The sequence below is a fragment of the Tasmannia lanceolata genome, unplaced genomic scaffold, assembly GCF_043159265.1.
Source record: "Tasmannia lanceolata isolate RefF3 unplaced genomic scaffold, GAP_Taslan_0.1 ptg000018l, whole genome shotgun sequence".
In the NCBI taxonomy this organism is placed as follows: Eukaryota; Viridiplantae; Streptophyta; class Magnoliopsida; order Canellales; family Winteraceae; genus Tasmannia; species Tasmannia lanceolata.
The window spans coordinates 5,570,583-5,641,462 of record NW_027518695.1 but is presented as its reverse complement, the minus strand read 5'-3'; the positions used below and the strand labels follow the sequence as shown (position 1 = coordinate 5,641,462).

General features: G+C 40.7%; 6 protein-coding genes across 8 annotated transcripts in view; 2 read left to right on the top strand and 4 right to left on the bottom strand.

Moving 5' to 3' along the window:
• Positions 1 to 12,142, bottom strand: part of LOC143851975 (calmodulin-binding protein 60 B-like) — a 14,235-nt gene extending 2,093 nt beyond the window's left edge. The window contains exons 1-5 of one of the 2 annotated variants that reach the window (XM_077361492.1): positions 11,991 to 12,142; positions 11,629 to 11,804; positions 8,459 to 8,534; positions 5,216 to 5,274; positions 48 to 541 (exon numbers count right to left, since the gene is read on the bottom strand). In XM_077361492.1, coding sequence (XP_077217607.1) covers positions 48 to 541; positions 5,216 to 5,274; positions 8,459 to 8,534; positions 11,629 to 11,756 — 757 coding nt within the window. In that variant the 5' untranslated portion in view covers positions 11,757 to 11,804; positions 11,991 to 12,142. Of the gene's footprint in view, positions 1 to 47; positions 542 to 5,215; positions 5,275 to 8,458; positions 8,535 to 11,628; positions 11,805 to 11,984 lie in introns of both variants that reach the window. The other variant, XM_077361491.1, reaches the window with a different exon arrangement.
• Positions 12,143 to 16,665: 4,523 nt separating this feature from the next.
• Positions 16,666 to 17,566, bottom strand: LOC143849537 (uncharacterized). The gene is made up of 2 exons (XM_077358592.1): positions 17,429 to 17,566; positions 16,666 to 17,169 (listed from the first exon to the last, which is right to left on the bottom strand). The coding sequence occupies exons 1-2, from the start codon at positions 17,564 to 17,566 to the stop codon at positions 16,666 to 16,668; spliced, it is 642 nt and encodes a 213-aa protein (XP_077214707.1).
• Positions 17,567 to 27,501: 9,935 nt separating this feature from the next.
• AFR (Galactose oxidase/kelch repeat superfamily protein) lies at positions 27,502 to 28,985 on the top strand. The gene has a single exon (XM_077360614.1). The coding sequence runs from the start codon at positions 27,808 to 27,810 to the stop codon at positions 28,882 to 28,884; it is 1,077 nt and encodes a 358-aa protein (XP_077216729.1). The 5' UTR covers positions 27,502 to 27,807; the 3' UTR covers positions 28,885 to 28,985.
• Positions 28,986 to 39,081: 10,096 nt separating this feature from the next.
• LOC143849997 (26S proteasome regulatory subunit 4 homolog A-like) lies at positions 39,082 to 49,983 on the bottom strand. Its single transcript, XM_077359332.1, has 6 exons — positions 49,413 to 49,983; positions 47,852 to 48,097; positions 41,329 to 41,498; positions 41,037 to 41,253; positions 40,691 to 40,831; positions 39,082 to 39,270 (listed from the first exon to the last, which is right to left on the bottom strand). The coding sequence occupies exons 1-6, from the start codon at positions 49,887 to 49,889 to the stop codon at positions 39,187 to 39,189; spliced, it is 1,335 nt and encodes a 444-aa protein (XP_077215447.1). The 5' UTR covers positions 49,890 to 49,983; the 3' UTR covers positions 39,082 to 39,186.
• A 1,182-nt stretch (positions 49,984 to 51,165) lies between these two features.
• LOC143849670 (RAF-like serine/threonine-protein kinase 24) lies at positions 51,166 to 62,433 on the bottom strand. 2 transcript variants are annotated; one of them, XM_077358796.1, is made up of 10 exons: positions 62,092 to 62,433; positions 59,231 to 61,934; positions 59,026 to 59,130; positions 58,560 to 58,712; positions 54,841 to 55,004; positions 54,531 to 54,678; positions 53,734 to 53,856; positions 53,480 to 53,567; positions 51,596 to 51,966; positions 51,166 to 51,485 (listed from the first exon to the last, which is right to left on the bottom strand). In XM_077358796.1, the coding sequence occupies exons 2-9, from the start codon at positions 61,859 to 61,861 to the stop codon at positions 51,800 to 51,802; spliced, it is 3,579 nt and encodes a 1,192-aa protein (XP_077214911.1). In that variant the 5' UTR covers positions 61,862 to 61,934; positions 62,092 to 62,433; the 3' UTR covers positions 51,166 to 51,485; positions 51,596 to 51,799. The 2 variants fall into 2 exon arrangements, with proteins under 2 accessions (XP_077214911.1, XP_077214910.1); XM_077358795.1 differs by having other exon boundaries at positions 59,231 to 62,433.
• Positions 62,434 to 67,728: 5,295 nt separating this feature from the next.
• LOC143849611 (anthocyanidin 3-O-glucosyltransferase 7-like) lies at positions 67,729 to 70,552 on the top strand. The gene is made up of 2 exons (XM_077358692.1): positions 67,729 to 68,305; positions 69,514 to 70,552. The coding sequence occupies exons 1-2, from the start codon at positions 67,732 to 67,734 to the stop codon at positions 70,392 to 70,394; spliced, it is 1,455 nt and encodes a 484-aa protein (XP_077214807.1). The 5' UTR covers positions 67,729 to 67,731; the 3' UTR covers positions 70,395 to 70,552.
• The last annotated feature ends 328 nt before the right edge of the window (positions 70,553 to 70,880 follow it).

Genomic DNA, 70,880 nt, shown 5'->3' with positions numbered 1-70,880 from the left:
TACATGTAACAAGAAAACTTAATAGCGTTTGGATGTGGAAAACATACATTCCCCTCTGTGATCTTTAACAGTGAAAGCATCTGTTTTTGCCTCGCGAACGCGAATGCCCTCACAGAAGCCTGAGGCAACTTTTAAGCCAAGCCTAAATTTCCTACTTCTTATCCAGCTTGAATTGTCGGTAAATGTAAGCTCTCCAAGGGTCCCTACACCTTCCTTCAAGGAGATTTGTAGGTCCCCAGTCAACAGTGGCCTTTTCCCTTCGCGCTCTTTCACCACTTGACTTTCAAAGTCTTCCTGTGTCCAGTCATCACCGTCTTCATTGTTGAAGTCACCTTCAAGCACAACGATATCTAGTTTCGCAGATGACTCTGGTCCTGATGTTACGACAATGCCAGTGTTTCCATCAACCAACACCACATGAATTGCAGCACCCTGCTCCCCTTCTACTTTCCCTCCAGTGTAGAGGGGAAGGGACAACCTTGACTTGAAATGTAGCTGCAAGTTTCTTCCATCGGGCGCTTCTATTCTTTTCGGAGACGACCTACATTTTAAATAGTTATAAGAACACCCCATTTACCATTAAAAAAAACACTCTATAAATATATATATTTTTTAGAAACTTACATGATTAATGAATGAACAAAAAAAAAAAAAAAAACACAACAATGACAAAACCAAAAGAGTGAAGTCGAAGAGAAAAAAAGAGTAAAGTTGAAGACCAAAAGAAATTTGAAAAAAACCCATCAAAAGTCAGCCTATGACAAACTTTAAATCATTCAAGACATATCCACATATACAACATTATTGGCAGTTTAATTTTCTCTGTGATTGAATCTAATTCGCATAGATCCATAAGAGAGCTTCCCCCACCAGAAGCATACCCTCAGTTTTATTTCAGAACACGCAAAGATCCATAAGAGAGCTTCCACCTCATTCAAATTTTTTGACTCTGATAGGATCTGAGAATACCTCCAAAAGCTTCCCTATGCCATTCCTAAACACACCTCACACATCCACCGAACCCGGATTTCACAAAGAGCTACAGTCAAAGCTGAGTTTGGTAACATTGATTGGAGGAATCCATCTATCTGTCAAAGGCGTGCAAACTCTACTGTTGCACTCATGCAACACCCATAGGTTAATCCGAGTTGGCCCAAGGCAAGTGACCTAACCTAGTGCACGCAAAGGGAAAGAAGTCGAAAATTGGAGGAGAGCCAAGTGGGTTTCTCCTTCCCAACACACTTAAATCTTAACTTCGATGGGGCTTCGTTGAATAATCTGGGGCCCACAGGCATTGGTGGTGTAGTTTGAAATTAGTCAGGCAACATTCTTCTCTCCTTCAAGGCAGTTGGTTGTATGGACTCCAACAAGGCAGAGGCCCATGCCCTCTTGGCGAGTCTTTATACAAACGAATTTTGTAAGCCCCTTCTTGTTTAGGGGGACCAATTCAACGCCATGTCATGGGGAAAACCGTCGCATGGGGCTTTCAGTGGATATTGATGAGGTTAGAGAGATTTGTAATTCTAATGTAATTATTTTCCTTCCCTCGTATTCCTTACAATGCAAATGATGTCGTGGACACCCTTGATTACGAGGGAGTTCTTAGACAGGCATCATAAATGGGGCAATCTCTACAGTTCTAATAAAGTTCAATTTTATGTTCTGAATAAAATAATAAGGCAATAATTCTTGAACTCTTAAAGGAAGCACAAATGAGTTCATAATAAAGGATACATGTCTTAACATTGTGGGAAATAACATTTGTCTTCCAAGGCTCGAACTTCTGAGGTACACTTGTGATCTCCAAATGAGGAGATCTATTCTATTTATCTACTTCCTACTTTACACCAATGGTCTGGATCGCCACATGGAAATCATCCAACTGTCCAAGATCACCATAGAATGTTCTAGACTCTACAAATTTCTACACATCTCTCTAAAAAAAAGAATACTCTAGAAGCTCCCAGACAATTCTACAAATATCTACAATTCTACACCATTCAACACAATTTCAGGTCCCTCTAGAATTTTTGACACTGCATTAGGTTTTTGGATTGTTCTCTACTTTGGTAAGTTTGTTTCAAGCCTCCTTTGCACCTATAAGAGGGTATCAATCAGGGACAACTTTCACCCCAAGAAATAACACCCATCCCTTTTTAGGAGACGATAACAGAAAACAATTTCTTGCAGAAAGAAGAAAAGAGGGTTATATTAGGGGTGGAGATTTTTTATTTTTTTATTTTTTTAAATTATATTAGGGGTAGAGATTGAACCACAAAGAGAACATCCTAGGGAACCACCCATGGCAAGAGCATATTGAACCCATAGAAGCACGAAGCGGGGGCGGGGGCGGGGGCAGGAGCGGGAGCAGGAGCGGGGAAGCGTGGGGTCTAGAAGAGTCTAAGTTTGGGAGCGTCATGAGAGCGTGTATATAATATTTTCTTTGTATATATTTCAAAATTCAAGTATATAAAAAAATAATAGTTTGTAACCATTTTCATATGTATATTCAAAATTTATCGTTCCTCGTGCCTTCTGAAGATGCACAAGCCTTTGTGCTTGCTCCAATAAAGTACTTTGAAGAGTTGGAAGAGTTTGATGTGAGGAAGTTAGTGATGGTGGGACTTATAGAGTAATAGAAGCAGGCTAGGAGCATCATTAGAGCAGTTCCCGTCTCTCTGGGGTCGCGCTCCCTGGAAGCTCCTTCCTAAGGAGCGCCGAATCGAGTTTCCAAGGTGGGAGCGGCACCCTAAGAGAAGATTCCTGCTTCTAAGATTGAACCTCACAGCACTTCTAGAAATATGCAAGATAGAATATAATATAATAAAATTCCCCCTTTACAAATGTCCAAGATCCTGTCAATCATGTACACCATCCACCACGAGACCAAAGTACAACATGTAGCCCAAGTACCGTCGGTGGAAGAGTAACCCTCTATCTGTTAACTATGACCAATATTTTTGACAAAAAATTGAAGGCTAACAAGGAGGGAAGAGCCTTATCGAATATTTTTGACCAATATATATTGAATGATGATAGAGTCCCTTATGTATTCCTAATAATATTCCCAATTACTCCGTTTTCCTTTAGCACTCTTCTATTCCTCTCATTTTAAGTCTCCCAAAGGACCACAAACGATGACATGATTCAAAGAGTTGCACCTTATCACTGAGGTGGTTCATTCTGAAAACTTATCCTAGTTCCACCTTTTCCTCTACCATCTTTCCCACCACTGACCGTGCAACAAAAAACCTTGGACTATAGCGGGGTTCAACCGTTCAAGCCTTCCAACCTCTAGCCACAGAAGAAATGCTATCAACCTCCTCCTTAAGAAAACTAAGAAAAGGCATAACTATAAATTATCGCCCGGGCTTACCTGATGCACATGGTCCCGCCCTAAAAATTGGCGTGGGGATACCCTATGTCATAAAAAAAAGTCTTAACTACAAACTAACCATCCAACTCCAATACAAATCCTGATTTTAACATCCCTTAACATTGAAAATAACTTTAGAAGTACGAAACTCAACATCCTTGAGATATAAGAACATAACCACACACAATCTTTTCTCCCACTTACTCGCAACAGTCATTGGTAAGCCACAGTTAAAAACTCCTCTAAGTCAATCATCGACTCGCCCGAGTTGACTCCATTTTACCTTGGCAAAGTGCTCATCCAAGTCTGAATTTTTCCCTACTAAGTCAATCAAAACTCACTTGAATTAATGAGTTGACAACGACAACCATCAACTCAGCTGAGTCGACTCGTTTATACCTTAGCCGAGTTCGCGTTCGAGTTTTTAGAAATTGTGGTAATCTTCGACACAGACTAACCTATTGAGGGCTTAAAAATACAGTGCATAAAAGCATATCCCACCATAGTTTTAAATTTCTGCCGAAATATTTCGGTTTCAGCCAAACCTAAACCGAAAGTACAATGAATCGGATTTTTACATGATTTTCGTGATATTTCATTTTTCACCCTTATTTAAAAAATTTCTACCGAAATGACCAAAATTTTATACAATTTGGTAGAATTTTTAAAAAACTGAAATTTTTGTCAAAGTTTTATATGATTTCGGCGGAAATTTCCACCGAAATGGCCGAAAGTTTTGTCAAAGTTTCACATGATTTCGGCCGAAATTTCCACCGAAACCGAAATTACCTATAGCAATACCCCTTTTCCTCTTTGATTTACAAACTTTTTTTCACTTCACTAGATACTTTAGGCTTTCTCCATCATCCTTCCCTCACACAAAAAAACTATTTTAAGTTTCTCCATCTTGTTAGCTATCGTGCCCAATATATCTAACATTGGCATAACTGACACCACTAAGTAGCATCACTGCCAAAGAGGAAGATTCTTCTCCATCCTCTCAATGATTGGGCACCGAAGCAATTTTGGACCCCTCAAGCCTAGAAATAGGTAGCATTTCTGCTTTACAACCAAAAATCTCTGAATTTCATTGTGTGGTTTGAATAGACCCATTTCATAAAAGCATAACAGCTAACATTACACTACATGTGAAGTAGTCTCGAGAAGGATTTTGCACTTTGAACAGCCCAAAATAGCTTTTGAGGGACACAAAAATTATTAATTTAGTTTAATCTGCAATAACAGAGGTTCAATCCCAGCTTACTGACCCAAAAAACAATCCCAAGACAGCATGTAGCACAGACATAGGACACATTTAAGAGATTCAAGATGAAAATTAATGCACAGATAACAGCGAGGAAAGTAAAAAAAATCATATTACAATGAAAAGCATCAAAATCAAGCACATATAGGTTACAATCCAAGCCAAAACCCTTTGGAGACTGAAAGCCTAAGAGAAAACCAAGCTCCTCTTCCACACCCAACTTCTTTATTGTTGTGAGTCCTCCCCCCGTACTTAAACCTCCCAGCCACTTAAAATTAATGAAGTAGAACCCTTGGTTATAAAAATAAACTACTAAAGTCTTAAAGTTTTCAAAAAATCAAATAAAAGAAACCCCTTGCATGTGGACCTCTTGGTGGGCCATGATCCCACACATACAACAACATGGCAACAACATTTGCTTCTATCAAATAACTGGGGAAGAACAGGAATATAAAAGGAACATGCATTACAGAACATTCCAAAACAAGTGATAACTATACTATTCTAAAAAGGCAAAGTAAAGCTAGAGATATTAATTCACATAGTTTAGTTTTCTAATGAAGATAATCTCTCACCTCCCACCAAGCCTAGTGGGGCCTAACTTTGCTAAAGCACGCTCAACTTCTTCACTAACCTGCATAAGCATTCAACAATAATAAAAACAACTCAGAAAAATAACAGAGCAATGTGCAAAAACATAACATCAGCTAGAGAACTCAACACTGGGCGGTTTTTCTTATCTATTGTCTGGAACACTAGGAAATTCATCAAATATGAATTTTCTTCCCACACATCCAATCTACACATTTATTATGAAGATTGATATGATACCAACAAGAATAATGATCCAAGATCACTTCATGATAATGACTTTTAGGATCACATTCTGAACCTATGTTGCCTGGTATGCTCTTAGTGCCATATTGTATTACAAATCGGTATGCACTAACTGGTTTTCACAATTATACGTCAAAACTTGTGAATAGCAACTGGCATGAAAGATAAGTAGTTTTATGCTAATTTTGACTTCCATATTTCCAGCTCTCATATACATTTTTCATTTACATTTGACTATCGCCTCTGATGTATATAAAGATTCAATAAGGATTAAAATGGCTTTTCTAAATACAACTAAAGACAGGGCAAGAGGATACCAATTGTAGACAGCTCCACCTAACCTGACATAAGTCAGTTGTAGTCTTGTGAATTTCATTTCATGTCGCCCAAAAAAGAGAAACGTTTTGTTCCCTAGCAAAACTCATACGTAAAGAATGAACAAATCTGATGGGGGACCATCCAAGATGTCATGAAGAATCAAGGAGTTAGGAAGATGGGGCCATCGTTAATGCTAAAAGAGTTTTATTTAAACAATTATCGATGGTTATCTTTCTTGCGTTATGGTTTCTAAGCATGCATTTTCTCTTATTCTAGCATCTCCTAAAGTTTCATCTTTAAATTGTATCATTTGCATATGTTTGCATATGTTTGCGTGATTTTCCAAGATTTCCACCGAAATTTCCAACCAGAACGGAAACGTTTCGTTTTCATGGTGAATGAAATGGAAACAGAAATCAAAATTTAAAACCTTGCTTTCCAGCATACATCTGCGCCTCGCTAAACCTAGTATATTACAATCGAACCCCATATTTAAGGACGGAAAGCCCTAATTTCCTCCCACCCTTTCCACCCCTATTCCCTATTACAACAATCTACTCTTATCAATAAATTCATATCCTTATAGTCTACATAGCATATTTTCTTTGTTGGGACCTTATTCCTAACCCTAGTCAAGTAAACCTTTGAGCATAATCGTTGAAAGAAATTCCCTCCAATAGATTGTCCTGCATCAGTAACATACCGACCTCACCCCACCAAACATATGGGAGAGTTAAAAAACACATGAAATTCTTACTACAATAAGTATTCCCAAAAGATCCTAGAGAAGCAAGACAATTGCACACTATATTTTTATTTTTATTTTTGAGCTTCTACTTCCAAAGCATTCTATACTAAAGGGATGAGTCTTTGCCTATGTCAAAATATTGTATTTGACAGATGTATGATATTTTAGATTTTATTTGTATTTTTAGGGTTTCTTTTGTTGCATTTTTTATTTATAATATTTATAGTTAGAGTTTGGTGTGATAAATGGTTCGTTTCATTGATGTTTTGCCATAAATTTGATATTAATTAGGCCCATCAAGAGCCTACATAATGCTTGAGGTAGATGTTTTAAATAGTAAATGTGTCTTTTTGTTAAATTTGGTAGATATAATGGTGTCTTATATTTTTTCTATTTTTTTATTTTTTTTTAACATTTAACTATTAAAAAAATCTATGGTCATCGCGACTTTTCCAAAACAAAAGACCGAAACAGACAAAACAATGAAACTTCCTCTCCCACTGACCAAAATGAATCGTCATACAAAACAAAATTTACAAATATGTTTGAATTTATCATTAAAAAAAAACTATCTTGGTGAGGTACTAACAAAGTATCATGTTTCAATGCAATAAAATGAAATGAATACTTCTCAGTTTTTTAGATATTTTGTACTTGACAATAATTGGGATTGAATTGATATTTTCAACATTTTGATTTCTCTTCAAGATTTTCTCTTAGATTTTATATTACTCGTTAATTTATCTATTATTGTATAAAAGTGTCCAAACACTTGAGGACAGTTTTGACACTTGGCACACATGTCTTGGTCTAGGTAACGCTGAGGATAGTTCAGATGTATGGTGTTCAAGAAGAAAACAAAGGAAAACAGAACCAAGGCCTTTGTGGCTCTTGGCTCTGATAACATGGCCTCTAGGGCTCACTTTTGACTCATATTTCTAGAATTGTGACTGATTTGTTGCATCATAATATTTATGTTCAAATTCAAGTTATGAACTTTTCAAGTTCCTGCTGTTTTTGCATTCCAAAGTAGTAATTATTAAACATGCTCCATACTAAATGTAAGAAAATGTTAAAAACGAAAATTAAAACAGTAAGGCAGACAGTTTTTAAGTTAACATAAGACAAAACAAGAAATTGTGCAACCATACTATCCCCAAATTAAAACAAAATGAAATGGTGATATCAGTTCCCAGTAGATGTTCGTAAATGCACCCGTGTCATAGTGACCAAGGTTTTAAATTTCGGTTTCGGGGGTAATTTCGTTCCTTACCGAAACCAAAAAAAGCGCTCGAAATGTCGTTTTCTTGGGCTGAAATTACTGAAATTTTAGATGAAATTTTGTAAATGAATAAAAAATTAATATTTTATCAAGAATTTTGCCGAAATTTCCGAAATTGCGACCAAAATGTGGTAAATTTCGGCAATTTCGGTTTTGGAACGTTTCGGTTTCAGTCCTCACCGAAATCCGAAATTTCGGTCCGAAATTTAAAACCTTGATTGTAACCCATCACATTGACATTTACGTCGGAGTTGGAAACAAATATACATTAGGTACCTAGCTACAGTAGTGTGAAACGTTATAGTTCAATACATGATCAACGTGATTCATCTACCATTTTATGAGAAAATGATAATGATTCAACCATAGACAATATGTACGGACAGAATCATTAGATTCTCATCGTAAAAAATAAATTTGCAACACTGGTATGGACAAGAAGGTGTGAAGGTTTTCTGTTGATGTTCTAATTAGATGTTGTGTTTCACTTCTCAACAGCACTACAAGAAATCGACAAAAATGAGTTTTGCAACACATCACTAGGAGATTTCAACCATCCAGCAATGACCTATTCAAAATTCTCCATAGAAAAAGACAGGATAGGAGACCAGCAAATAAGTTGGTATATCTTACAACTCTGCGAAGAATAGGCTCCAGCGACGAGCAAAGTTTTTGCAGACTATCCAACTTGAGAGCTTCCACAATTACACTACACAAAATAGTAGACTCTTTCAATAGGCCAAGACTAACTTAAATACAAACTAATGGCAAAAAACAAAACTCAACAGTGCTTCAAGCTAAATAAGAGAGTTCATTAGAACAAAACAAATGATGATTAAAAGATATCTCTTAAACATTGTAAGTTAAAAGTTGCTACTTGTTGAAATCAAGGAATCAAACTTTGGTTTCAGTTCAGACTTTGGTCCCCACAGAAGTGGATGTATTTTGTGAAAGTTTATGGGAACCCATGGAAAACTTGTAAGAATCATAGAAGTTTATGGAAGTCCATGGAAACAATGGAAATTTAATATGTAACTTCAGGAAATGCTAGAATAAGCACAAATACGCACTTAGAAATCATCATACATGCAAGAATCATCCATAATTATAAAACAAATTCAAACACCAAGTGATATGCAAAATTAAATATCTTTCCCCCCCACTCTATTTTAAGTCCCTTTTTCGATGCCAGATCCGCATTAAGGAGGGTTACATAAAGTATCATCTGGTTTTCAAAGACATAAGGGTTTTCAAAGGAACATCGAAGGGTGTCCAGAACATTAGACAACTGATTCTTTCGGGTTATACATTGGGTTGTGGTCATTCTCAGTTTTAGGGAGGTTACAAAGACTAATATTTGGCGACCCTAGAACGGGATTAGCTCCGAGACAACCCCCTCCCCCTTGTTGCAGGAGCATCCCCGGGATTTACTAAATCAACCCATATTTTCTCCCTAGTGTAGTTTTCCTTTGTGTTCTTTTGTCATTTGTGCTACTTTCTTATGTAGTAGGGTGGTTTAGTCGTTAGACTAATTTGATGAGTCCTTTTACGCCATTTCACTTCACTAGGGGTAGTTTGGTTATTTTGAGCCTTTTTGTACTTTTTTGCCATTTTAGTTCTATTAGGGGCATATTTGTCTTTTACATTGTATGGGCAGCCTATAAAGGGCCTCTTTCCCTCTCATTTGTATAAGTTTTTGGAATTGAAATATTTTAACAAGGATTCTCTTTTGAGAGAAATTTGAGATAGAGCTTTGGTTCTTCTCATCATCTTTCGTCTTTTCTCTTAGGATTATAGGATTTAAAGATTAGTGTCGTAATCGTTGTTCCGTAGCTTCCATTTCTCAATTTCTTGTTGAATTTAAAAATGTCATCACTTCAATTCCGTGATTGATCGAGCCCATGCGTCCCCTGACTTGAGGCGCAGATCACATCACCCGGTGATTCCACGCCTGATCAAGCTTGTGCATCCCCTCGCTCGTGGCGTAGATCAAGTTCATTTTTTTACAAAATAAAAAATAAAAAAGAGGAAAATTTTCAGATCTATCTGATCTCCAAGATCGTTGAAAAGCACTTACGGATCCCACTGCGTCAATCACTAAAAAAGGCTTCCAGATCCTGCACTCAAACAGTCCCTAATGCTCTGTTTGGTTGCCGGGTTTTTTTTGTTCCTGGGAGTTTTGTGGGAGAGTAAGTTAAATTTTGGTCCCATCCCATGTTTGGTTGCCTTTTAGCACTAGGTTTATTTTAATCCCACTCTTGTAATGATTACTTGTGGGGTGAATTTTTTTAATCCCACTTTTGTAATGATTGCCTTTTCATCCCATCCCAAGATAACCCCAGGAACAAAAATAAACTCTGGAACCAAAAATAAGCTTGAGAAGAATTTTTTTCTACCCAACAGTTCAAGCAACCAAATAAAGGTTTTTCTTTTTTCCCACCATATCTCCCAGGGTATTTTTTTCTCCCACATAACCAAACATGGGATTTTTATTTTACCAGGATACTTCTAGGACTTTTTTTTTCCCACCTATCTCCCAGGGTATTTTTTTCTCCCACATAACTCCCAGGAACAAAAAAAACCCGACAACCATACAGAGCATAAGAGTTTTCAATTGAACGAATAAACATAAAAGGGTTTCATCGATTTCATAAAAGAGGAGTTTGGATGTCTCTTTTGATTCTTTTATTTATGATAGCAAGATCAAGGTCAAGAATTAGCCCATAAAAAAAAAAGAATTAGCCCATGGCTAAGTAAGGATTGTGAGTGATAATTGAGCTCTTTTATTCTCTGATTTCAGCAGTTTTGATTACATAAAAAGGGACGGCCTAGTGCACAAGGCCCCCGCCATTGTCGGGTCTGGGGAGGGCTAGATGTACGCAGCCTTACCCTTGCTTTGCAGAGAGGCTATTTCCGTGACTTGAACCCGTGACCACTAGGTCACAATGGCGCAGTCTTGATCACATAGAAAAAATAATTCCTTCTCTTTTATTTTAGGAGTGATTCTCAAAGCTATGAATGGTACGGTGCCACATATTGAAATGGTGTGACACTCCTCAACTACTTCAAGTAGGTTTGCTTCAGTTTAATCTCAATTTCCTGTTGAAGTCAAATCACCCAAGTGAAATACAACTCAACTCAACTCAACTCAACTAAGCCTTTGTCCCAAACTAGTTGGGGTCGGCTAATGAATCCTTTAGAAAAAATTTATGAAGAAGGTGAAAGGATCTACCCGGCTCAAATTGACTAAGCCTAATCCTGACACTAGTTGGGTTCGTCTACATGGATCATCTTCTTCCACTATTTCACTTGGGTGAAAAAGTGGGGGCTTTTTTATTATTTTCGAGTGGGTTTATTGGTACAAGGGTGTTTTTATTTGAGATGAATAGTTGATTAATATTAACTAAAGGCCTAGACATGGTGGAATAGTTTCTTTTTTCCATTCCCTAATTGGACCATGCTTCGGTGATATGGTGTTCGTTCTTGTACCACTTTTTCTAGATCTGTTCACTTAAGTTTACAAATACTTGTAGTTAATGCATATATAGAAGAATGCCCTCAATCGGCCTTTTCTTTAGATAGAATTAAGCTTCCTCCAAGAGAATTGAAGAAATCACGCACGAAATTTCCCAATTAAACTGATAATTCAAATGGAAACGAAACAAAGGATAAAAATAGACATAGAGAAGAGTAAATTCAATATCCTGAGCTATTTCAACACCCACTTCTATAATTTTTGCTCCGTTAAGACTCTAAAACAAAGAATTTCAAAAGTGTAGACGAAGAAAAGGGCAGAAAATCACCTGGCAAGCGCCGGAACCTTCTGTTTCTTCGCCTCCGGCGAGCGTTCTTCGATCTCGCTAGCATCCAACCCTCGTTTCTCTCTCGCCATCGAGCTCGTTCTCTCCAAAAATCTACTCGGTCTCTGCATTTCCTCAGCAGCAAAACAAACCTCGAGAGAAACCCTAGATCCTCAGATCTGAAAGAGATTTCCCAAATCAAAACCATTTCTACTCAGAAAACAAATCAAACTCCGAAAAAACCAAAAAACAATCGAGAAGATTCTTCTCGTACGATCCAAAAACGTATTTCTGATTCTCAGATCTCCATAAATTCAGTAACAAAAAAGGGCAAAAATAGTAAGGAAGAGATAGATTACAAGTACAAGTTGATCGAGGAGAAACTTGGAATCGGGGAAATTGTAAAAACGTAGGTCTCCGGTGCCTACAATCTGATTATTTCCTTGGGACTGGCTGGCGGCTTAGGTTCCGTTTATATCGTTTTCTCAAGTCTTCGAAAAAAGATAATCGGTCAGATCTGACCCGTCCATTTCGACGAAGCTGCGCTCTCTTTACTATGTCTCTGAAAAGACGTTTGCTTTTGTTTTTGCCTGAAAAAGAAAACGTACCTGATTCGACCATCCTAACATCTCTCTGCCTTCATCCACCGTACACGTACTCTTCTTAACAACAAGAAGCTGCTCTTCGATCGGGCTTGTATAGAAAATCAAGACCGTTGATCTTGTAGAATATCGTAGATGAAACGATCAGCTTTTTTTAACCGAATCATATCCCAGTGGGGTCTAAGAAAGTGTCTTTTAGGAATAGCTTCAAAATGGCAGTTTTAGGAAGATGCTAAAACGGGCCCGCCCCATGAGTAGTGGTGTGAGTATTCAACCGGAAACAGACTGAGCCTTGAATTTACCTGGAACTTACCTCGTGGGAGAGTGGAAAGTGGTGTTTGCTCGACAAATGAGTAGTTACAGGGGATGTCATTAGCAATGCAGTGAGGAGAGAGAAAGCGAGAAAAAGTTGGGTTAGTTCGTAGTCCATGTTCATATTCGTAGGCATGTTCGTATACAAGTTCGTACACAAGTCTCGTGGATATTATTAGCCATCCTCCGAGGGGTTAACCATCGTGAACTCTTTCAGACCCTTACTTTCACTTGGCTGGAGCAGAGTTTCAGCCTGCCTTCAACCCTCACGAAATTCAAGCAAAAAATCACATTTTGTTAGAAGAGTCAAGGATGACATATCACCAAAAGGAGTAGACAAGTAGAAGACGTTACTGGCAGTTTCTAGAAAAGAGGTTTTTGATGACATGGCACCCAAAACTTGGGTTAAACACCTACAAAGAAATGTAATGACAAGTCAAATCCCGTTTTGCAGTTGTGGAAAGGAGGGGAAAAAGAAAATAAAATTACCCACAGACATCATTCTGGTCGTGTGGATTCTGTATTAAATTAGGGCGTGTTCGGCAACTATTCTTTTACGGGATTTTCCCGTTTTTTAGGGGTGGAGAATGACAAAAGCTCAAAAAATCTCAAAAATCTCGTTCGGGCTGTGTGACCCGCTAAGGTCCGTTTCCAAAATTTCTGCTACTTTTTTCGACCAAAAAATAGGATTCCTTGAAGCGATAAAAAACTGTTTCTAAAGTTTCTCATCACTCCGTTTCTCGCCCCTTTAATCGGGCGAGAATGAGAAGCCTTGCCGAAATTTTCAATTTTGATGTTTCTAGTGAGATCTGCTCGTAGACTTCTATGTACTGATTTGGTTTCAGATCCAATTTGAACCTTCTTCTTAAACCATTAAGGGGCCATTCGGATACACGGATTTTAGAATCCAGGTTTTTAGTTTGAAAACAGTGTAAAAGATGGTTCATGATCAAGCTGCTGCATGCTGTCCTAGCAGAGTGTTTCTTGGATTTTAAGTAAGAAAACCAGGTTTTTGAAACCTCTCCTCCATCATGAGACTTCTAAAACCTGGTTTTCTCACTTAAATCCAAAGAAACGCTGCCAGGACAACATACAGCAGCTTAATCATGAACCCTATGTTACACTGTTTTCAAACTAAAAACCTGGATTCTAAAATATGCGTATCCAGACGGCCGGTAAGTTTTTTGCACATCTCAAGTCTAAACCTGAAAAGATTTCGTTGGTTTTAATGGAACATATTCAGCCTTAAGCATTACAATTTCTAAATCCGATTCCTCTTTGGCCGACTAAACAAGATTCAATAGCTCACTTGTCGCCACCCTTTAGATTTTTTGTTCATTGACATCTGAAGATTCAAGAACCATTAGATAGTGAGTTTTCTAATATATTTTGAAGCTACAATTCTTTGAATTCCCAATTGTACAAATGATAGGCACGAGTGAAATTCCATGGTAAGAGCCATTCAATCACGATTTATGGCAGTGACTGGGGTGGGGTTCGTAGTGATCTTGGTTTTGCAGCAATAACCATCCTACTACCCTTTTCTTTGCTATACTTGCATGCAGGGGCAGAGCCAGGAATTTACACTTGGAATTTACACTTGGGGGGCCAGACTAATTTTTACTTGCCTGCATTGGTCACAAGGGGCAGAGAATGGTTTTTATAGCATGTTCGGGGCCACACTTTTACACTTAGAGTTCACTTCAAGCATGGCCTCTTGTTATAGCACGTTGAGGCCCACATGATAGAATGATCCAAACTGTTCATTTGTTGGGTCACAAATAAATAGGTTGCACCGCATTAATCGTCTCCTTCAATCTATAAGGGGATTGCCCCTTATAGATCGGATGGTTAGGATCATCCTATGGAGATGATTTAGGCGATGCAACATATTTACATTGCGGCAAGCAAATGAATAGTTTGGATCATCATATAAAGTGGGTCCAAATTTTTGAAAATGCTAGACTTCACGAGTACACAACTTATAAAATTGTCAAATGTGAATTCCTTTAGGGCCCTGTTTAGATTGCAAGAAAAACATTTCTGATTTCTGACAGAAATAGGGATTTTTCTTTTCTTTTCACCATTTAGAGGGAAATGCTATAATTATTGTTAATTTAGATGGATATCATTATAATTGAAGGTCCCTCTAAGTAAAAATTGAATAGGATCCGTTTAAGTTATCTCTTTTCGTGTGTAAAAACAAGTAAGATATTTTAGAAAAAATTTCAATTCCAAACTTTTTCAAAAAATTCTTGCAATCCAAAATTATATAGAAACCTTAGTGTCTGAAAGAGAGACAATCAGCCACATTAAGGATGATCATAACTGTCTGATTAATGCCGAATTTCCCGGCTTTAGCGAATAAAATCCAGATTATATCTTTGTAACATTTGGGATTTTAAAATCCTAGATTATAAAATCTAGGACTTTCCTGGATAATAAAATCCATGAATGGCGTTTGTATTTTGTGTAGAGAGAGAGAGAGAGAGAGAGAGAGAGAGAGAGAGAGAGAGAGAGAGGATGATGATGATGATGTGGAGCATGCATGTCCCATTTAGCATAACAGGAAAGAAAGTGAAAAAAAAATCGTTGTGCATTAATGACTGATTTATGCTGGTGGGTATTAAGGAGAAAAGGGGGCATAAATTAAGGGCATATAAAGAGAGAGGGGGGTATTACTTGCAGACAGAGGGGGGCCATTTATCAAGGGCATTAATTGATCAGCATTTAAATATGATTTTTTATTCAAATTTCCCCTTGCCCCCCCCCCCCCCCCCCCCCGGCTCATCCACTGATTGGTCACAGGGAGGGGCTAGGCATGCATGTACAGACATTCTCCTTTAAAAGGATTTTGTGTGTCATTGGGAGGCCATGGCCCCCTCATGCTATATGTGCCTCTGCCCCTGACTTGCATGTCTATTAAATTCTCAAGTAAGACCAATGTTTTTCCATCTATGTGGAATGGGGGGAGTTCTGCGATGTAAAAGTTGATGCTCTGGCTTTTCTGGGCCTGCTAGGTGGGCTTCACGCCATTCAAGTGGAGGCAAAGTGCTTCGCCTAGGCCACAAATCTAGTGTTTGTTTTTTCATCATTTGTGGGTTGACGGGTGCTTGTTTAGACATGTATCATTGATAGAATCAACAGTTGCAACGCCTCGGAGAGCTGTTATGATCCCCAATTGGATTTGATTTGATATATCATTCGGCATCTGAATAGGTCACACCAGAGGGTAGAAAATTCCACCAATCAGCTTAAATGAACTTTGGAGCTACTATATGTTTTAGATGTCATAGTTGATATCCTGTGGTCTGTATATTTTCTAACCCTTCCTCGTTTAAAATGAAAGAGACACTTGTTCTTTGATTAACAAAAGTGCCAATCATTCTGCACAAGCTTTTTTTCTGGGAAGCTGAATTGATGCCATTTACGTGAAGAATAATAAAGGAAGGACAGAATTAAGGTGATGATAAATAGCTCAAGGTACATATGTCAATCCTTGCCCATAAAATATGTAAATTTCTGTTTTGCTAACAAAAAGGAGTAAGGTATGTTCTACATTATTGTGCAGGATAATGAGGTGATATAGGACATTTAGTAAATTAGATTGTACATTCTATTGCATTATTTATAGTTTATTTTTTAATGTTATGACTGTTAGAATATGTGGGATACAACGGTTGGATTGGGTTAAGATCTCACCGTTGGATCATCTTGGAGGTAGATTGGGTAAGTTGGCTAAATGAGGAGACTAGATAAATTAGGTGAGTGGATAAGAAGAGACAAGCAAGAAAGATTAGGAAAGTAGATTTAATTAGGTAGATTTGATTAGGATTCCTTCCCTTCCATAATTATCTTGATTTCCCTTCTATGCTTATCATGTAAGTGCTTTATATAAGCACCCTTTGATTACTGTAATTGCATCTAAGAATTAGTGAAATTTCTGAAGTTTATCAATGACAATGTCAACATTATTATAAGGTACATCAAATCCAATTATTAGGAGGTTTTTGGTACTATGATTGGAGTTGGCATTCTTGAATGAGTTGTTAAGATCTTTGAATTTTTTTAGGTAATTTGGGGTTAGGCAGACCCCCACTAGATATATTGAAAGAGAAGAAGAGAATTACAAGCGAAGGAAAGGAACCCCAGAGAAGTCCTCAACAATAATTACGTCCAGTACAAAAGGAAATACAGAAGGAGGGATGTTGTATCCCTTGCAAGGGCAATCGGATTTTGAAAGGAAGTCAACTGCCCTGTTCCCTTCCCGCCAAATATGAGTAATTTCCCAGGAATGAAATTTCTCCAGGTTTGCTTTGATAGTTTCTAGGGTCAGCATCTTCTTCCATGGGCAAGGAATTTTGTTTAGGATGACATTGACTGCAATCTGGGAATCAGATTCAATCCATAGAGATTGAATATGGAGATCTCTGGCCAGTTGGATACCTGTGTGAATTGCATCAATTTCGAGGTCTTGAATGGCAGCAACATAGCAATTCAGAGAATATGAGGCAAGAGGATGACCATCATTGAGTCTTAGAATGCCTCCAATGCTACCTGAATCGGCTGAGAGAGATGCATCAGAATTTAGCTTGACAAAAGGGTCACGGGGGGATGCCAAGTGACAGTTCTGGGCTCAGTGGAACTGCTGTATAGAGGAAGGTTCAAATGCTTTGCTATCCTTCTATTTTCTTCAGTCATGGTGTCTCCAATCTTTAGGAAAATGAGTCTCTCTCGGGCGGCTCTGAGGATCAGATTGAGAGTGAATTTTTTGTGATATTTGCGCCCTTCATGAATTCTAGTGTTCCTTTCCAACCAAATATGGTGAACAGCAGCAGTGAAAAGAATGCGGACTAGGGTGGATGATTGACCTTTGGCTTTGAATTTACCTCTGATCCATGCTTCCTCTTCAGAGAGGGATCTTTTCTGCTTCTTCCTCGATGAGAATCACCAGAGAATGGATCTCCATATCCAAGTGGAGTAACCACAAGAAAAGAAAAGATGATCAGTACTCTCTGGTTCTGCATTACAGAGGGGGCATAAAATATTCCTCGATGGCCCAAGGAAATGAACTTTATCCCTGTTGCTTAATCTGTCTTGAATAGCAAGCCAAGTTGTTGTGCTAAATTTTGGAATGTGACCTGGAAACCAAATCGTCATTTATAAGTGAGCCTATGTGGCTTCTCTCTACTGCAACATCTGACCGCGAAATGCCTTTCCACGATGGTCCCTTGCAAATCTAATTTATTTTGGGAGCTTGTTTACATACATACATACATATAAGAGAGAGCGAGAGGAGATAAAACTTATAGGGGAAAAATACCCATGTTTTCATTATTTTACCAATGAGCATTAAAACTTGATTCAGGCCCCATCACCTCTAACCAGCTTGCGAAAGGAGTGGACAAAAAAGGAGTCCGAGATGTCAGGGCACCATACTCTTTGATATGTTCTGTAGGGGGAGCAGTACTGCAACTATAGAAGAGAGAGAGGCAGGAGATTAGCCTTCCACACCTCAATGAAACCCTCGATTGACTCCGGGATGGGCCATCTCACACCCGAACAAGAGAGAAATGAAGGTCCAGAGCAAGGAAGCGTAAGGAAAAACACAAGAAGATGTGAGGTACTATCTCCTCAACAGCTCCGCACATGATGAACCTGTTTGGCATATGCCTCCTATGATGAATAAGGTGATTCATCAGAGATCAAACACCTAATGATTCAAGCTATCATTGTTGAAAATCAGTCACCAACTCACCATACAAAAAAAGGAGATTGTGAAGAAAAGAGAGACATACCAACCTTAAAATATTCAATCAAGCCGCTTTCTTCCTCCTAACAAAGAAAAAGGCCTGCCGTTTCACCCACTAATATGAAATGGGAATAGGAGATCACCTACTTGAATTCCCTCGAGCTCTGGAAGATCAAGAAACTATTTGATGTACCATTTACGAAGATTGAAATGCTTGCTGGATTTCGGCTTGAGATTCTTAGGACTTAATTTGAGAAGTGGAGCCAACAGCCAACCTTTGTGCTTGGCACTTGGAAGATGAATGTTTCAGCAATTTGGAATTGTTGGAAATCCATATTTGATAACTTTAAGCTGCCTCTATAGTATCACTGAAAATGGCTGAAAGTTTTCTAATAGGATGCATGGTTCGGGAAACAGTTCTACTTATTGTTTTAGACTTGATATTAGAGTGCATTGAATCCAAACACTAGGGTTAACTTGGTGATAGCTGGGATCATCCGGTGTGGGTTCGAATATAAAGAGTTTGCAATGTGTGTTAGGGAGCTCAATGGATTTTCTGGTGGATCATGGCCTTCTTCTTTCATTTGGCAACATTTGATCCAAAATTGCCTTTATACGTGTTTGCGTTTGTGTAGTTCACGATGAGGAAAAGATCCTTATTTAGTTTTGGGAGGTAAGGTAGAGATTAGTTGGAGATTGTCTCATACACGAAGGGAAGCTAATGAGGCTGCAGATTTTCTTTCCAAAGCCGAGTGCCCTTGCAAAGGCCAAGACATCAATATCCACTTCCTCCTTCTCCTTCTTTTTGATACTGTTTTCAAGGACTCGAATCGAGCCCTGTATGTAAGATTGTAATGTTCTTTTTTTTTCTCTAGTATCTGTATCTGGTAGGGGTCCTTGCCTAACCCCAGCTTGACTATCAAAAAAAAAAAAAAAGGTAGAGAGAGGTACCATCTCTTTATTTGCTACCCCTTGAGCGCATTCAATTTGTTTATTTTCTTGAATATGGCTATCTTTGTTCTTTGGAAATTATGGAATTTGCCTAACGAGAATAAGAGCAATAAGTGGGTATTGCAGATCCTATTCTTCTCAACCATATTGTGGCATATGGAGTTGCATCTAATGATTTCCCTCGGGATTTATGTACTCAATGTGGATGTGAGAAAAGAGATTACAGTTGATGACTTTTATTTAAGCACATGCATTACATGTCTTGGTCAATCTCTGCTGTTGTTCTTGCTTTTTTAGTATATACGTGTGTATGCATGGGTGCATGTGATGTGTGTGCTTATGTTTGTGCATGCATGTGCTTGTGTGGATGCTTCTAAGTTGTGTCAGACACATTAGTCTCGACTTGACTGACGTGGCTTCAGCTTGGATTGCCCATGACCCAAAAAATAACCATTCTAAGCATGTGTTTAATGGCTTTTTCGGCCATTGAATTTGCCATTGCATGTTCAAAACTTCAATTGTTTTTCGATGGATCTGGGTTGGATAGTGAGAATCGAATGATCATAATGATTTTGGGCATCAAACAATCAAGATGAGGTCTGCTATATGGATGGTTTTGATCAATCATGGTTGGGTCCATATGTGCAGTAAAAACTAAGAATGGGAATACGATGCATTCAGGCTGTATGGAATCATTCCTCTATACATGTCAGATACATGTGTGTACATATGTAAGCCACCAATCACATAATGATAAGAAACTATTTTTTCTGTCCACTGTATTTCTTTGGCGTTTGTCTTGCAAAAATAGCCTTGATACCCATGCATATGTGTATGCAGCTGATCTAATAAAGTGTTGCAATTTAAGTATTTAACACTTCTTACTGTTAGGCTTATTGGGGATTCTTGATCCCCATATTCTCTAATCACCTTTGCAGTATAGTTGTGAATTTCAGCCCAGGAATGCCTAAGCCATTCATTTGTTGAGAATTGAGATAAACAGATGAAGAATTTATTTGTTTGATGATATTCTACATGCGGCTGCATGCTGTGATTTTTATAGTACCTGCAGTTGTAATTTGACAGCTGCGGGTTTTCCCTATTTTCAATCTGTACAAATTGATCTTCACTACTTTATCTTTGCATTGGTTTTGCTGTAATTTGGTATCTGCTTATTTTTTCTCATAGCGATGGTGTGTCATTGGAGGGAATACAAAAGGAATTAGAAGAATGTTAGAATGATGATGTAACTTCAGTATCATTTCCTTTCTAGTATATAGTGGCCTTTTGGATCTTCTTGTTTATGTGTTTTTAATTATTATTATCCTCCATTCTTTGATAGGGTGGTTGCTTTTACATCTGGTTTTCTGGACTGAACTATACGGCACCCACTCTATATATGGAGTAACATAGGGCCTTAGTTAGTACACTTTTCAAAATGCATTTTTTGTCAAAGAAGCAGATAAATTATAAACGTACTTTCCATTGTATATTTCTTTTGAGAAATTATATGATGCCCGACCGTGAAGTCCCGTCAAGGTGGCATGTCAGTGGTACCACCCTTGATATTTGATCCAACAGCATCCTCTTAAAAAGTGGTCTGCTGTTAGATCAAATATCAAGGGTGGTACGGCTTTGACGGTACTTCACGGTTGAGCACCATATAAAAACTCATTTCTTTTTATCCATTTGTATTCATATTAGAAGGTTATGCTAGAAATCTTTTGTAAATCTAAGCAGTGCCCTGTTGGGTGTAGCTGCAAATTATTAGAGTGGTTGTAGAGTTGTGATGGATCATGATTTGGGAGACTCCTGCCCTCGGAGTGTTTGTTTTCGTTTGAGCAACAATGGATAATATTCTAATCAGTTATCACTAACACATGGGCCTTTTGTTTTCCAATCAATGTTTTATGTGATATCCGTAAAAGTAAAAATTGATTATGGTTTAAGCTTTTGTTGTTTCTGACTTCTTGAGTTCCCAGTCTTTTGGAAGTTGAAGGCATTGGTTGTATTGTGAGGTCATTGGAAGAAGAGGACTTTTAGAGATGAAATTCCGTCCACTTCTGAAGGGAAGAACTAAATCAAATTTCCCATCATCTACTAGACTTTGAACGAAAGAACTTTCATCACATCTTCATCTCAAAAGAGATAGAATGGTGATTGTTCGTAGCTAATTATGTTTGTTATACCCATTACTTTTCTGAACAAGAATGTGCATTGAGATAGTTGAAAGATGGAAGCGGCCCTGAAGGGACATTAGACCTAAAACTTTGATTAACGTTCCGTTTGATGTTTGGATCGCACAAGGGTAGGAAGACTAATCATGGATGATTACAGTCTTTTGGAATTTGTTTTGGCAGTCATTTTTTTGCAAACAGTCACGGTCGGTTGTCTGCAAGGAAGAACAGACACATATGGCATGTTCCCATTCAGCCACAAGTTTCTCGCAAAGCCCAGATTAATCTGGTTATCAATTGGAGTGGACTGTCACCAATCTAGAAATCTGGACCCTGTGGAATTGTTCCATACAATTTTGGTCCTGGTTAATGTGTTTGGTACCTAACCAATATACATCTGAGCAGATGGAAGGCATTAGGCTAAGCCCTTTAAACCTATCTTGCATACCAGGTTGAGTCCCACCTAGTCTCATACCTAAGCAAGCTCCCAGTGAGGACCGTAACATTCCACCATGCCTCTGTATTCGTCATCCCTGGCGACTCACTCTATGCAGCTTTCACTCTATCCATTTTTTCCCGGGTAGTCCTTTCCTTAGGCAACCCTTTCCGTGGTGGCCCACTCTGTGGCAACTTCACTCTAACGACTCTCACTCTGGCTTTTTTAGGTAGTCTTCTCCACATATCGCCTCTTCCATGACTTAAACATGAAATGTGGTGGCTGGTCTGATACCAAATGTTAGGTACCTAACCAATACGCCAAAAGCTCTAGAACTGATGGAACGTGTGAGGCTTGGCCTTTTAAACCTGTCCCATATCACACTGGGTCCTACCAAGTTCCATATAATAGGCCCCCACTTAGGACCTTAGCATAATGTTCCATATGTGCATAGTTAGAAGAGAATGGCAGTGTTGCAAAATTCCTTGATTGGAGTACGGTTTATATCATTTACTCTGATATTTGGCCAATATTCCATCAGGGCAAAGAATAGAAGGATTGTATTGCAAACACTAAAGATGATTGTGTGATGATCATGTCCGTTCATCTTGAAGAAGTTGCTTGTCATCATGGTTTTAATTATCACGACCCTAGCCCAACCCAAGCTAGCATTCCTCTAACCGAGCTTTGGTTCGAGGGGCTTCTACCTTAACCCAACCCACCACTAAAGCTCTCAACCCTAACCCAACCTATCTAACATTTTCTTTTTCCAAATTGGGTTGGGCTCGGGTTGGCCCAAGGAAAAAACATAAAAATACAATAAAAAAATGTAACCTTAAAATTATAAAAATCATGATAAAATTAAGGGTGTGTTTGGATACAGGTCAGATCTAGGAGTTGGATTCATCTAACCACGGTGAGAGTAAGGCCTAACAACTGAGTTTGTGGTGGCGCATCAAATCAATTCTCCATCACATGGACAAGTACTTGTCCTGTTGGAGAAAGGCGTTAGTTATTTATCTTTTATACTTTTAACACTCCCCTTCACGTGTGGTCCACTTGAAAAACACATGGCACATGTGGTCCCACTTTGGGCCGACCATTGCATGTGGATTTTTGCTATCCGGGAGGTTTGAACTCGAGACTTTTGGCTCTGATACCATGAAATAATATAGAAGAACACAAGAAGACAATATTTACGTGGTTCGGCAAGATGCCTAGTACTCCACGGAGAGATCTCTTGTTTATTCTTTCATTCATAAAGATTACAGATATACATCAAGTATATATAAAGAGGAAGATATAAAGATTTTGCTGAAATTAGATTTCAATCTAATCCCATAGAATCAGCCAATCAACCCAAAACGGCAACAAGGGTGCAACGGTAATATTTGCAGGAATGGCAAGTGGCCCACAATTCTCCAACATGTCCACTTATAGCATTTGCTGTCATTTCATGGATTGTCCACAAAGCATATCTCCAAAGGCTGAATTCTTAGGTATCTTGCAGTTTCACTAAGAAAAGTATTCCACATATGTATCATTGAATCATATCTGTTAGATCTTGTGGGATATTTTGATTTGGCTGAGTACTAGTGAATTTTATCTAGTAGTTTTAGTGCAAAAGCAGAATATCGTGCCGCCATTTAACATTTCATGTGCAGGTAAAAAAAAGATTGGTCTTTGCTATAAGAAAAACTCCTCAGAGCGACCGAAAAAGAACCACATTATAAACATACTTTTTTTATTTTATTTTTGTATCTCACCAGCTACAGTTAAAATTTTCCGTCACTCTAGCTTCTCCTCCCACTTTTTTTACCTTTCTCCTACCACTTGACAGAATAACATTCCTCGGAAAAAGTTTCACAGTTGCCAAACATAGCCTCATCTTCGTTTTTTTTAAGATTTTCACCCGATATGTGAGGGAATTTAATTTTCGTCACTATTTTTTTATCACAATGTCATCCGTTGCTTCTCCCTCAAGCCTTTTCTATCAAAAATGCACAACTAGGTACTTTGTTTTGGGATGGATTTTTGTTTTTGTCACTATAGCCATTTAATGATGCCATTTATCACAACTAATAGATTTTCGTTTCTAAAGATAAATAACAATGGATTAGACCTCTGGTGATCGATTTCCCCATCACCAACCAGTGTATCTCTTGTAGTGATGTGAACCAATGATAAACACTCAAAAAGCTTAAGCTGCTAGAGTTGGTGTTATTTAATTATTTATACTTTAACACTCCCCCTCGTGTGTGGCCACTTTTTTTAGGGTTGGCCTACACGTGGCACATGTGGTCCCTCTTGTTGGGTTTGCCATTACATGTGGATTTTTAATATCAAGGAGGTCTGAGCCCAACAATTACTTTGATACCATGTGATACCATGTAAAATGACCAATTACTCCAAAAGCTTACGCTGTTAGAGTTGGTGTTATTTAATCATTTATACTTACAAAAAAACGATTGTGAATCCAAAGCTAATTGTTGGACTCAAAATTAAAAGACAATCCGAGTCCGCTAACCAGTTTTGGATTCAAAAAAACCAAAAACAAACAGAATCATCTCTTTAATTGCCTAGTAGTGATCATGGTTTTAAATTTCGACCGAAATCGAAATTTTCCGAAATTTCATTTTTCTCTATTTACCAAATTTCAGACCGAAATTTCAATTAAATGCCATTATTTATTTTAAAAAAAGTTTTACAAAATTTCGGAAATTTGGTCCAGAATTTCAAACCAAATTACCAAATTTCAGACCGAAATTTTGGTTTTCGGTGGGTCCGAAACGGTTACAGGAACCGAAATTTTAAACCATGGTAGTGATACTATAAAACTATTTCGAAGCTTCTGTTCACTTTTCAATTAGCGTCAAATATGGGAAGGGGAAAGGTGAGCTCATAAATAGATAGGGTGGGGTTGATTTTCTGGTAATAGTCACGGTAGTGACATCCACTGCGCACACCATTGGATGCTTGTTTTCCGGGTAAACAACAAAATAAAATAGCCTTCGGCTATTAGGGCCCACCTTCAAGACCCTAGGCCGCATGAAGCCGCTCCAGACTTTTTTGTCATTGACGTATTTTCCCTTTAGACTAAAGTAAGATGGGGCATCTTTTGGAATCTTATGATTGATGATTTGCTTTATAGGCATTTGAAACAGTTTTTAGGTTTCTAGGTTTCTAGGTTTTAACATTCCCCACTCATTCAGGTAAGATGAAGAAGATTGAACTCATTATTACTTGTTCTAACACGTGTGCTCGCTCACCTTAAGAAAAGCTACGATAGTAGAATCGTGCACTCCACCTCTACTATACTATAAGCACTCCTTTGATTTGATAATGATACTTATCACATTAGTGGGGATTTGTTAGATGGGTTCTCTACTTCTTTATAGTCTTTTTGGGAGTTAAAGTGGCTTTCAATAGCTAATTTGAGAGTTTAGAATGTAGAGATGAGTGCTACTATTAGTACGAGAGAAATGGGTGATACGTCTAAAGAGAGGGGGCCTGTTTCAAAGAAGAGAAGAGTTCTAGTGTTAGGACACGAATGCTTTATAGGCTGGCTCCAATATGATTGCCATTTGTCAAGGTTAAAGGAATTCTTATCCAAATAAAGTGGTGTGATTGCGTGGATTATCACGGAGAGCTCTTAGGAAGCTCTCTAATACTTGCGTCTCTTCTAACCAGCTCTCCTAAGAAAAAAACCTACATATTTTTTGCTACTGATAATGGCACTGCCATGTTTTTATAATTGTACTAAATAACCTTGTCTTTTACTATTTACCCAATTTCCAAAGGTCAACACAGTTTTGGGGAAAAAAACCTCTCCAAACAAGTTAATAAAGACAAGATATGGTGAATTTGTGCAATTTTCTTATGGAAATGATATCAGCACAACCATGTTTTGTTATATGCACGGTCCTGGCTTATCTTTTAGTATTTAAAGGGCTTTCAAAAGGTTATTACAGTTCCCAAAAAGCTCTTTTTTTTAATGGTAGCTCTAACAAGCCAATTAAAATAGAAATTAAAAAAAAAAAAACAACAACACCTGGGACCTTGCATATAACAAAACATGGTTGTGCTGATGATATCATTTTCCTTTTTTAAAGCTCAGAATTTATCTAGGAATCCGGGCAGGCACCTTAAATTTTATTACTGTGAAGAAAATCATAAGAGGCGGACATACCACCTTACCAACAGACCCAGAAGAATACAAACATTTACTTATATTGAATACTTGGAAGGGAAGTGATAAATCGACCCCTATATATCTTAAATTGACCCCCATATAGGGCAGTGCTTAGAGAAAGAGATGGGGGTCGATTTATGATATTAGTGGGTCGGTTTATCACTTCCCTACTTGGAATTCCCAGAGCATTAAAACATGATAGTGACAATAACAGTAGCCCAAAGTGGGAAAAGGTGTGAAAAGTTGTGGCTGTTAGCGTCTTCCCTATCTAACGAGGTTGTGGCATGATCTTTGGAATGAAAGAAAGAACAGGAAGCAAATCATGCCAGACAACTTCGAGTGCGAAAAGATGCCAAAATATTCACAAAACCCACAAGTGCTCCCTGAAATGATGAAAAGAGCACCTACATCTAATCAACCAAATATAAAACATGTTATGGTACAAAACACGACAGCTACGTGCCCTTTACAAGGGAAATGATATGTTGGCCCCTTTTACTTCCCCGGACCAACACCTTGTGGTGGAAAAAAGAAGTAGTGATAAATGCGCTAGCGGGGCGGCCTGGGAAAGAAAAAGGGACAAATATATCACTTCCTCTTCATAAATTATCTGAAAGATTAGCAAATATAAGAGCTGCAAGCATAATGGAAAACGGTTTTGCTTAAAAACCAGTGATACTTCTTAGTTTTGGGACTGTGGGCAAAATAAAAGAAATGGGGGATTAGTTGCCTTGCCAAAATAACTAAAATAATCTTCAAAATGGTACCCGGTGATCACATCTGGATGCCTTAGATGCCTACCGGAGTCTCTCCAAAGTCCAAACAGGCAATACGGTCCACGTGCAAAGTTAGGGCCCGCTGGTCAATGTCTATGGCAAGAGCACCGGTGTGTGTTGAGCTGGGATTGATTTGAAATTTAACCCCGAAACAAGGGTAGTGCCCTTAGGGTAGTTGTTAAGGTGCTCTAGAAAAGAAATTTTACACATGTATTGATAAAAAAAATCTCAAAACGTGAGTAAAAGTCTGAAACAACGTGTAAAATGATTGGAAAATTTCTTTTCCAAAGCACCTTAAGATTAACCTATATTTAATTTTCGGAATGGAGCCCATTTTGAAAGGGGAGATAAGATAACCTGTTTTGAAATGTCAAAAGAACAAATGTGTACTCTTCTTAGGACCTTCAATTTGGTGGGCCACCCCAAAAGGCCTAGGCAATGAAATCGGATTATTATTTGGATTTTAATAACCGATCGTGAGTACAAAACTGATTATTGGAACCACAATCGGTTATAAACCCAAAACTGAAACCCCATAATAGATACTAATCTGATTGGTAGCATTTCTGTAGGAGTAGGACCCACATGTAACGAACATATGCCATGCCGACGCCAAAGACAAATCACAACAACATGCGGTCTCACACCTAACTTTTTTATATTCGCACCCCTACCCTATCTCTAAAATCTTAAGAAATACTCCTATAAGAGTGAGGCTATAATTCCTTCCCCTCTGAATCAGCTTCATTGATTTGTCGTGTTTTTTTAATCCGATTTCTTTGATCGGATCTTGGCGGAATTCGCTCCTGTCAGCCTCTCTTTTCCGCTTTCACTCCACCTTCTAGAAATACAAGCACAAAACAAACAGAAAAAAAAAAACAAAAGCTCGAGATCTGATCTTCAACCCAGACTCTAATTTTCTATCCTCAATTCTTCTATTTCTACCACAGATCTCTAATCAGAAAAAAAAAAAAAATTACAAACATGACGATCTCCGAAACAGAGGCTTTGATACCTAGCTTACCAGACGAGATCTCCGAGTACTGTCTCCTCCACCTTCCTTTCCCTTACCAACACTTAGCTCGACCCGTCTCTAATTCATGGAACAAAGCAATCTCAAACCCTAACTTCCTCTCTGTGAAAAAATCCCTCTCCCTTTCACTTCCTTACATTTTCGTCTTCGCCTTTCACAAATCAACTGGAAAGCTTCAATGGCAGGTCATGGATCCTCGATCTAACCGTTGGTTCGTCCTCCCTCCGATGCCGTGCCCTAATTCTGTCTCTCCCTCAGGATTCGCCTGTTCATCGCTCCCGCGCCAGGGCGAACTCTTAGTCATGGGAGGGTGGAGGTACGACACACAATCTCATCTCCAAACCCTAATCTCATACAAGGTTTCTACCAATTCCTGGTCCTTGAATTCCCCAATGCCTACGCCTCGGTCACACTTCACCGCCGGCACAATCGGCGGGAAGATCTTCGCCGCCGGCGGTTTCGGTGTCGATCTCGGCGATGACTCAATCACGACGGTGGAGTGTTACGATCCGGCCAAGGACGGGTGGGCCCCGGTCGCTAACATGCGCACGGGGTTATCGCGGTATGATTCCACCGTGATAGGGAGTAAGATGTTTGTTACGGAGGGTTGGTCGTGGGTCACGTGGCCATCGGGCTCGTCACGTGGGGCTGTGTACGATGCGGAGAGGGATGTGTGGGAGGAAATGAAGCGGGGGTTGAGGGAGGGCTGGACAGGTGTCAGTGTCGTATTGGATGATAGGCTGTTTGTGATTCCGGAGCATGGGGGTTGTAAGGTGAAGATGTACGTTCCTGAGAGTGACACGTGGGAGTATCTGAACGGTGGGAGTTTGCCGCTCGAGCTTCAGAAGCCGTTTGTGGTGAGTGGGGTAGAAGGAAAGATTTATGTTATTTCTCGAGGTTTGGACGTTGGGATTGGTAGGGTGTGTGAGATGAAAAGAGGGGAGTGGTGGGTGGAGTGGGAGGTTTTGGTGGGGCCCAAATCGTTTGAGGGCTTTTTTCCTTCGTGTTCTCAGGTACTCTACGCTTGAGTTGGTTTAAGAGAGAAGAAGAAGGGGGGTAGGTCGTTAATAGCTTGTGGAATACAAATCTTCGATTCTCCTTTTTGTTTGAAACCCCTGTTTTTCTTCTTCTTCTCGTATTCTATAATTTCTATGATCCAAGAGTGACCATACTCGAAATTCAGGACCACAAAGTAACCCCACAAATCATCTGTATTGGATTGATCCTAACCCTCCAATCTGTAGAGGACTGTGTACATTATAGATACCTCCATAGATTGGAAGGTTGGGATTATCCCTTCGAATATGATTGAAGGGGTACACCCTATTTACATTTGGCCTCTCAAACGGTTTGGTTCATATTAGGAAGTGCGTCCCACTCCACTCCACTGTTTTTGGGTGAAATTTCGGACAAAATAAAATACTGTTTCGGGTATGTGCTGTTTCGGTGTCCGTCCTAACCAAAACCTGAAATTTTGGATTTCGGTCAAAATTTAAAAACCATGCTCCAGCATATAAAATCTCCTCTTGTTGTCCTTAGTTTGAATGCCCCATTCTTCCCTCACTATGAGCAAGATTATACATCGAAACGCAGTGTATAAACTCCAACACCCCATGCCCACTTACACACCACACACACATGATGAGCATCGTTGTCTACTTTTCTTTGTTCAATTGTTTTAATGCGCCACATATTAGAATACGGGAATAACTATTTATACAGTTTTATACGATGAAACTTGGTGTTGGGTCTAAAATCGGTAACAGATTATGGTAGGGCTGGAAGGGCTGATCTGTGCCTGAAGGGCTGATCTGGGCCTGAAGGGCTGATGGAGTCCTGCGCTGTTAGGGCCGGAAGGGCTGATCTGGGCCTGAAGGGCTGATCTGTGCCTGAAGGGCTGATCTGGGCCTGAAGGGCAAATCTGTGCCTGAAGGGCTGATCTGGGCCTGAAGGGCAGATCTGGGCCTGAAGGGCAGATTTGGGCCTGAAGGGCTGATCTGGAGTCCTGCGCTGCACTAGGGCACAGACAAGAAGACAAAGGGTCAGAAGACCAACCCGGAGTGGTGCTCCGGACGGGCGCTTCGACACTCAAGTCAGTATGAGCAGGAGTGCAGAGCAATGTCAGAGCAAAACACTAAGGGTTTTGCTTTTCAGATTTCAGAACCCTCACCTTAGCACAAGTGAATGCTATTTATAGTGATTCTGAGCCACCTGTCCAGGACAGGTGGTAGCACCTGACTGGACCAGGTTTCATGCATAGTAAGGGCAGGTGGAAGTCCCTGATTGGTCCAGGCAGCATACCTAGCAGGGGACAGGTGTGGGCTTTGCAGTGGTCCATGTGAGGGCCACGTGTCAACAGCCGATTGGTTGCATATTTTGGACCCCATCAGTTGTCCCCTGGTTCTTCGAGCCATGAGAGTGGCTGGGAGAAGCAAAGAGAGGGTTAAAACAGCATCTGGCCGGCCTTAAGGCCTCTGGGCAGCTCAGGCCGGCCTCAGACTGGGCCTGAAGAAACCGCGGCCGGACAGGGGCCTCCGGGCGCCCTGGTCTGGCCTTGAAGTTTGGCCTGAAGGAGCACGGCCGGATAGGAGCCTCTGAGCTATCTAGTACGGCCAAATTATGGACCAGAAGTCTGGCCGGCCAAGCCCTTCTGGGCGGCCTGAAAGGGCAGAAATTGCGCTGGAGGTCTGTCCGTCTAAGCCTTCTGGGCGGCTCGGCCGGGCAGAATTTACACTGGAGGTCTGTCCGTCGAAGCCTTCTGGGCTGCTCGGCCGGGCAGAATCTGCACTGGAGGTCTGTCCGTCGAAGCCTCCTGGTCGGCTCGGCCGGGCAGAATCTGCACTGGAAGTCTGTCCGTCGAAGCCTTCTGGTCGGCTCGGCCGGACAGAATCTGCACCAAAGGTCTGGCCGGTCGAGCCCTTCTGGGCGGCTCGGCCGGGCAGGTCTTTGTCTTCTAGCGAACGCGTCATATCCTGTACGGCCGAGCCCTTCTGGGCGGCTCGGCCGGGCAGGTCTTTGTCTTCTAGCGAACGCGTCATATCCTGTCCGGCTAAGCCTTCTGGGCGGCTCAGCCGGGCAGGTCTTTTGTCTTCTAGCGAACGCGTCATATCCTGTCCGGCTAAGCCTTCTGGGCGGCTCGGCCGGGCAGGTCTTTGTCTTCTAGCGAACGCGTCATATCCTGTCCGGCCGAGCCCTTCTGGGCGGCTCGGCCGGGCAGGTCTTTGTCTTCTAGCGAACGCGTCATATCCTGTCCGGCTAAGCCTTCTGGGCGGCTCAGCCGGGCAGGTCTTTTGTCTTCTAGCGAACGCGTCATATCCTGTCCGGCCGAGCCCTTCTGGGCGGCTCGGCCGGGCAGGTCTTTGTCTTCTAGCGAACGCGTCATATCCTATCCGGCTAAGCCTTCTGGGCGGCTCAGCCGGGCAGGTCTTTTGTCTTCTAGCGAACGCGTCATATCCTGTCCGGCTAAGCCTTCTGAGCGGCTCGGCCGGGCAGGTCTTTGTCTTCTAGCGAACGCGTCATATCCTGTCCGGCCGAGCCCTTCTGGGCGGCTCGGCCGGGCAGGTCTTTGTCTTCTAGCGAACGCGTCATATCTTGTCCGGCTAAGCCTTCTGGGCGGCTCAGCCGTGCAGGTCTTTTGTCTTCTAGCGAACGCGTCATATCCTGTCCGGCTAAGCCTTCTGGGCGGCTCAGCCGGGCAGGTCTTTGTCTTCTAGTGAACGCGTCATATCCTGTCCGGCCGAGCCCTTCTGGGCGGCTCGGCCGGGCAGGTCTTTGTCTTCTAGCGAACGCGTCATATCCTGTCCGGCTAAGCCTTCTGGGCGGCTCAGCCGGGCAGGTCTTTTGTCTTCTAGCGAACGCGTCATATCTTGTCCGGCTAAGCCTTCTGGGCGGCTCCGCCGGGCAGGTCTTTTGTCTTCTAGCGAACGCGTCATATCCTGTCCGGCTAAGCCTTCTGGGCGGCTCGGCCGGGCAGGTCTTTTGTCTTTTAGCGCTTTTGTCGTCTAGCGATTGCGCCATATCCTGTCCGGCTAAGCCTTTTGGGCGGCTCGGCCGGGCAGGTCTTTTGTCGTCTAGCGCTTTGTCGTCTAGCGATTGCGCCATATCCTGTCCGGCTAAGGCTGTGGACGGCCAGCCGGGCAGGTCTTTTGTCTTTTAGCGCTTTTGTCGTTTAGCGATTGCGCCATATCCTGTCCGGCTAAGCCTTCTGGGCGGCTCGGCCGGGGAGGTCTTTTGTCGTCTAGCGATTGCGCCATATCCTGTCCGGCTAAGGCTGTGGACGGCCAGCCGGGCAGGTCTTTTGTTGTTTTCAGATGACCAGATTTTCTGGTCGGCCTGCGATGACCTCATTTTCTGGTCGGCCTGAGATGACCTCATTTTCTGGTCGGCCTGAGATGACCAGGATTTTTCTGGTCGGCCTGAGATGACCAGGATTTCCTGGTCGGCCTGAGATGACCAGGATTTCTGGTCGGCCTGAGATGACCTCATTTTCTGGTCGGCCTGAGATGACCAGGATTTTTCTGGTCGGCCTGAGATGACTAGGATTTCCTGGTCGGCCTGAGATGACCAGGATTTCTGGTCGGCCTGAGATGACCTCATTTTCTGGTCGGCCTGAGATGACCTCATTTTCTGGTCGGATCCAAGTCTTCAGAACTTGAGCTTTATAAGGTGGTTTTTCACTGGGTGTCCTTGGCCGGAACTGGTCTTTTATCCTTTAGCGGACGTGCCGGAGTGAACCACTTCTGCTCTTTAAGTCTGCAATCTTTGAAGGTGGTCTCCACTGCTGGCGTCCTCGGCTGGAACTGATCTCCAAGCCACCAGGATGAGCCGGAGTGGTCCACTGCTGGGCTTCTAAGTCTGCAACCACCTAGCTGTGAGCTAAGTATGCAAACACTTAGAGTCTTCAAGGTGGTCTCCACTACTGGCGTCCTCGGCTGGAACTGATCTCCAAGCCACTAGGATGAGCCGGAGTGCACCACTACTGCGCTTCTAAGTCTGCAAGCACCGAGCTGAGAGCTAAGTATGCAAACATTTAGAGTCTTCGAAGGTGGTTTCCACTGCTGGCGTCCTCGGCTGGAACTGATCTCCAAGCCACTATGATGAGCCGGAGTGGGCCACACTACTGGCGTCCTCGACTGGAACTGATCTCCAAGCCACTAGGATGAGCCGGAGTGCACCACTACTGCGCTTCTAAGTCTGCAAGCACCGAGCTGAGAGCTAAGTATGCAAACACTTAGAGTCTTCAAAGGTGGTATTCACTGCTGGCGTCCTCGGCTGGAACTGATCTCCAAGCCACTAGGATGAGCCGGAGTGCACCACTGCTGGGCTTCTAAGTCTGCAAGCACCGAGCTGAGAGCTAAGTATGCAAACACTTAGAGTCTTCAAGGTGGTCTTCACTGCTGGCGTCCTCGGCTGGAACTGATCTCCACACCAAACAGGATGAGCCGGAGTGCACCACTGCGGGGCTTCTAAGTCTGCAAGCACCGAGCTGAGAGCTAAGTATGCAAACACTTAGAGTCTTCGAAGGTAGTTTCCACTGCTGGCGTCCTTGGCTGGAACTGATCTCCAAGCCACTAGGATGAGCCGGAGTGGGCCACACTACTGGCGTCCTCGACTGGAACTGATCTCCAAGCCACTAGGATGAGCCGGAGTGCACCACTACTGCGCTTCTAAGTCTGCAAGCATCGAGCTGAGAGCTAAGTATGCAAACACTTAGAGTCTTCGAAGGTGGTATTCACTGCTGGCGTCCTCGGCTGGAACTGATCTCCAAGCCACTAGGATGAGCCGGAGTGCACCACTGCTGGGCTTCTAAGTCTGCAAGCACCGAGCTGAGAGCTAAGTATGCAAACACTTAGAGTCTTCAAGGTGGTCTTCACTTCTGGCATCCTCGGCTGGAACTGATCTCCACACCAAACAGGATGAGCCGGAGTGCACCATTGCGGGGCTTCTAAGTCTGCAAGCACCGAGCTGAGTGCTAAGTATGCAAACACTTAGAGTCTTTGAATGTGGTTTCCACTGCTGGCGTCCTCGGCTGGAACTGATCTCCAAGCCACTAGGATGAGCCGGAGTGGGCCACACTACTGGCATCCTCGACTGGAACTGATCTCCAAGCCACTAGGATGAGCCGAGGTGGGCCACACTATTGGCGTCCTCGACTGGAACTGATCTCCAAGCCACTAGGATGAGCCGGAGTGCACTACCGCTGAGTCTGCGCTTCAAACAGGTTCTACGGAGTGAACCTCTGCACCGCTGCTGAGTCTGCGCTGCAAACAGGTTCTACGGAGTGAACCTCTGCACCGCTACTGAGTCTGCGCTGCAAACAGGTTCTACAGAGTGAACCTCTGCACCACTGCTGAGGTCTAAGTCTGCAAGCACTGCAAACACTTAGACTCAGGATGCACATGCCTGTCCCGGAGGCTGTTGTCTCGTCTTGTGAAATGACGAGTCTGATTCCGGTCCGGGGGCGTGTGTTCTCCGCGCCAATCCGTCCTACCATTTTTGTCTGAGTGAGATTTCGAACAGCTTTTTGTTGCGGGGTCCCACGGATGGCGCCAAATCTGTTGGGTCTAAAATCGGTAACAGATTATGGTAGGGCTGGAAGGGCTGATCTGTGCCTGAAGGGCTGATCTGGGCCTGAAGGGCTGATGGAGTCCTGCGCTATTAGGGCCGGAAGGGCTGATCTGGGCCTGAAGGGCTGATCTGGACCTGAAGGGCAGATCTGGGCCTGAAGGGCTGATTTGGAGTCCTGCGCTGCACTAGGGTACAGACAAGAAGACAAAGGGTCAGAAGACCAACCCGGAGTGGTGCTCCGGACGGGCGCTTCGACACTCAAGTCAGTATGAGCAGGAGTGCAGAGCAATGTCAGAGCAAAACACTAAGGGTTTTGCTTTTCAGATTTCAGAACCCTCACCTTAGCACAAGTGAAGGCTATTTATAGTGATTCTGAGCCACCTGTCCAGGACAGGTGGTAGCACCTGACTGGACCAGGTTTCATGCCTAGTAAGGGCAGGTGGAAGTCCCTGATTGGTCCAGGCAGCATACCTAGCAGGGGACAGGTGTGGGCTTTGCAGTGGTCCCTGTGAGGGCCACGTGTCAACAGCCGATTGGTTGCATATTTTGGACCCCATCACTTGGCATACACACCATCTCTAACTATCTAACTTCCAATTGTCACATATTGCCGTAAATTCTGCTTATGACCATTCGATCAATGACCGCCTCTTGGGATGGGTATTGAAATAAAAGCGATCTGATTTTCTTGAGGATTCAGAACAAGGTTTGGACCTAGTTTGATACTTGGGTCTTGTTAACGAGTGTCCTGGGGGCACTCTTTAAGGTGCATTGAAAATGTAAATCTACACATTGTTTGAGAAAATGTAAAACACTTAATCCCTTCCGTTTGGTTGCCGGGTTTTTTTCTTTTCCTGGGATTTATGTGGGTAAAGGTAGGAGACAAAAGAGGAGACAAGCATTAATTAGAAAAAAGATATTATGATGAGTGGAGAGAGAGGGTAGAGAGAGAAAAAGAGAGACCACCATTTTCAAGATAAGATTTTGCTGATGTCAGCAAGAAAAAGCTGATGTGACCACTAAATATTCTCCCACATAAATCCTAAGAAAAAAAAAAAACCCCAGCAACCAAACAGAGCTAATTATTGTGAATTTATTGTAGATTTACATTTTCTATGGGAGCTCTCATTAACAAAACCCTTGATAACTCTGATGTGCATGTGAATGAGTTAGAGTTCAAAATTGTTTCTCCTGGCAGCCAAGAGAATTTTGAAATTGAAAGGTATGTTGTAAAAGGAAGTGTGAACGCCATATTTAAGAGAAGTAGCTGTAACTCGTACGGAGTGTGAACGAATTTATAATTGTGTTGAATAGTTTGGAAACGTATGGACACAAAACTCCACAAGAGAGAGGGTAATATGGAAGGGAAAAGGGTTAGCGATTGGTTGAGTTCAGTCAATGTCACTTCTCTCTTATCATATGACGTTCTGCTTAGACAAAACAAATGAACTTTGTAAAACAACGTCTTATAGGATAGGGACAAGGCTTTTGTAGTTTTGTGGCCATTGAAAGATTAGGGAAAAGTACATTCAGACCCCTGTGGTTTGTGACACATTCAACTTAACCCCTAATGTTTAAAAAGTGACAAGTAGACCCATGTGGTATCAATTTGTGTAAGCTAGACCCCCTCAGTTGACGGTTCATCCACAAATTGAAGGGTTAGGATGATCCGATGCAGCTGATTTTTTGGGCCCACCCTAACTATGCCAGGGCCCATCAAATGAACGCTTTGGATCATCCAAACAATGTGGGCCCATACTCGAATCCAAACACTACCAAAAACACAGTGGGCCCACATTATTTGGATGATCCAAAGCGTTCATTTGATGGGCCTTGACATAGATAGGGTGTGCCCAAGAAATCAACTGCATCGGATCATCCTAACCCTTCAATTTGTGGACGAACCGTCAACTGAGGGGGTCTACCTTACACAAATTGAAACCACAGGGGTCTAAGTGTATTTTTCCCTAGAAAGAAAGTTGGCATGGATGAGCTTTGCACAATACAAGTAATCAGCGAACATTTCTAACCGTTTGATTAATCAGCTCTCGGAACCACTTGTCTAGCTAAAATGAATGGCTAAGATCATCCACACGTCATCCTTTTACTGGGTCCCACCTCTTGAAGATATACATGGGCCTTTGGAGTCTTGGTATCAAAATTTACCTGAGGCCAGTCACGCAATGACTTTCCGAAAAATTGCTTACCAAATCCCAGATTATTATTTTGGGTGCTTAATTATAATATAAGAGTATTGACGTTTTCAGCCACTTACTTTGCAGGGTACTTTTCTTTTCTTTTTTAATTGGCTGCTGAAAGCTTTTTGGGAATTGTTTAATTATAGAAGATAATGTGAGTTTATCTTATTACCAAAACATGTGTGCCAATATCAGTAGCCTATATATATATATATTCTTGCCTCCTATTCCTGTGTCAATGTGTCATGTCACAAGAACTTATGAAGTCTCTTTTAATTCATTGATATACCACTGAGTCAAATTTTATTAACATAATGACACCAAGCCTTCCCAGAAGAAAGATCTCGACTTCTCGAGTGAATGGATACTCTGGGATAGAACGACGAGGAAAATAAATTTGGTTGAAGTAGCTGTTTCAGAATGCTTTGAGCAAAGGTGTTTGATCAATCTATTTTCTTTCTGAGGAATGCGATGAAGGAGGCAACTATGCATCTAGAGATTCTTCCTCTTATCTAGATACTACTACGGGGATGATTTTTGCCACCCCATAGATAGGTGGGGATGAAGAAATGGCTGTTTTCCGAGATTTGGGGGGGGGGAGGGAGGTGTTGAATACACAAATTTAAAAGAAGGAAAAATTGCCAATGGGGGACATAAAAATATGAGAATTGCCAACTGGGTACACACTTTTAAAAAATTGATAGAGAGGGACGAAATGGGAGTTATCAAGTCTCTAAAAGGGGGCTATCAACCCTCTAAATGGGGTTATTAAACTCTCAAAAGGGGGTTATCAACCCTCTTTAACAATTTTCCAAAAGTGCTTCTCCCCTCCCCCCGTTGGCAATTCTCGTATTTTGATGTCCCCCATTGGCAATTTTTTCTTGAAAGAATAGAACCATGTCTTTGCCAGTCTTCTTTTTCAAATTTCTTTTATCGGTCTGGGAAATAAATGTAGTTGAAATGTGAAAAAAGGTTGGTAGGGGGAAGGGAGATCGAAGCAAATGAACAGAACGGGGAATGGCTCACCCAAGACTGGGCCAAACCAAAAACAATATGGATTAATGAATCATGAATTCTGGGCAAAAGCAATACATAACTCACCTTTCAAAAAAAAAGCATTACACAACTCCTCCATACTACATTTCCTTTCCCAAACCATATAATAACGATTATAAAACCTTATATTTTCTTCCAACACTTTCAGTAACACAAACCACAAACTTCTATAAAAAGAATCAAATGAATTATATGAAGGGAAATGAGATTTTCCCCTCTTTACGGATAAAATCCCCCCGTTTAACGTTTACCGTTGACTTTCAAAGGTAAGGAAAAATGTTGAAGGGGGTGAATTTATCCGCAAGCAGTGAACCATTCTCACGGTAAACATTAAAGGGGAGGGGGTTTCACCCTTGATATTTGATCCAATAGCAACGCACATTTTAAGAGGCTGTTGTTGGATCATATATCAAGCGTAAAGTACCACCTTCACATGACTTTTCAGCCACCATATAATCTCTCTTTCCTTTTAACCTTTTCTCATTGTAGTAAGAAAGTGGAAATGCAAAAATCATTTAGGGCCCGTTTGGATGTCAAGAAGATTTTGATTTGGACTTCTCACATTTGCAGCCCTTTTTGTGTTGTTTTGGATCCGGATCAAATCTTTTGATTTCCAAATTAGCAACTGGAAGTGAAAAAAATCAGATTTCCAAATATGCAGTGGAAATAAGTAATTGGAAATTCATAGATTTGGCAATTTCCTTCACCCTCTTTGCTCCTCAACATCTCCCCTCCAATAGTAAGTACCTCCTTCCCTCTCTGTCTCCCTCAACGTGAGCTGGCGGATCTATTCATTTTGTATTCAAAACTCAATTCCAAATCCAAATCCAAATCCAAAATATGATGTATCCAAACGGGCCCTTAAGCAATATTTGGATTGTCAGAATGAGGAATCCAAATCAGCATCCTATTCCAATTCCCATGGGAACGGAATGGACAAAATTAAAATAAATTGTTTAATTCAAGGGAATTGCTAGCGTCCATCACAGAAGGCATTTCTCGGATGGACTGTTGCATGTGAGAGCAGCCACCTCATGAATGAAGACAAAATCTGCTGAAAAGTGAGCCTGTGTGGCTGGAAGACAAAATCTACTGAGAAGTGAGCCTGTGTGGCTGCTCTCACATGCAACAGCCCATTCAAGAAAATGCCTTCTGCGATGGACGCTCGCAAATCCCTTCTAATAAATATTTCATTCCAATTGGGGCAGAATCAGAATACCACCTATTGGGATGGGAACCAGACTGCAGCATTTCCCACTTTAATTCCGCCCAGATGTCATTTTTGCCCCTGAATCCGCTCTTTTTTTTAACCAAATGCCAGAATCAGTCAGAATGGGAATAGGATGCTGATTCCAACCCTTGATTCTGGCAATCCAAAAGAGAAACGAGATGGGCACATCTCTATAATGGAATATCAACAGTGATAATAATGTTAAAAGTAGATTACAGAGGAAAGGAAGATAATAGTGTCAAAACGCAATATAAGAGCAAAGTGATGAAAGGTGTGGTTTACATGTACAGTCCTTCCGGCACCCCTTCCTTCTTCTTGAACATCACCTTTTCTTTTGCCTTCTTGAAGTCTGGATGAGTTACCTGGACAGAGGAGCATTTCAAGGATTACAATAATGTACCATGCCGTTAAACTTACCCCACTTGCTACTGCTACTGTATTTGATCAAGAGGGGAAAATGAAAAAAATTACAAAGCTAAAAAAAAGACAAACATTAATCAATCCCAAAGTCTATAGCGTAGATTAATACTTTCTATTACAACATTGGCCTGACACCTCCCCAGCAATTTTTATAATTCACAACCAGAAACAAATATTATAGTCTTGGTGTGTGGGTGTGGATTTTGTGTGTGTGCGTTGGGGGGGGGGGGGGCTCACTTCTGCAGGAGAGAGAACCACCTCAGATGAATTAAACAAATAAGACAAATCTGCAAAAAAAATGAGTCCGTGTGACAAAAGCCAGCCGTGAAACGGCTTTCCGCAAATTGCCTAGCAAATCCCAAATAATATTTATTTATATTGGTGAAACACATTGTGAGCTGGTGGTCACAGGTTCGAGTAACGGAAACCAATGAAGCACAGATACGGGGTGCGGGTACGACACGATACTGGTATCTGGATACGTGATTTTAAAAAAAATAGGATACGGGTATGTTGGGGGTACGTTGAATATACTATATTTTTAGATTTTATTATATATTTATAAAAATTAAAAAATTAAATATTTTGTTAAAGAATTCAAACAACTTAATTAGAGAACAATCAAATAACAATAACATCACCAAAATGTAGTATTACTTCACCAAAATCTAATATTACTTTTGAGTTAGGTATTTAATTAAGGGATATATATATATATATATATATATATATATATATATATATATATATATATATATATATTCACCCCCGTTTTTGTTAATTGGGACAGCTCCTCTATTTTAAATCGGTAATTTTGGATTTAATTCGAACTGGGTGCGAACCCAAGCACACCCGATTCGTACCCAAACCCCCCAACTGGATTTTGGTTTTTTTTTATGTTTGGGTGCGTATTCGATACGCACCCAAAGAGTACCCAAGAGCACCCGCACCCGACACGGGTGCGTGGGCCTCCGGAGAGTACCAATGCTTCTTAGACGGAAACAGCCTCTCTGAAAAGTAGGGGTAAGGCTGCGTACATCTAACCCTCCCCAGACCCCGCAATGGTGGGAGCCTCGTGCACTGGGCCGCCCTTTTTATTGGTGAAACACATTCTCAAAATTAATAATACAGTACCACACTTTAAGAAGTAAATACTCCAAGTTTCAACGATGTTAAGTGCCAAATAATCAGTAAAAAAGAATCTAAAAAAGAAACCACTGATAATTGATCAATACATTTATATGGTAGATGCAAGAAATCAACTAGCACCTCTCATGTATGTCGGTATGACAAATGGAGTAACAGACAAGTAATTACTATGCCTATAGAATATAACCTCAGAATGTGGATATGAAACTTCACCTTCATTCGACGCTCTCTTAAAGCAAGCAAACCAGCTTCGGTACATATTGCCTTGATATCAGCTCCAGAAAACTCATCCTTAGTCATCACAAATTCTTCAAAGTTAACATCATCTGCCAGAGTCATCCTTGATGTGTGTATCTGCATTCCCCAAATGCAAGTATAAATTTAGTAACAGAAATAATAGGCATAAAGTTGTGAACAATGGTGCAAACCACCTCCTATTCTTGGGTTTGGAGCTTTGGACAATAGTAAAACTAACTTATCCACATTGATAGAATGGGCTTTCACTAGACCAAGACACAGCAAAACCAAAAATCTTTTCAAAGTAATTATACATAAGCACCTGGAAAATACGCCTCCTTGTTTTTATGTCTGGAAGAGGGAATTCAATTTTTCTATCTATTCTGCCGGGCCGTAGCAAGGCAGGATCGAGGGTCTCGATTCTGTTTGTCGCAAGAATCACTTTAACATCTCCTCTAGAATCAAAACCATCCAACTGGTTCAGTAATTCTAACATGGTTCTCTGGATCTCACGCTCACCTCCAGAATGGGCATCATACCTGGAAAATACTTAGTTAATTGATCGCAAATAGGCAAGAAGAGAAGGGTAAAGTTAGCAGTACTCATCCAAATACCTCTTTGTGCCAATTGCATCTATTTCATCAATAAATACAATAGATGGAGAAAGATCATCTGCAACTCTGAAGAGCTCCCTCACTAACTTCGGACCATCACCTAAGTATTTCTGAATCAACTCACTTCCAACAACTCGCAAGAAAGTTGCTGATGTTGAGTTCGCCACTGCCTGTAAAGAGACAAATTATCATACAAGCTCAAAATATGCAATCCCACTCAGATAACAAACAACATGAGATGGAAACTGATGATACCTAATGCAATGGAAATGACTAAATGGTCCAAAATGCTCCTGAATGCACATGAAACTTTTTTTTTTTAATGGTACTTAAAACGTAATATATATACTCAACTCAACTAAGCCTTTGTCCCAAACTAATTGGGGATAAAATGTAATATATATGCATCTTATAAATTCCTTCAAACTTCAAAGTAGTGTCAAACTGACAAAGTTCCCTAAAATGGAATCACTGAATCTAAATTCCTCATTCCTCCCCAAACAACCGAATGTTAAGAGTTAAGACATAGGATCGCGATGAATACAACCATATTAAGCTGCCATATGTGAATCAAATAAAAAGTAACAAAATGGACCAGACAAGGTGGCATTAGTGAATCTTCCAGTGTACTGTATATCATTATAAAATCCCAGCCAAGGTGGCCAAGCAGACGGAGAAATTGCAGAGAGACTTCTTGTGTGAAGGAGGGGAGTCCAACAGGAGGCTTAAGCATCCCATGAATTCGAAGAAGGTAAGTTGGTCAAAGAAAGGGGGAGGCATACATTTTAAATTAAGGAAGAAGGCATTGCTAGGCAAGTGGTTGTGGAGATGTTGGGGAGAAAGAAGCATTATGGCGCAAAATTATTGGAGATAAATATAGGCTGGGAAGGGGGGATTGGGGGAGTAGGAACCCTTCTCTACGTAAAGGTTTGGGTGCAGGGAAGTCTGAGGCACTAAACCCATATACGAGTTCTTAGTTAGATTTAGAGTCGGGAGAAGAGGGAACAAGGTTTTGAGTAGATCTATGGATAGTCAAGTCCTTTTTGTGCCATGCATTTCCAAACCTATTTTTGTTAGCGACCGATAGATGAGATAGTGTGACTATATTTATAGGAGAGAGGATGGACTGTGGATTGGGTGATTAGGCTTAAGCGTAACCTGAAAGATACTGAAATGGATAGCCTTCTATCCCTCCTTGGTATTCTTAACACTCTGTATTGTTCCCCCTCTTGTCCAGATTACAGGGACTGGACTTCAGATCCTCGAGGATCTTTTTTTGTTCGTTCGTTCTTTTTTTTTTTTGAGAAGGTAACTATTTCATTTCATCTGTAAAAATTTACAAATTGACACACGGGACAAGCTGTCCATGTGACTGTACAAAAAAAGTAAGACTATAATCTTATGTAATCCCCGTGATATCGTTAAAAGATATTTCCGTGTATGATCGGATTGCACCCGCCTTTGCTAAGACGTCCGCCATTGAATTTGTTGTTCGTCTCCTATGCGTTAATGATGGGCGGATATCTCGAACAAGGTCTCTAATCTCTTCCACAGTGCTTGCTAGTCTCCATGGCCCAGCATGTCTGCCCCCAGCCCACGCAATAACATTTGTGGAGTCCCCTTCTACCATCAGAGGACCCATATAGTGAGACTTATACCATCTCAGCCCGAAGAGTAACGATTTTGCCTCAGCCTCATTTGCATCACACAACCCAACCGGCCCTGAGTAAGTCATAATGACTACCCCATTTGCGTCACGTAGCGCGCCCCCGATTCCACCCAAGCCTGGATTTCCCAATGAGTTTCCATCAAAATTTAACTTATAAAATCCGTCAGGAGGTGCAATTCACCGTGGGCCAATAGTTTTTGACACTTTTCTTTCACGGAAAACAATTTGAGGCTTCCGTAAGGTCTGATCAACCGAATAAGGGAGAACCCCTTTGCATTTCGCCCACTGAATAATGGCAATCTTAATGGTGAGGGAGATATGAGGCGCTGCCCTAGATTTACCATTAAAGATTCTATTGTTCCGTTCCAACCAGATGAACCAAATCATGGCGTAGGGTATAGAATACCATAACGATTCTCCTATACATCCCTTGAATGCGTCTCCCCAACTCTTCAAAGTTTCTGATATGCTATTCAATGTTGCCCAAGACATTCCACAGAATCTCATTATATCCATCCACACAGATGAAGAGAATGGGCATAATAATAGCACATGGTCCAGGGTCTCCACATTCTTTTGACACAAGATGCACCAGCTGGCAAGATGGACATTCTTTGCCTGTAATCTGTCGCAAGTGTTAATACAACGATGTAATTTGTTCGTTCTTTCTTCTAATGGTTGATCGGACAGAATCAATCGGTATCCCGCTATGCAAAGATTAGGAACTTTTAGGTACATTGTGGGTCGGCCTTTGCTTGGATGGAAGTGGCATGAAAGATTAAAACTTGAGACAAGTTGTTAGGTACCTTACGACTACACCAAAAGCTCCAGTAGTGGCATGAAAGATTAAAACTTGTGACAAGCTGTTAGGTAACTTACTGATGTAGGACCGGAAAGAGAAATAGAAGAAAGGGAAGAGAAATAGAAGAAAGAGGAGAAGAAGAATTAAGGGAAGAAGAAAATAGAAATTAGGGGAGAAGGGAAGAATAGAGGAATTTTAGGGAGAAGAAGAGAAGAACAGGAGAAGAGAGGAGAAGAAACATGTAGAGAGGAGAAGCCAATCAATCTTTATTCAATAATCATCAAAGATAAAAATCCCTAATACAAGAGGCCTATTTATAGGCAACAGAAATAAAATTCCATGGAAAGTAAAATCCCTAATGCTCCGTTTGGTTGCCGGGTTTTTTTCTTTTCCTGGGATTTATGTGGGTAAAGGTAGGAGACAAAGGAGGGGACAAGCATTAATTAGAGAAAGATATTATGATGAGTGGAGAGAGAGGGTAGAGAGAGAAAGAGAGACCACCATTCTCAAGACAAGATTTTGCTGATGTCACCAAGAAAAAGCTGATATGACCCCTAAATATTCTCCCACATAAATCCTAGGAAAAAAAAACCAGCAACAAACGGAGCATAAAACTAAAACATGGAAATAAATATCTAAAAGTCCTATTGGGCAAATATGCCTCTTATTGGGCCTACAATCTGCATCACTTATCAATACACCGAAAGCTCCAGAGCTGATGGAATGCGTTAGGCAAGACCCTTTAAACCTGTCCCATACCAGGCTGGGTCCCACCTAGTCCCATACCTAGGTGGGCCCCCAGTCAGGACCGTAACATTCCACCACGCATCCGCCATCCTCGGCGGCCCAATTGTGACGACTTCACTGTGGCCTTTTTTCCAGGTAGCCCTTTCCACAGGTCGCCCCTTCCGTGGCTTGAACACGAGACGTCGTAGCTGCTCTGATACCAAATGTTAGGTACCTTACCAATACGCCAAAAGCTCCAGAGCTGATGGAACGTGTTAGGCAAGCCCCTTTAAACTTGCCCCATACCAGGCTGGGTCCCACCAGGTCCCATACCTAGGTTGGCCCCCACTCAAGACCGTAACACAAGCTCAAAAGGAGGAAGTTTCATTTAGCCAATAGTGTATCCTAGGCAAAAAGAAAGAAGAATCTTCGGATCATCTAATGATTCATTGCTCTTTCGCCTTACAGTTATGGAGGTCCATTATTAAGAGTTTTGGAATTTATTGGACGTTCCAAAGATACATTAAAAGTATTCTTCTTAATTGGAGCAGAGGACCATTTGGTAAGAGAGGTCAAACTCTTTGGAGATTGGATCCTTTTGCGTTGATTTGGCATGTATGGAAAGAGAGGAATAACAGTGCATTTGAGGAAACAAAGAGAGATCGGAAGAATATTGGTAAGGATCAAAATGGATCAAATCCTATGGGGCCCGAATGCCAACATGAAGACTACCTATTCCATTATCAAAGAGAAAGGAACGGAGAGGAAAGCTAAGACGAGGTGGTGGCCTCCACCGGATGGGTTGCTCAAACTCAACGGTGATGGAAGTTTGAATGGTAATATGGGGCACGTAAGAATTGGTAGAATTTTCTGTCCTATGGGGCACGCATGATGTCTTTCCTTCTTTGTATGTTCTGTCCTACTTTGCATATTCTTTTTTTTTTATTGGCTTGTATATTCTTGTTCGCTTGTATCTTTGGGGCTGACTTTCTTGGTCATCTCTTTTAATGAAATTTGCTACCATTCAAAAAAAAAAAAAAACAACGAATTGGCAGAATTTTCTGAGATTTAGAGGGCCAAACCCTTCTCTCATTTTCAGGTATTATCGGGATTTGTAATGCTAATGAGGCTGAAGCTAATGGCACGTCTTAGGGGATTGAGGAGATGGACAGCACAACCAGTGAGTACTTCTTTAATCGTCGAGAGCGAAACTTCAAATGTGACTGGTTCGGCCTTTAATAAAGCTTCTGGCCCGTGGAAATCAGCTGTGTAGCAGCAAAAATCAGGGACCTCCGCCTCATGATGGGGCCCAATCTATAGCATTGGATTACGAGATGAAGCGGGTCCACATGCATAGTCGTTACTCCCATCTACATAGCCATATATTGCTTTCCATCTCGAATGCATGATATGATGGCCATAGATTGCATGTCCATTGCCAATTCATGATAGCCGTAGACCATGCTTGTGCCTAGAACGTGTGCCATCCGTTGGATCGTTTTCCATTCCCAAGCATGGGCAAATAAAGCACATTCCAATTAAAGCACTCATTTCTGTTCTCATATATGGCCAAATAAGGCACATGTCCTTTCCATGCATGGCTAATTATAGCCTTTGATGTTGACTTTACTTTTTATTTTGATTGTCATTTACTGTGATGGGAGTTTTGACTTTTGGAGAAAAGAATAATAATAAAATAAAGAAGAAATCATCCAACACTCGGAGTTTTCCTCTTTTCCTCAATTTTGGGATCATTTTTCACAAAAGTTTCCCCTTTGTGATCATTCTTCACGCTTCTGTCGTACATGACTGCATCATCTAGTATCAGAGAGCCAGAGTCCTGCAATCGAGACGTTCGTCGATGGCACCAAGGACGAGGCAGATGGCCCAAGCAGCAGTTCAAGAGGTGTTGGAAGAACCCCAAGGAGAGATCCTAGCATTGAGGATGCAAGTGGAGGAACTCACAGAACAGTTGAGATCGGTTCGTGCTTCTTCCATAGAGGGAGATAGTGAATCGTAGACGCCATGAGCCAGCGACATGGTTATCCACAGCGACAACCAGCGAGAGTTGAGGATAGCGGGGATGACTCTATGAGTTGGAAATCAGGTCTTAAGATTGAGATCCTCGAGTTTCATGGAGGGTTAACACCAACCCTTCATTTAGCATGCCTAGCAGACTCGTTGCTCCATTCGAAACAGAAGCATGCCAAAGATGCCCAAAAGTCATGCAATGTTTTACACTATTCCAACCTGTAACTAGTTAAAACATGATTACAACAAACCTTGAACAAGAAAAAGATTGGGTAAAACGTAACAAACTAAGTATAGTATTGTTACGCCTTCCACAATAGTCCACATTTGCAGCAAAAAAGAACTTGCTTCTGCCAAACATGTAACTATGTAATATAGTACGTTTCATTCGAGTAAATTAAGATTTTTAAAATATGACACCAAATGAAAAGAGAAGTATGTAGAACGTGCAACGAAATGAAACTCCAATAAATAGTCTACTCCGGTGCCTTACAAATGCAATTTTTCTATTATGGAAGAGCTTCATCTAGCGCCATTTCTTTTACATAAAATGGTAGTAAAACAAATTTAAATCTCATTTTTCCACTTAAGATGGGCGTGAAATTTGTTTTTAAACCCATTTTACGTCGAAAGAAACAGAACCTTAAGTAAAACCTCATGTCTTGTCTAAACTTCAGTCAATAAAGAGTTAGAGACCTTGTGCACCATGCCAAGTGACTCAAACTGCAGTTTCATTTACACCACCAAGTGAAATGGCACATAATGTTAACTTGTGAAAATTTAAGTTCATAGTGAAGTACCATAGACTCAATTCTTCTGACTTAAATGCAGCGAGTGATTTGGGGGTACAAAATTCAATTCCCAGTTGTGTAAGCATCATAAATGATCCCCAAAAGTACCAGTACAACCAATTATATAATTAGGTTTCAAATAATAATATTAGTGTTCCAAGCATAGCATCAAAACAGTTTCCACCAGTACAACGTGTGGAAAGCAAATGTTCTGCTTAACTCACTGGACAGTGAACATTAAATTTATATTGTTTCCTTACTCAACAACAGTAAGCATGCTATCTTAGGAAAACGAGGAAAACTTTAAACATATAATGTGTTGACAACAGTACAATCAACAAAAAATAACGCCCACAAATTAACTCAAATTAGATATTAACATAGGAGATCCACGAGTAATAGATGTAACAATGCAAGCCGAATTCAATGATCAACGGCGGAAGAACCATGAACAAATACACACAGCCTATAACCAACCAAATAGATATGCAAACAAGCACTGACCTTGGCAAGTAGGGTTTTGCCAGTCCCAGGCTCCCCATAGAGTATGACTCCCTTGGGAGGCTTAATGCCAATGTCTTCATAAAGCTCAGGGTGTGTCAGTGGAAGTTCCACAGCTTCTTTGATTTCTTGGATTTGAGCATCCAACCCACCTATGTCGGCGTATGATTCCAATGGAGCCTTCTCAACCTTCATCACTGATACCATAGGATCCACTTCATCTTGAAGAAGCCCAACAACAGAAAGAACCTGGAGATAAAGAATTAAAATTATTCAGAGAGGTAAATATTCATCTATGAAATACCATGGTATCAATTTCTAACTAGCCCTAAAGTTATATATATATATATATATATATATATATATATATATATGTATATAGTAACAATGACGGAATGAAAAACTACATAATCAATGAAGAATAATTATGTTAATGGGGGCAAGATATGAAACTTTCGGAAGTCTAGAAGTACATGTCGAAGAAGTGGAACAAAAAGCTTTCATAATATTTTTTGAGAAGCAAGCAGCTGATTAAGAATTTGGGTTAATATTCATGCTTGCAGTTCCATTTACCATGAATTTCCATCATGACGGAATTTAATCCCCACTGCAATGTACAATTCTAGAATCAGCAGGAGGATTCCTAATTCATTGGATTGATTGGATTCCTGATTCATTGGATTGAATTTTGCTTCTTGCGATGGCTTTTAACTATGGTCTGTCATTCCGGACATATACCCCCGCAAAAAAGAAGAAGGAAAGATGTGGATTTTTCTTCCTGATTGATTGAATCTAAATTTCTTGTTTCTTCCATAATATTTGGTTACTTGTGCTGTGTGCATCATAATCAGGATACATATGATACATTCTGTGTTGGATAACTATAGTTATCGTTTTAATTGTGCTATCATCAAATTCTTATACAATGGCATTCTGATTAGTTTGATTACTTTCTTAAAAGCAGTTCATTCAAATACTTGAGAATACATATTCAGATTTGTCGAAGATTATAATCATTCAATTCATTCGAGTAGTCGCGAACACATAATTGGATTGTTGAGATTTCATCATATACTTTCTGAAATCCAAGCACATTACATTAACACAAAAAATCACAAATCACAAAACATAAAAAGACCAAATCCTACATTCTCCAACCCACACCATAAAAATAAAAATAAAAACCAAAAAAAAAACCCTAAAATGACATCTATCTAACCAAATCGCAGATAAGAATCAGCATCCCCTGCGTTTCAAGCATCTATAATTTCTCAAAAGACGCCCATACACCAACAACACGAAAACATGACAAAAAAACCAAACCTTAATTCCCAAAGCCCCCATTTTACCCTAACCACCTAAAAAACCCAACTAAAAAAAGAAAAAAAAAACCCTATACCATAAACATAAACAGGAGAATTTCTCAAAAATCAAAATCAACCCCGATCCCCATAAGAATCCATCAATTCCCACAATTCAAAATACAAAACCCTAAATTCCCAAACAGCAGTACCCAAAAAAAAAAAAAAAAAAAAAACCAAAATTTAAAACAAGACGAATCTACCTTATTATGCATAAGAATAGCACATCCAGGCTCAAGCTGATCCTTATCAACAAAAGACAAAATCCCAACATAATATTCGGGTCCCACAGACGAAGAAACAATAGCATGATTCTCATCAATAAGCTCTTCTAAATTTCCAACGCTCATAGGTGAGCCACGTAGATCATCTACTTTGGATCGATCTTCCTCGTTCTTGTCTTCTTGGGGTTTTAATCTCTCTTGATTGCTCACGAATTCCTCCTCCATGAGGAGATAATCTTTGATTCGCTCGAGCTTGAGGAGTCGGAGCTTGCATTTAGTGAGAGGGGTTACGACTGGAAGGCGAGCCGCGGCTTCGGGGCCTTTTTGCTTGCGCTGTTTGCGGCCTACGCGGGTGGGTGGAGCCGCTGGCTCGAACTTTTTGTCCTTTTTGTCGCCGTCTTGTTTGCGGTCGCCTGGGTGGCCTTGTTTGTTCAGACCGGAGGAACCCTGACCCATTGAGAGAGAGAGAGAGAGAGAGAGAGCTGTAAATCTGTAGATTATTAGAGATAGAGAGAGCTGTAAATCTGTGGACTATTAGTACAGAAGGAAGGGAGTTTTTTGGGGGCCATGATATATTCGCACCCCCAGTAGGATAATTCGCGCCGCTTGAAAGGAGGGTATGTCATATGTAGAAGACCTTAACGCTTTTAAACATCACGCTAGAGTGGTGCGAATTATTCTACAGGGGGTGCGAATTTATCATTGCCCTTTGTTTTCAAAGACCCGAAATTTAATTTCCCGTGTTTTTTTAAGGAAAATTGTAGACTTTATTGGACTCTGGAATTTCTTTTCAGTAGAAAATTTATTCTGTCATTAATTTTTTTCCCTGGATCTAAACATCCCCGCTTAGCACTGGAAAAGTTTTTCGTTGATTTTTGCCCTTAAAAGAGAGGGGTTGCAAAATATAGCATAGGGGATCTTTTATATCTTGCAGAAACCTAGAGGGAAGGGTGTCTAATGGGATTCACACCGTCAAAGTGCAGTTATGATAGCACTGAGAATCATTAACAGTGCAGAGAGCTTCACTTTTTGAAAGTGGGGACCTTCACTTTAGCACTCCTCATCTAGTAAGGCCATGTATGTTTTGGATTCTGAGAACCGATTGTGAGTTCAAAAGTGGTTACTGGACTGAAATTATGCCTAAATTTGAGTTCAATAATCAGATTTGGACTCGCAATCACTTATTAGAAACAAATGGGGCCTAAATAGTGGGTTTGTTATCATTAAATTTATCCTTGTCAATGAGTATGCAATTTTGCAGCCCCTATTTTCCTGCGAGACAAGTGACCATGGTTTTAAATTTCAGTTTCGGCCCTCACCGAAACAGAAATTGCGGCCAAAATGCAGCGAAGAAAAGTACTATTTTATTTAATACAATACAAAATTTCGGTTGAAATTACTGAAATTTCAGGAAAATATTAATTAATTTAAAAAAATCAAGATTTTTTGGTTGAATTTCCTTTGGAAAAACAAAATTTTGACTGAAAAACGTAACTTGGGTTTCGAGGGCTGACTGAAATCCGAAATTTCAGATTTCGGTCGAAATTTAAAACCATGCGGCCTATGACTAATTAATTCTTAATGCAGTAATTCTCTATTGAAAAAGAAAGGCTGCAAAATTGCTTTTGCCAAATTGCCGAGAGACTCTGGTCATAAATAAGGGAGTTGGTAGGCAATCTCTGGGAAATCCTCCGCAATCCACTTCGCATCGTCTGAAAGTCTAAAAGCAATATTAAGGGATCAAAAGAGATTACCATAAATATTTCATCCACCATGTAGACAGGACAATGGGGGTTTTACTTACAGAATATTAGTTTTTGTTTCGTCTATAATAATATACATCCGCCGAGTATAAAATATTGAGTTCTGAGTCCAAGGAATACACTTTAGAAGCAATGCTTGATACTAAACCTACCATAATGTCACTCATCTCTTTCCATACCATAAATTTAATTTACAGCTATGCATGCCCGTCTCACCTGGCGCATAAAAACCACAGTATCCTCTGTAATCAAGAAATGGCAAAATATGCACATCCAAAGTAAATTCATCCTGCAAAATAAATTTAAACCAGTTAAAAAATATAAGAGGTAATTCCCTAGAAAGGATGCAAAATAACAAACAGAATGTGAATGAATACAAGAAAGAGTGGATCAACTCACTAGACACACTTTGATCAATCAATCCATGCCTCCGGGCTTTGGTTTATATAGTCTTTTGAATATATACCTGCATGGGGGCTGTATAGTTTCTGAAACATACGACCTTAATACTGCCTAACCTATATTTTTCTCCGCAATCAAGAAGATATATATAGTGAGAAGAAGAAAAAACTAAATACTTCAGGATTGGCATTGCTCGACCAATCACTTCACATTTATTGCTGCAGACATTTTCCTCAGCTTTTGAGATATTTCCGAGAATGATGGCCTCTCGCCTGGATCGGAAGACCAACAACTTTCCATCAAAAATTTCCACTCAGGATCGCACCATGTTGGGACTTGAGGACGTAATGTATTATTCACGATCCCCCCTACAAAAGCACCACATGATTCAGGATCCTAAGTGAAGATTAGCCTATTGATATTAAATTACCAATCTCATTTTTGTATGGCATCAATAAATAAAAAACAGGTTCTTCATTTGAAATATGCAATTAAACTTTTCACGGCAAATATGTACACTTCCAATGATTCAATCACTCCCATCCTAACAAGTACATGAATCTTCAAAGGATCTCCCCAAAGTACGATTTACCTAGTATCATTGCTATTTTGTGAGAAAGCTTTTTTATTTAGAGATGGCCAATGTATCATCTTAACACTGTCAAACTGTGTTTTCAATTTGGTTTATCACGTTAAACTGAATGTGCTCATTTAAACAAAGCTGTTGATACATTATCTGAAGGCTAAACCCACTATCCAGATATGGCACTGAATATAGTCAGGTTACAGGAACGTAATCATGAAAAGAAAAATATGATAGCTATGATCCCATATCAGCAAACTAAATGTATTGTGTAGTTGCAGAGAGATCAACAGATTCTCTTACAGTAATAATACTTGAATGACATTCTTGCTAAAGGCCCTTGTATAGTGTATACACTTTTATTCAATAAAATTTAAGATGGCTGACTGGCTGTTCAAAATAAATATTGACAAAGATGCGCATGATTTGTCCTTCATTTTGTACTGAATATATGTAGATGTATCAGAACTGATTCCATTTGTGGGATTTCATCATCATTATGATCTGCTTAGATAAGTCAAGTTTGTTTCAATGTCCAAATCATTTCATCCCTGGCACATACATTTTCTGCAAACAAGTATCAAGTATGCCATAGACATCATAACCATATTTTAACAAATCAGACTTAAATGAGAGGTCAGCAAAGGTAAAACCTATTAGACTCGGACGACTATAATTGATTCATTAACTTGTGTGAGTTAAAGGAGTTTTTGATTGATTCGATGGGTTTATGCGGCCCTATGGGAGTAGTTGATTCTTCTGAGGCAGAGGTAAGGGCAGTGTTCCATGGTATTAAATTATTGGAGGGAGTGGACCTAAACAAGGTGGTGGTGGAGGGCGATTCTTGTAATGTTATTCGATGGTTATGTAGCTCTAAAGACTACTACTCTTGGGGCTTTGCTCCGCATTTTGAGGAAATTCAGGACGTAGTTGGTTCATCTTCTACTGGTTTTCGTCATGTTAGAAGATCGGCAAACGTGAAAGAGGACGGTTTAGCTTGAGAGGGGAGGGGGGGTCATCTGGAGGCTCCTGAAAAATATGATTTCCTCCCTTCCTGATTTATTTTATTTGGTCGGATCTGTATCCGCAGTTTTCTTTTTGATATTTTGTATTTGACCATCTTGGTCCCATTTATTTAATGAATTATACAACATTCAAAAAAAAAAGAACAGCGGCCCAGGGATACACAGATGATAGATGACAAGGAAGTTCTAAAGATGGTTCACTGTCCAAAAGCAATTTCTTTATGCAACAACAGAAAATTTGTGAATCTAAATATTCAACAAGAAGGTGCCTACCGATTATAGAAGCACAACGCATATCTGTATAAGGCTCCTCTCCAGTCAGCAGTTCCCACATGACTATCCCAAATGAATAAACATCGATCTGCACCAAGAAAATGAAACCAGTGTAGCAACATATAAAATAAGCCACAGCAAGAGATCTTGACAGAGCCATTCAATTTTATTTATTTTTAAATAAGAGAACTTGACAGAAAGAGACAGATCATAAATAAGATCAAATCACCACCATTCAAGGAAATCAGTCTTACTTTTTCTGTTACCATGTTACTCTTTCCACTAAGAAGCTCAGGTGCCATCCATAGCAAAGTTCCACGGACACCTCCTGATACTAAGGTGTGTTGCTTTACCTTTGATAAGCCCAAATCACCAATCTGAAATAGGGTAATGAGAAGAATGAGAAAGTTACTGAAATAACAATAAGCAAAATAACAATAAGCTTCAGGCAACAAGATATGGTGGACCAACGAGTAGATGAAATCAACAGAACAAGCTGACCAATCAACAATGAACATAGGATAGCAAGTAAACAATTTTGAGCTCTCTCTTTTCATTTTTATTTATTTTTGCTAAAAAAATCACAATTAAGTAGAATATTGTTAAGCTTTATTTGCGTACAGAACTTCTATTTCTGAACCAATAAATGAAATAGCAAAAACTCCAGATGAATATGAATGTGAAGTTTCAAGAGCTACTTGAGGAAGTCTAACAAGTCATAACACTCAATCAAGGATTTAAATTTTGGTTGCGGTCCCTACCGAAACGAAATTATTTTTTTTTCTAATTTCGGTCATTTTGGCCAATTTCGGTCAAAATGACCAAATTCGGCCGAAATCCGAAAATTTCAGATTTCAGTCGCCAAAAGTTAAAACCATGCACTCAATACCATTTTAAGAAACTCCACATTATTCTTTTGCCTATAAAAAAATACCATTTTAAGAAAAAACAGGAACATGATAGTGTGGAATGACAACTAGATTCATTCCGTGAATAAGTTCCAACAGCAAACTGTAACCTTGCAAAATTAAATTTCGCCACTTCAGCATACCTTGCAGACAGGTCGATGGGGATCTCTCATATTTACTAGCAGATTCCCGCATTTCAGATCAAAATGAACAATATTCTTCCCATGCAAATACTCCATTCCAAATGCAGCATCCATAGCTAAAATGAGTCTCTTACGACGATCAATTGTTCTGTTCAAAAGAAATGCAGAGAGAGGAATTTAGCATTATCATAGCATGCATAATATGATAATACCGCAACACACAATAGACACTTCCAATGTAGAATAAAATCCTTAAAGGGTCTCTAATTTCTCACATAGAAATATCTTGTTTGATTCATAAAATAATTACCTGTCCTTTTTCTGTAGAAATTGTTTCAAAGATCCATTTACCATAAACTCTGTGACAGTTGCTAAAGTCCCATCAGGACCATCTCGAACGATACCGTAGAAAGAAACAACATTGGGATGATGCAAGGAACTCAATATCAAAGCCTCTTTCCAGAAATCTGCAATCTATTGGAGCAACACGGGAAATAAAATATCAGTGTTTTTGGTAATTGTGATAACCTATGACAGCTGGTTAAATAGTAAAAGACAAACTGAGTTATTGCAACTATCAAAACATGGCAGTGCCAATATTAGTACCCTATAGGAGTGTGTGCGCACGCACACGCACACACACACAGTTGGAGCTCTCATAATTAATGCTCCATAAATTTATAATCTCTTATATCCTATTGCTAGACCAGGAACCGATGTCGTTCCTACTTTGGTAATTTATTATAATCTCTTATTTCTAATACTTAATAAAGAAAAATATAAAAATTTAAGTGATAAAAGATAAAAGAGAGTACCTTTTTAGAAAATGTAGTTCAAACTACACATATTTTACTGCCATTAAAAAAAAGTACACGTATTTTACTATATAAAAAAGGGCTAGATGTATGTTGGTACATCTTCTAAAAAGGAGAAGGAAAAGAAAAGCCGTTGGTGAAAGAGCATTAAGAGTACATTCATCTCTCTCTCTCTCTCTCAAGTGTAAGAGCATTAAATGCTATGGGCAGTCACCAGTCATCTCTCTTTGAAATGACAAGGGTAAGCCTCATCACCTTCTCTTTGAAATGACAAGTGTAAGGCTCATCTCTCTCTTCCTACTCTCTTATTAAAAGCATTAAATGCTAAAAATGAAAAAAAGAAGAAGTAAAGTGTGGTGATTAAGGGCCGTGAAACTTTGAGGAAATTTGGGTGATAGGATTTTTTTTCGGTTACTTTCTAAGTTCTAATATTTTATATAAGCCACCGAAAATATTAATTATAAGAGCCCTGACTATATATATAGGGAAAGGTGTGCGTAGTCGGTCGAGTAGATAACCTTATCTACTCGGTCGGGTTAAAAACAGTGGGGGCCCACATTTTTGGGGTGATCCAAACCATTCATTTGAAAGGCCCTTACCTAGATAGGGTGTCCACAAAAAATCAGCCCCATAGGATCATCCTAACCCATCCAACAGTGGAGGGAAAAATGGGCAGATTTGTGGACAAGCTGTGTTTGTCCATTTTTCCCCATTTTCCCCTCCACTGTTGCATGGGTTAGGATGATCCTATGGGGCTGATTTTTTGTGGACACCCTATCTAGGTAAGGGCCTTTCAAATGAATGGTTTGGATCACGCCAAAAATGTGGGCCCCCACTGTTTTTAACCCGACCGAGTAGATAAGCTTATCTACTCGACCGAGTACGCACACCTTTCCCATATATATATATATATATATATATATATATATATATATATATATATATATATAGGGAAAAGGTTTCTGAGGTATCGCTCACTCTGAGCAAGCTACTAAATACACCATCTCCCATGTTGTTTGACTCATCCAACCCATTCATTCCATACAACATCATATAGATAGGGTGTTCCTAACAAACAATCTCCATACAATCATCCTAACCATTCAATCTGTAGAAGCCCACTTTCTAGCCATCCATTTTAAACCTCCACAAATCAACGCTTACCATGATCCTATGGAGATGATTTCTTAGGGACACCCTATCTATGTTAGGTCCTATAGAATGAATGGGTTGGATGAGTCAACAACATGGGAGATGGTGTATTTAGTGGGTTGCTCAGACTGAGCGATACCTCAGAAACCTCGCCCCCACATATATATATATATATATATATATATATATATATATATATATATATATATATATATATATATAGGATTCTACGCTTATCGTTTTAGGAACCTCCCATTTAATTCGCAACTCTCTCTCTCTCTCTCTCTCTCTCTCTCTCTCTCTCTCTCCTGCAGATTTAGAGTAAAAAACCTAAAAAAACGAGAAATGGATCATCTTAAGTGTCCATTTGTGGGTGAGAAAATGAACAGATACTGTTTGTCCACAAATCTGCCCATTTTTTCACCCCACAAATGGAAGGGTTGGGTTGATCCAATGGAGCTATTTTTGGTGCACACCCCATACATGATGGGGCCTTTCAAATGAATGCATAGGATCACCCAAAAAATGTGGGCCCACCCATGTTTCCTGCACTCGAGCGCAGGAACTGTTTCCTCTCTCTCTCTCCCTCTGTGTGTGTGTGTGTAGTGGGGGGCACATTGTTTAAAAATACAGTGGGGACCCAAAGAGTTCCTACTCCCAGAAGGTTTATACCCGTCCATTTCTGCCTTCACAAATTGAAAGGGTTGGTTTGGTCCTATGGAGCTGTTTTTTGGGCACACCCTATCTATGTGAGGGCCCATCAAATGAATGCATTGGATCACCCAAACAATGTGGCCCCCATTGTATTTTAAGCCCACGGAGTAGATAAGTTATCTACTCCGGGGAGTAGGAACTCTCTCTCTCTCTCTCTCTCTCTCTCTCTCTCTCTCTCTCTCTCTCTCTCTCTCTCTCTCTCTATATATATATATATATATATATATATATATATATATATATAGACAATCATGTTGTTATGTATATGTGAGTTATTATGCCTTTGCGTGTTATGCATCATGGTCAACATTTGCACATGTTCAATCCAAGAACAGAAGTATGCAAATAGACTCCAAAGGCCAAATCCAATAAACCAAGCCACACCTGTTGCAAGTAAGGCCAAGTGAATTCTTAAACAAAAATGAAATTCAATTGGGTAGGTTTCGGGAAGTCTTTAGTTATTTTTCTTTGCGTTGTTGTATTCCTTTCTTCTTCTTCTTTTTTTTTTGGCGGGGGGGGAGGGGGGGGAAGAACGTGGTTGGCTATGTTTCCTGGTAAGTCCTGCATCACAAGTTTAGGACTGTTTATGCGAAACAAATTACCTAAAAAGTCTATGAGTATGAGCTGTTTGGTTATATTTGCTAACTAGAGTAAAGATAAGATCAAGGGCTAGAATTCATTTCCAATTTCAGACTTGATTTGGGGTTATAATATCTTTTTATGCAGAATTGTGGCAGTTCTAAGAGACTATGTATGTTATTTGAAGACACGAAATTCTTGCTTCAGATTTTGATCAGTTTTGATAGTTGAATATTTAGGTATCTCTCTCTCTCTCTCTCTCTATTTGGAAATTTGGGACAGTAACTTCACTCCAAAGTATAGGCATAAGCCTAACTTGTAGTGACTTAGTTTTATCAAGACAATCACAAGAACTGTAGAGAAACATTAGCTTGCAGTTTCCTGAATGATGTCTATGCCAATTTGAAAAACATACAAATTATAGAAATTACAATGTGAGGTGCGAATTAAGGAAACAAACTACGAAGAAGACAATTCTAATTCTTTTGTATATGTCTCCATAATCATTTGATTCATTCTATTGTTCCAACAAAAGACGAACATAAAATCAAATTTGCAAAGCAACCTGCTTTCCATATAAAGTAAAACTAAATATAGTATACACTAAGTCTTCCATGGAAAAGCACATTCCATGCCACCGCAGCATGAGGCTGGAGATATGAAGTTAAATCAAACAGTATTCGATATAGAAATTAGTTATGGGAGAGATTTGGAAACTACCAAATCCACTCAAAAAATTAAATAGTAATGAGAGAGATTTGGAAACTACCAAACGTTCTCTTTCAGATGGCCTTCCAGAAAAGCAGCTGGCTTTTATTCTTTTTATTGCAACATCAGAACCCTTCCATTTTCCATGATAGACAGCTCCATATGTACCAGAACCCAGCTCTTTGATTTCTTCCAGATCCTCATTTTTTATTGTCTGTTAAGATAGCAATTAGAGTAACCTAATGGAGGTACATGGGGCATAACAACAACAACAACACCAATAATAATAATAATAATAATAATAATAGAGAGATGATTTTTTCACCCCCCCCCCCCCCCCGGCGGATTATGCGCCCCCTTTTAACGTGAATTGTGTGCAGACTTTAACGCTTTTTGACGTCAAATCACGTTAAAGGGGGGCGCATAATCCTATTTGGAGGGGGGGGGGGGGGGGGCAAAAAAATATCACCTAATAATAATAATAAGAAGAAGAAGAAGAAGAAGAATAACAAGAACAACAACAATACCTGTAACCCTCTAGCCAAAGCTTCTGTCTCAGCCATTGTTTGCTCAATCTTCGAGATGGTGGGTTGGTCACTCTCAGAATCAGGCTCCAATTCCATATGAGTGCGCTGTGGAATAAAGCAAATAAGTGACTACTAAAATGAGGTAAGGAAAGGAGATCAGAGTGTCCATTAAATAAAGATGAGCAATACATATCCCAGTGCTCACCACAGATTCTAATTCATGCATGGAGGGTTCTTTCTTGACTGGATTGGGTGAAAGATCAGCATCAACATTTGCATGCACTCTGGCTTTCACCACCTCGGCACCTTCCAACGCTGCTTTCTTTACGGAAGCAATCAACTCGGGTAAGAAACTCAAATCCTGGACTGACAGTTCCCCATTTTCACACGCACCATGATTAGCAGTGCCAGCTAGCTCTGTAGCGTCACCGCTATCTTCACAAGGTGGTACGCCGTTTGAATAGAAAAGTGTTTCACTTTCTTTCGCCGGGGAAAGAATATTTTGCACATCTTGATCCTTCACCATTTCTACATGCTTTACTTCACAATTATCTCTAAGTATAGTTTTCTCCTCCACCAATTTTTTCACTGCATTGACTTCACTTGTAGGACTAAGACCAGAAACTGTAGAAGCAACCATCTTATCATCAATTAAATTTGAAAATGAAGATATCAGGGGCATAGCTTCTGCAGGAATGGCCCAGGGTAACATTTCAGGGTGACGTTGAATAGATTCTGGAGCAAAAGAGTTCTGATTCTCCTGATCAAGGACGCTTAAATTCAGTTTTGGCATCTGACTGTGGGAACATTCTAAAACAGCTGATCCATCAAAGCGAAAAGTTTTTTGTGAGGGAACAACACAGTGCCCAGCCCAAGGGTTTTGATCTTCCACTCCAACATGAGCGAACCTTGGACTTCCTTCCTGTGTAACCCTTATTAATCCCGTATTAACTGTACCATTGGCTTGTGGAAGTAAACCTGATGCTTCATACGATGGACTTCCACGCAAAGAATTCTGCGCCTTTCTCTGTAAAGCATGCAGTGATGTGGACCCATGAGGTACTTGGTAAACATTATCCATTCCATAAGCGTAAGGAAGATTTTTATAACAGATTCCAGAGTCTTCAAGAGCTGGTACGTGCATATGAGGTCCAGCACCCACAGTTTGATTGTGAAACCCTTCATTCCCTAGTTCAGTACCAGCACGAACATAGCGAGGATCATCATGATTGATGCAGTTGTAAGACAATGTATGGCCATCACAACAATTACCATGGACCAAAGAAAAATTCATCCCACTACCATCTACCAAGTAGTGCTCATTGACTCGTCCAGCTCCAGACACGTGTGTTCTTGGTTCCTCGGCCCTATGGTTCGATTGGTGATGTAGAACCCACCCTCTTTCATGATTATGAGATTCATTATAGAGCTCACTTTGCTCTTTTGAGTACATGCCATGATCTAATTTCATATCAGGATTCAACACGTAAGTCTCCCTACCAGGGAAGAATTCGACACAAGGATTAGGGAATTGAGGGAATTCGTTACCCGAGCTTAACTGATCCATATGAGGTGGTCCATGCCTCCAGCGAGAATCAGGATATCGGGCCTCTGGCATAACTGGGTTTCTCTGAAAAGCCATACGGCAATGCTCACAGATGCTGTTTCCTTCAAAAACATTATGAGAATGAGCCAAATTCCCTGGAAACCCAGCCTTATCACCGCTAATAGCTCCCGGAGGTAGCCATACCACATTATCAACAAAAGACGGCTGGTGATTCACGGGTTGCCTCCGGTATTCTTCAGACATCCTTTCCAAGCACTTATCGTGAAAATCCCCAAAAGGCATACGATTCCGGCCAGTCGAAGGTGACAATGGAAATTCGGGCACAGTCCGTGGATCATGAGGAGTGAGATGCACAGGTGAATAGTATGCAGGACTCCAGGGAGCTTCCATTTCATTGCATCTTTGAACATTCAATTGCTGGTGCTGTGGCTGTCCCAACGACTGATGAGGAATACTGAGGTGACGTAGATTGTAAGGCGGAAGTGACAACGAAACCTCACAATTTTGCTGGTTTTGCTGACCAACCTCATGGCTAATGGGATTGAAGAACTGTTCAGAAACATGAATTTTATCTCCCTGTGGTGGTGGGACTTCATATTGTTGTTTTCTGAATTCGGGCGAATCACCGAGACTGTTCAATGCATCCACATACCTCCTCTCTGTTTCCCTCTCATCTGTATCAAAGTGAGACACATCTTGATCAGAATTCGAGAATAGGAAAATCCTAAGCCTGGTGAACCCATCCCCAGAACCCAACTTATCATACTCTTCCATCATATTCGTCACATCATCATCATTCACAACAGACACTAGGGCATCAAGATCCTCATCAGGCTGCTGGTATTTCAACAGCGAAGCCCCTTCGAAGAGCTCCCTCATCCTCGACATAAGCTCCCCGTAATTAACATCACGAGGCAAGCTCACAATTCGCGTATCACCTCCAACATACCGGAGCTTCCCGTCCTGAGGGCGGGGCAGAATGCTGCCTGCAAAACTACAGAGGAACTTAACACGAGGGGTTAGGGTTTCATCAGTCCCGCCATTGGTGGCCATTGGAGAGTCCATATTCACAGTCTGGTTTTGATCTAAAGGAGTTTGAGGCTGTGAGGTTTCTAAACATTCAATCCCTCGATTACACATGAGGCTTCTTAACATTGATGACTGTGTAGCAAAATCCAAACAACATTTACTAATTCGACTTGAATCGATTAAAATTTCATCTTGAACCTCTCGAAAAGGCCCTAAAAATGCAGCTTTTCTTCCCGACATTAACAGAACTCGAGAAGACCTTCATATTCTTCAAAAAGTCTATTCAACGAAGCTAAAATCACTGTGGATACAACTGAATAACGAACAACAACGCTCTAAGCCCCAAAAAATCAATCAATAAATAAAAGTACAAAAAAAAAAAAATCCGAACCCTGACTATTTATCAGACCTCGTAAAACCCTATTGTGAATCTCTAAAATCAACACCAAAAGAAAATAAAAGGAGCTTACACATGGTGAGAAGCGATTGATCCAATAAATAAGGAGAATTTGAATAGGAACCGCTGATCAGAGAATGCAATAGGCATATTTAGAAACAAATCCCCAAACGATCTGCAGAAGGAAGAAGAAAACCCTAGAAAAGCGCCTCTCTTTTTTTTTGGGGGGTTTTCTAAAAGTAGGAGAATAAGAGGAGAATATGGTTTTAGGTATTGATAAATGGGAAGCTGAGAGAGCCGTTGATGAGTGAGAGAAAAATCCGGGAGGGGCGAAGGCGGTGGCCACTGGCTGAGGGAGAGCCATTGCGAGAAGATGCGCTGATTCGCTGCCAGGTAATTTGCCACGTGGCGTACGTTGGTTAAACGAGAGGCGAATCAATTTATCTCCATTTTTAAAATCGGAAGAGTAATGACGTCAGCGTGGAGCCTTGGGAGGCCACGTGTACGATGAAGATTGTGTGTACAGGCATAATAGATGATCACTGTTATCTCTCTCATCTATCAACGTTCGACTTGCATTCATTGACCGGATGATTAGGGTTTGAAAAATGCTAACAGAAAACGACTCTGCAGGAAATTGTTTACCTGATCATCTGCGGAAGACAATTTTTTGGGTTGTACAGGGAGGCATGTATGTGAGATTAAGACCGTTGATCTTGTACAGAATCATGAGGTGATCCAAATGGTCTTGGTCCAATCTTGGAAAAGACATCAGGTGTTGGAGAATAGAGTGAGGACTACAAACAAAAAATCAATGGTTTAGATTTTCTTGGGACCCTGAATGAGGTATCAAAGGCTTATGGGTCAAGTACTCAAGGGTCTAGGATCTTCCGATCTAGGTGTTCTCACGTTATTTGGCCAGCCCTATTGTTACAGCTCGTATCAACAAATCTGATCTTGTAAACGGTTGGTAAAAAAGGACTGATAGTGTCTTTTAGATAAGGGTGTAAATGGATATTCGAAAATTCGATTATCGTCTGCATCCGAATCCGTTTCAAGCGTTTCAAGCAGTTATTTTCCGAATTCGTTTATGAGATATCCAACTCTTAGCGGATGCGAATCTGGTAAATGGTATATCCGATCCATTTAACATCTGAATCCGAGATATTTGTTAGAGCATATTCTTAGAATATCCAAAGTTTGTTAAAGGGAGGAGATATTTTCCCTAGCTATATTCTAGAGATTTGCTAGGGGAGGGGATTAATCTAGGCCATCAAAAGAAAAGATCAATGGCTAAGATCAAGCATGACTCCCATGTTTTTGATATTTGCATAAAACCCAACTGTTTTTTACCCTTTAGTGGACTTTTAAGAATTAGTTTTTTACTAAAAGACAAGATAGTTAGTGAAACTATTAATATGTGGTTGTGCCAATATCATTCCTTCAATATAAAGCTCATTCACGATCTGGAAAAGGAAGAAGCCGCAAAAGAAAAGGGGATTAGGGTTTGGCAGAGGCGAGAGAGAGGGAGAAGATCATCTTCTCCGGTCACAGGATTTGAACTCCGACACGGCACACCCCACTTCCTCCATCCCGTCTAAACCCACCATCATCTACCACCACCATCATCCACACCACCCATCTCCACCTACAAATAATGTAAATAAAATTTGCACTCGTCTGAATCAATAATGGCACTCTACACATATTAACAAAAGTTGGGATTTGCTAGGCAATGTCGCGGAAAGCCCATTGGAGGCTAACTTTTGCATGAAATAACAGCCATGAATTTAATGAATAAGACCACCATTACAACTAGATCTTACTCTTATCCATCTTCTTCGGTCATATCCAACCCGATTTCCTATGAGCTCCACCAAATGCGAACACCTCCGTCCATCCTTATTTCCTCCATTTTTGGCCACTACACTCATCTCTCTCTCTCTCTCTCTCTCTCTCTCTCTCTCTCTCTCTCTCTCTCATTTCGGTCTTGTATTTGGGTTGCAAAAAGGGTTGAGGGGATCTAAGGTTTGGGCCATAAAGAAGAAAAGGGTTTTGGATCTAAGGTCTGGTTGGAGAAAAGTACCAGATAAACAGATGCGGATAATATCCGAATTCGAACAATTTCCGCAGGAATCGAATTCGGTGACAGATATTAAATATCTGTCGAATTCGAATCCGAATTCGGATAGTGTATACAGTAATCGAATTCGGATATAGTTATATCTGCTTCGAATTCGATCCGTTTACACCTCTACTTTTAGGAAGGAGCATAAATATTTTCTTGTATGCATTTCTCATGCTAAAAACTAAGAAGGTAGGGGATATTAGGCACCCTGCTAACGGACTTAGTAGGCCCTATGTGCCTCGTGTACGTGATCAAATACATTAATCCGACGGTTTGTGAAACATCCAATTACTCCAAAAGCTTAAGCGTTTGGAGATGACGTTCCTCCGCACATGTGGCTTTTCTTTTGAGTTGGCCGTTACATGTGGATTTTAATATCAAAGAGTTTCAAACCCACAACAATTGCTCCGATACCATGTGAGACAACCAATTACTTCAAAAGCTTAAGTTGTTGGAGATGGCATTTTTTAATCTTTTCTACTTTAGTGGGGCCCACAAACTTCCAATGATCATGGACCACAGTTACTGTACAAATGTAAATGCAATAGAGACCTAATGGGAAGAAACCACATGGTCAACCTGGTCAAGGCTAAAGGCTTAATTAAAGAAGTCCCAATGCTGAGAAAATAGGTTCTTCACCAAAAATCTGATCCATACAAATGTGCCAGGGGCACAGCAGAAATTGTCTTCGTGCGAGGTCCATCGTTAAGGGCTACAATCCAAAAAATCTTTTGGTGCTCTTAATTTTCTCAAGGCTTCCTACAGTATGAGCAATTACAACTTCATTGTCAGTTGTACATGAGTGTTAGTTGGCTCGGGCTTGGGCCGGGCCCGGTACTGTTATACAATGTGTGCACGTGAAGTCCATTATTTTCGAAAAGGACACGAGACTTACTCCCTAGGATGATCATTGATTTTATGGGCCACAGAAATTGGCCGTGCCTCATAGATCATCTTCACATAATAACATGTAAATCATCTCTATGGGATGGTCCTAACACTCCTATCGAACGGACTGGATATTATAGATGTTGACTTTTCTTAAGGCCCGGTTTGGATAGCAAGAAAAACATTTCTAACGGCCTCAAAAATATTTCTTCTTTTTACAATTTTGAGGGAAATGCTATGATTATGGTTAATTTAGAGATATTATCATAAATTGAATCTCCCACTAAGTAATCATGGGATAGGGTTGGTTCAAGTCATCTTTGTTTGTGTATAGAAGAGTAAGAAAATTTAGGAATATTTTCCCTGTCCAAACTTTTTCAGAAAATTTTGCAACCCAAAGAACAGATAGCCGACCCCAACTAGTTTGGGACAAAGGCTTAGTTGAGTTGGGAAAGAACATATAGCTTGTGCTTCTTTTATCAATTTAAAGAAAAAAGCCACTTGCAATTTCAAATTACAACTTGTGGTCATTTGTCCTTTTGTGGCACACTAGTGAATTTTTAAGCCTTAATTTCAAATCCAATTTGAATTTCATTCAATTTCTTCTTGAGCTTTGTAGAGATATTTAGTCCTACACTCGAAAAAGAATGAGAGAAGAGAAAATGGGCTTTAATACTAACTGATACAGTCCAAAAACCTGGAAATACTTTGTTGTGTGACAGCAGAGGCAAAATACATAAAACAAACAATAAAACGGGCACTTCGATTATCATCGGAGGGGATGATATTTACTTTGACCCCAACGGAGTCGAGTATCTAAAAGCAAAACTAGAAAATACTCTTGTAGGGGATAATCCTAGCAACTCAAAAGTTCTCAAAGAATCTGAAAGCTTAAAGGCCAATTTTCATTCAATAATTCAGTGAAGTTTATTACAATGCTTTGTTGATATCTATTTATAAGAAAAAAGAAACTTTAAATAGCAACTCAAGACATAAGCAATTAATCCCATCCATCTATCTAAAGTCCTTACCTAAAATAACCTTAAAATAGAAATCTAGTTATTAGGGGTGCAACTTGGTCGGGTTCAACCCGAACCCGTTGCATTCGACCTGAAAAAATGTCAGGTCGGGTCGGGAATATTTTCGGTCGAGTTCAGGTTCGGGTTGAGTTTTCCCAACCTAGGTTGAGTTCGGGTCGGGTTCTGGTTGAGGGCTCGGGCAAACCAACCTGAGTGAAACTCAACATTTTTATCATTTTTTCACTTTTTAATTTGTACATTTAAAGCATGAAAACTCAGGTTGGGTCGGGTCAGGTTGGGTTCCGGTTGAGTAAATGGTTTCTCAGGTTGGGTTTGAGTTGGCCCCAACACGACCCAAGTTGCACCCATACCCGTTATAGGCTTGTACTATGTCCATAAATCGATTATAACTTTCTCAAATCACACCCAAATCGTGTGATCTTTGGCTCGAAAAGCCTTCTAATGATACCAAAATGTAGTCAAAATAACATGATTTGGTACCTTAAAAGTAGGCTACAAGTAAGATGACAACAATTAAAGTTTAAGAATAAGGGTCTTGTTCCAAACCGCACATGTTTGATAGTTTTTGTCTTCATCATGTCCTAATTTTGTAATCTTAAAACGAAAGGCTCATTCATAGTGCGGAGGGTTGGATCATCTTGTGGAGATGATTTATGGCCGATGACCTATTAACATTCTGGCCAATCAAATGAATGGTTGATCTCAACTACTGAATTATATGAAAAATACAGGACTTTACGTTCACGCATCATAGAAGAGGAGTTTTTATTCAAGATGAAACGTGTCGTGCCGGCCTGGTATGACGTGGGCCGTGCCGACACCGCACTAATTTCTACACTATGTGGGCTGTGCTGGCACGGCACGAAGACGTGAGCTGTGCCTGGCTTGGAATACTGGCACGACAGCACAAAACAGCACAGCACGGTATGTTGCGGTGGCACGTCAGGTGGCATACTCATTTACTCTGGAAAAGGTTGTCCTGAGTAAGAAATAGGGGCGTGAATATAACTTTTCCCAAAAATTTATGAAAAAAGTGAGCCGCATGGCTGAGCATGACTCAGGTGGCTGTTGGCCGTGGGCGGTGCCATGCCCAACCCCAGCTTCTTCGTGCCGTGCCAGCACGACCCATGATCTACTCGTGCCGTGCCTGGTCCGTAGCCCGAGATTTCAATCCCTACTCCATTTAGGGCAGGACTAATTCACATGGATACACTCAATCACCCGTGAACCATGTGCATCGGTTAAGCCCGTGCAGTTCCACCCTTGATATTTGATCCAACATCCGCCCACTTTTTAAGAGGGTGCTGTTGGATAAAAAATCAAGGGCACGTAGTAAGTGGGACTTACGGGCGGCCACCGTATAATTTCTCCATTTAATAGAACTTTATCTCATCTGACAGTATCGATAGCGAGTGTGCCTGTAGTCGAATAATAAATTCGCTTTTAACGCCCCAGAGCCAGAGCTTCTTTTCCATTGCGTATTTGCGTGGTTTGACAATGGACACGTCACATCGTAAGAGGGTCTATTGCACCTCAACCGTTAAATTATGGTTCAGCGCGAGAGTCACATGGCAAGTAGCAACCAACGACCATTCAGGTGTCAAAAGTCTCAACCCCAATCAAACCTCCCCTCAGCCTTTTCATATATATTAACCCCATGCCCTTCTTACAATCTTACCTTCCTAAACCTGTCTCCTTTTTCCTCTCTTTAAGAATCCGCCTACCCATCCCCGCCCCCCCAAAAATGTTAAAGACACCCCATGTCGCCGTCTTCGCCTTCCCCTTCGGCAGCCACGCCGCCCCTCTCCTCTCCCTCGTCCGAAAGCTCGCCGGATCCGCTCCCGGCATCCACTTCTCCTTCTTTAGCACGGCCGAATCCAACGCCTCTCTAGCTCCGATCGTCGCGGCGGATAAAACAACGCTAGAAAATGTGAGGCTCTATGATATATCGGACGGGGTGCCGGAGGGCTACGTGTTTCAGGGAAGACCGCAGGAGGCGATCGAGGTGTTCTTAAATGCGACGCCGGGGAATTTCCGCGAGGGTTTGGAGAGGGTGGCGAAGGAGAAGGAGATTACTTGCATTCTGAGCGATTCGTTTTTATGGTTCGCGGGCTTCATGGCGGAGGAGAAAGGCGTGCCTTGGGTCTCGCTTTGGACCGCTGGGGCTTGTAGCTTGTCCCCTCATTTTTACACCGAGCACATCCGGCGCACAATAGGAACTGCTCCAGACTGTAATTTTCAAACCATAGCCCATTTGTTTTAGATTATGACAACTGATTGTGGAGTCCCTGACCGATTATTGGACGGAAAATTGCACTTAATTTGAGTCCAAAAGTCGGTTGGTGACTCCACAATCGGTTGTCATAATCTAAAACAAACAGGCCCTTGATATGTTAGAGTTGGTGTTATTTAATCATTTTATACTTCAACACCCCACCTCCCTCTCTCCTGCTCTTGTAGGCTTGGCTCCTCTTTTTTGGGTTGGCCCGTACACGTTGCACATGTGGCCCCTCGGTTGGGTAGGCCATACATGCGAATTGTTAATATTTAAGGAGCTGTGGGGTTTTGATCCCATGACTTGCCGAAACAACTGATTATTCCAAAAGCTTAAGGCACTGTTCGTTTATGACCATTACAACTGATTGTGAGTGCCAAGCCTATTATTGAACTCAAAAATCAAAATTACGGTTAAATTTGAGTCCGATAATCGGTTTGGTACTCACAATCGGTTGTCATAATCTAAAAGAAACAGGGCCTAGTAAATCAGTTATACCTCAACACGTTCTTTGCTTTCCTCTGATGTTTTATTTCTTTATCCTTCTTAATTTGTTAGGAGGACAAACCTAACAAATGGTTTATTGCCACAACCTCACAAATGACGTAATCCAACCCTTTTAAGTTTAGGAAAATAAATCAAAAGTTAAAATTTTGTTAGACACATGGTACATTTTGTGAAGTTGAAACCAGGGGGCGCATTTCTGCAAGGGCGCCCTACAATCCCTTTTACATATTAGGCATTTAGGTAATAATCTTTGATTATCTCTGATTATTATGCGCTGAAGCGTTTCAGTATATGCTTTGGATTCCATCAATTCTCTGGAAAAGTTTTAAAAGGTAAAACTTTTCTGAAATTTCTTGCTTTTCCATCGTTTGATTACACATGGAAATAGTGGAAAGAAAGAAAATTCCTAACAAACATTTTTCTGCCCTCAGAAATAGTGAAAATATACGATGAGTGGGCTTAAAAACTCGTACTCATCATCCCATCCTTGATATTTGATCCAACAGCATCAAAAAATTTTAGAAGCTGGTGTTGGATCAAATATCAAGGGTGGTACTCCCATTATGAATCGTGTATATGCCCATTCATCATATAATCTCTCAATCATCACTCCACAAGTTTCCTAACATACTCACGTTCTCTGCTTTCCAACTCCAGTAATTCCTGCAAAACAAGACGAGCCACTTGATTTCATTCCGGGACTATCTCAGCTCCGAGTCAGAGATCTACCCGAAGGAATCGTCTTCGGGAAGTTAGACTCCCCCTTCTCCCTCCTCCTCCATCGGATGGGCGAGCAAGCGCCACGTGCTACTGCTGTGGCTTTCAACACCGTCGATGGGCTGGAACGCAATGTCTTAGACGATCTCAATACCAAGTTCCACAAGTGCCTTCCAGTGGGACCGTTAGCACTAGCGGCCCCACTTCCTTCCGAGCCGGACCCACACGGCTGCATTGCATGGCTCGACCGCCAGAACACTGCTTCTACGGCATACATCAGCTTCGGCTCGATTATGTCGCCACCGCCAGCTGAGCTGGCGGCTCTAGCTGAAGGGCTAGAAGCTAGCGGCGCGCCCTTCATTTTATCGATGAGGGAGCGCATGTTGACACATCTGCCCATTGGTTTTGTGGAGAGAACAAAGGAGAGAGGACTTGTTGTGACATGGGCCCCACAAACGAGGGTTCTTGGACACGTGGCGGTGGGGGCCTTCATAACTCACTGTGGGTGGAACTCTGTGATTGAGAGCATCATGTGTGGGGTCCCCATGATCAGCCGTCCAATCCTTGGTGATCAGAGATTGAACGCACGGATGATTTCGCACGTGTGGGAGATTGGGGTGGGGGTGGAAGGCGGGGTGTTGACGAAGGAGGGAGTAGTGGGGGTGTTGGATCTGGTCTTGTCTAAGGAAGAAGGGAGAAAAATGAGAGAGAAATTTGGAGGAATTAAAGAAGTTGTTATCAGTGCATTTAGCAAAGAAGGTACTTCTACAAAGAATATCGCTACTCTGGTGGAAATAATCTCTGGAAACGAGAAGATGTAGTCTTTTTTCCGTTATTTCTTCCACCGAATAATACCTTTGCTCCATTTTGGTAGTTCTTCAGATATCGATATCATATCATATCTCAATGAAAGTATGCGTAAGTACCCGGGGCAATATGTTGCTATTGAAAGTTTTATTAGCCACTACCATTTCTGACCCATCGTATGCATCTTGATCCGGGTACGTGTACAAGAAGACAAGAAAGAGGTCTAGATCAAATCACCAAAATACCCAAATGTTGTAAATAATGGGAAAGGATAATTGCACCCCTTTTCATCGCTTGGGACACCTAGCTGCATTGTACGTGGCAATCATATCACTTCATTCCTTCAAATGTGAAGTACATTAGCTCCTTTGCAGTCATAGATATAGTCTAGCTGGGTGTCCCAGGTAATGAAAAAGGGCGCATTTATCATTTCCCCAAATAATTTTTCGCAAATGATATCAACACAACCTTTTTTGATATTTGCGCTAAACCATCTTATC

Excerpts from the sequence above, each read along its gene's own strand:
- LOC143849997 (XM_077359332.1), bottom strand. The coding sequence starts at position 49,889 with ATGGGTCAGGGTTCCTCCGGTCTGAACAAACAAGGCCACCCAGGCGAC. Across the intron at positions 48,098-49,412 it reads CTATTCTTATGCATAATAAG|GTTCTTTCTGTTGTTGGGCT; the intron begins GTAGATTCGTCT and ends CTTTATCTCCAG. Across the intron at positions 40,832-41,036 it reads CAAGGAGGCGTATTTTCCAG|ATACACACATCAAGGATGAC; the intron begins GTGCTTATGTAT and ends TGGGGAATGCAG.
- LOC143849611 (XM_077358692.1), top strand. The coding sequence starts at position 67,732 with ATGCCCTTCTTACAATCTTACCTTCCTAAACCTGTCTCCTTTTTCCTC. Across the intron at positions 68,306-69,513 it reads AATAGGAACTGCTCCAGACT|TAATTCCTGCAAAACAAGAC; the intron begins GTAATTTTCAAA and ends TTCCAACTCCAG.
- LOC143849670 (XM_077358795.1), bottom strand. The coding sequence starts at position 61,861 with ATGTCGGGAAGAAAAGCTGCATTTTTAGGGCCTTTTCGAGAGGTTCAA. Across the intron at positions 58,713-59,025 it reads CTTTGGCTAGAGGGTTACAG|ACAATAAAAAATGAGGATCT; the intron begins GTATTGTTGTTG and ends CTATCTTAACAG. Across the intron at positions 54,679-54,840 it reads TTTCTACAGAAAAAGGACAG|AACAATTGATCGTCGTAAGA; the intron begins GTAATTATTTTA and ends TCTTTTGAACAG.
- LOC143849537 (XM_077358592.1), bottom strand. The coding sequence starts at position 17,566 with ATGCAGAACCAGAGAGTACTGATCATCTTTTCTTTTCTTGTGGTTACT. Across the intron at positions 17,170-17,428 it reads AGAGGAAGCATGGATCAGAG|AACTGTCACTTGGCATCCCC; the intron begins GTAAATTCAAAG and ends CACTGAGCCCAG.
- AFR (XM_077360614.1), top strand. The coding sequence starts at position 27,808 with ATGACGATCTCCGAAACAGAGGCTTTGATACCTAGCTTACCAGACGAG.